This window comes from Ambystoma mexicanum, chromosome 11 (assembly GCF_040938575.1).
Source record: "Ambystoma mexicanum isolate Mex_15411 chromosome 11, UKY_AmexF1_1, whole genome shotgun sequence".
Taxonomy (NCBI): Eukaryota; Metazoa; Chordata; class Amphibia; order Caudata; family Ambystomatidae; genus Ambystoma; species Ambystoma mexicanum.
The window spans coordinates 1,362,198,182-1,362,270,270 of NC_090934.1; positions in this window are offsets into that span (position 1 = coordinate 1,362,198,182).

The window sequence follows — 72,089 nt, forward strand, 5'->3', positions numbered from 1 at the left end:
AGACCATGATTTTGGCGATTTTTACCTTTTATTGAGTGCTGTTTAATTCAATTCAACTGGGTGCTATTACTCCTCTTGGCTCTGGAGAATTGGTTGCTCTGTCTTGCATTTGTTTTCTTCATCTTTAATTGTTCAATATTTGGCACTTGCAAATGTTTTCTCCTTTACTTAATCTAAGAGAAATATGTCATGCGTATGTAGCTTATCCTCTTTGACTCGTAATACTTTTCCGGCGCCTGATATCCCGGTGCCACCGAGACATGTCCAGGCGGCCCGGGATGGCAATCACTGGAAAATGTTCCCCATTAACGTGGAGTCCCATATGAATCCATAGGAGTGGGAAACGGAAGCACGGGCTCTGTTGCTAACGGTGCCGGTGCTTCAGTGAAAACACTGTGGGCGGGTGCTGTTTCACCCGGCTGGTCAGACCTGTTGGGCGCAACAGCACCCACCCACAACGTTGTAGTGTGGCGGTCTGGAAAGGGTTCTTGTACGGTGCAACCGGCACCTTTATTTCCAGATCACCACACTTGTAATGATTCTCCTGGCACTCCCCTTCACCTTCCCTTTTTCAAATTGTTTTTCAATTCTTTCAACAATTGGTCACCTGCTCTATCTACTAAGAAGTATATGATCTGGTGTACGCATACGCGGCACAACTCTGCCCCCGAAAATGGATGCAAATGGCATACCGGGAAGGAAAGGTGTTTGGGATTTCAATTAGTTACATGCTCTATCAGCAGCTCAATCAACACTATTATTAGTTTGGGGGTTCACTAAATTTGTACATTTTATTTCCCTTGAGACCACTAAGCAGCACAATGAGGAACACCTTCATTTTGATGCTTCTATATAGCATAAAAATGTGATTACACAATTTATAGCCTGGTGAGTTTTTCACAATTACACTTAATTCCTGTTTCCCAATTGAGTCTTGGAGGAATTCGACCATCCGCACGGTTGGTGTGCACTCGCCTGGACTTTTTAAATGTTTTTTAAACGAAATTGAATGATGGTAGATCAATATCTGGAAAATGTGTGGGGCTAATCCACACACATTTTCCTATGCTCACTGCACAAAATATGCATAGACCCTTGTACTCTGGATGGACACAGCTTACAGGTGCAGTCCCCCTGTTATATTTAGTTGGGATATACCAGGAGGAGTAACAATGCCTCTCCGAAAGGGGAAGGGCCAAACCTTCCCCCTGCCATCACCAGTCCAATACATGCACAAAGACTCTGTGTATCCACCATGTCCTTTTGTTGGGCCCTGCAGCTGGTGGTAGCTTTGCATACCATTCAAAGGATAATTCAAACAGGTCCAGATGGGGCCTGGCTGCAGAGGCTATCAAAGGAGACAGGAAACCCCAACACTCTTTCATATGCACTGTGTCAACCTGAAGCCAGCATTGAATGACAGTGAAATGTAATGTCTGGGACTGCATGTTTACAGTAGTCATCCCAGGAGGGGGCGCCATTCAGAAGGTATGAATATGTGGTTTGAGGGAACAAGAAAGTCTGGTCTCACCACAGCTTCAAGGGAGACCTGCCACTGTAATCAGGAACCACAGAGAGCCATTAACAAGAGGGACCCTTTTATCCACAACAGACAGGAAGATGGATGGGACTTAGTATTACATGGTTTCACCCCTTTACCTTTTCTGTCGCAAAGCACTCTGGTTATGACCTCACGCATACAGGAGATTGTTGGTGAGGACCCAGTATTGGTTCATTAAGGTAGGCTTAGCCTACACCAATCCATGTGGTCCGCTTGGCTTTAAGAGAGGGCTGGGCCCCTCTTTTGGTAGATAATTGGAAGGTTCACCAGAAGCAGAGGGAAGAACTCCTCATTGGACCCTGGCTGAAGGTACAGTCTGCCTTACATCTTATGCCTGTGAAGAAAGGGCAGGATCTCCAACAGGGAAACAATATCCCTCCCTAGACAATCCCAGGGAACCAAGGGAGATACTGAATCCAGAGTACCCTCCAACAGCTCAAGAACCAGTACCCAGGAAGCACACAGCGTGCCCTGCTAGGCTCTGCAGGAAGCTTCCTAGGTGCGAAGTGCCAGAGAGTCTCGGAACCCTAAACAAAGGACAAGGCAGCTGCCTGCAACACACTCCTCAGCTTTGGGCCATCCTCCTTAAGGTACGACACAAGCCCAGTGATAAATGATATGATATTATATGATGTGACATTATAATGTGCCTGTACACAAGTGTTTCTTGGTGTGAAAGTAGGAGAGTGCTTCGACAAGCATATACTGACATCTGCCTTAAAGGACATTTTCGAGGCAGTCAAGCCCCTCGAGCTGCAACCAACTGCACCATTGACTGTTGTTATGCTGCAGTCGCTAAAGCCATCTGAGACGCCTCAACCCGTGCTTCAGAACCGCTGACCAGCACTGAGATGATTCCTGACCCTGAGCCGCCGTGTAGTCCAGCCTGCAGCCATCTGTCCAACATCTCTCGCTGAACTGCCTGCCGGCTGATAACCGCAACTGTCTCCCATCTTGACCTCTATCAGAGAAGCTGAAAGCACCCTGAAACCTGATCCACCCTGTTGACCACCAAGAACATCTGCAGCACAAGGTATGATGATATGATATGATATGGCATTTATAACGCGCCTTGGAGAAGCGACTAACCCTGAGGGAGTTGTAGGTGGAGGAGTGAAGAGCTCAAGTAGAAGGTATTTATGAAGAGAGCGTTTGAGGTATTTAGGCCCCAGACCACAGAAAGCCTTGTGGACAGTGCAGAGGGTCTTGAACTTAATCCTCACAGCCACTGGGAGCCAATGCAGAGATTTCAGTGCTGGAGAGATACGATCCCTCGGCTTGAGGCCAAGGACAATTCTTGCAGTCCTGTTCTGGATGATTTGCAAAGGGCGGAGAGTAGAAACAGGTAGATTTAGAAAGAGGCTCTTGCAGAAGTGCATCCTAGAGAGAAACAGGGCTCTAGAGACAGTGAGCTTCTGGGGAAGGAGAGGAAAGGAAGAATACCTCTGAGGAAGTGCAGTTGGTCATTTGATTTCTTAGAGACGTCAGAGATGTGAGGAGAAAAGAAGAGTGTGGAGTCGAAGATGACCCTGAAGTTCTTAGCCTCCCAGGTGGGAGCAGGAAGAGGGCCAAGGGAGGCCTGCCAGAGAGTGACAGGAAAGGAGGGTGCATGTGTGCCGATGAGGAGGATCTCCGTCTTACTGGCATTGAGGCAGAGATCGTTGGCAGCACACCAGTCCTGGATAGCAGACAGACAGTCAGAGATGAGAGAAAGAGAAGAGGTGGCAGAGGGGAGCCTGAAAACGAGCTGAGTGTCATCCTCATAGCACTGAAAGTTGGAGCAGAAAGCAGCAATGCTGTTGGCAACAGGTGCCATGTATTGGTTGAACAGCCAGGATGAGACCCCTCAGGAACACCACAGGTAGAGGGTGAGATAGAGGAACGGAAGGACACAAGTTGGACCTGCGAGGATCGATCATAGAGGAAAGAGGTCAGCCAGGCCAGGGCCTGATCAGTGATACCCAGGTTATCACAGAGAAGATTGAGCAGGTTGGCATGGTTGGCATTGTGTTTCTGACCCCCGGTCCTTCGCCGAAGGCCCCTAGTGACATATTATGACCCATTGCTCCCTTTGTGCTGAAACCAAGTAACATTAACCAGTTGTTGTTATTAACCATACTGACCACCCTCCTGTCAGTATCCAGAGTGCATCCCTTTTCCTTCTTTAAAACTGTGTGTCCTTTGCATTGCTTTATAGGGTGGGTTGTATTTCGTAGTGTTGCTAGAACTCTCTGTTGTGGTAATAATAAAGTATATATTTGTATACAAACTTGACTGGACATTCCCTTTTATCATTGGTTAATAATTGTATTTTCGCTGTGCTGCAACTAACCAACGATTCACAACCTTTCAGAGATAAGCCTGCCGTTCCGTCCACGTTACCAAAATTGAACAAGGAGGTTTCGAATTTGCTTGTGTTTCCAATCTGTTCAGATCCCTTCTGGTGTACTAGAAGTGTCTGGCTGATTAATAGTTTAAGAACCGATATTCAACCTTGGACCACTGGTGCCCCCAAAGTGGGTTCGTCACAGAGGTACAAGATGTTTAGCACTTACAAGGCACCAGCTTTTTCATGTTGTATCAACCCACAAAATGTAAGAATAGTCTAAGGCAAAATACAGCCTCAATGAAGGGAACCAACAAGACTGAGACTTAGGGCCTCATTACACGTTGTGCGGTAAAAATCTCAAATTATCGGCATGACGCTCTTAACGTGTCCGCCCTCGCAAGAGGGCGCTAATAGCGTACCATTATGAGTACGCAGACACGAGCATAGCGCCATGCCGGTAATGACCCTACCACCATGCCGCTAAAGACCCCAAAAAGACACTTACCGCCCTCGACGAAAGTGCAGACAGACCCTGGCTGACAATGCTGAGGTTGTCTTTGCCAACGACATGCGGCGGCCGACACTACTGAAAAAAAGGCCATCTGGGAAGAAGTTGCGGTTAAAGTCAGTGCAGTGGGCATAAGCACCCGCACAGTGCGTGAGTGCAGGAAAAGGTGGGACGACCTCAGAATGCGGGTGAGAGGCATCCTTTCCGAAAACCACCGAATAGCCACTGCAGGTGGAGCCGGTTCGCCTATCAGACTAAAGGAATGGGAGGAGACCTGTGCAAACCTAATTGCAGTGGAATCCATTGAGGGAGTAGGCACTGTGGAGCTAGGCGTGGGAACCACTTCGGATGGAGGTGAGTGTACACATGACAGGATGCTATGTGAATGTACTGTTCCCCCCAAATGTGAGCCCAGAATCCTCTCATGCATGGACACACATCCACATATGCATCCATCCCTGCCCATGGTAGTGTCAGACCCAAACACACACACATGCACCTCACAAACATCACCATAGACAAGTGCCAAACACAACCATGCATGGATGAGGCACTGAACTGACACATCACCTGCATCCACAACTATTAAGTCCCAATGGCCACAACTGCATTATTGATGTATCCTACATGAAGTACATAGAAACGTAACCAATGCCATCCCCCTTCTTGTCCCTGACAGGCTCACATACAGATGGTAAGGATGCCGCAAATGCAAGTAAGAGACCAAGGGCATAGGACTCTGAGTACACCCCCACGACATCTAGGGGCAAGGGGGGAAGGTGCCACATGATGAGTGTGGAGCTTCGGAGGAGTGCCACTGCCAGGATTGAAGTAGCCACACCACCAACTAGAGCCTCACCACCACAGGTGAACCCACAACCACCAATACCAGCCACCGAGGGCCCACCATCAGCTGCGCCAAGCTCCGCAGGAGAGGCAGCCGCCACTGCCCCCCTATCTGACCTTGCGGACACAACAGTTGGCACAATGCAGATGCACACCCCAAGCCCCCCTACAACCCCTGAGCCAGCACCATTCCAGACACCTGGGTCTGATGTCACTGGTGAGGACAACATTACAGCCATAATGTCCCCCATGGTGGCTTCACCTGCTGTCATGGATGCATCTGAGGGCACAGCAGCCACTACACCATCACGCAGCACTGCCCTTGAGCTGGCCACCCTTCCGGCAGCGTCAACAGGAACTTACTGTGCTGGTTGGTCAGCATGTTGAGGAGGCTGCCCATCTCAGGGAGGATATTGTGGAGACGGCAAAGCACTCCAATGAGAGGATGGAGGCCTGTACTGACAGGCTTTGTGAGGAGATAGCTAGGCTAAGGGAGGTCCTCACTCGAATAGCTGACACAATGGACCGCCACTTCACACCACCAGGACATTCTGCCACCTCGTCATCCGCCGGTTCAACACAGACAAGCCCCCTCCGCCACTCAACACGCACCACCAGGCGCATGTCTGCCCATCCTCCAAATGCTGTTGCAGATAATGGCCAATAGGGGGTTTATGGCGATTCTTATGCGTGCATGGGCCAACGCAAACATGGCAGACACATGAGGAACTGTTGTGGGGGGTGGGTGGAAGGGTGTTATGGGTCTGTTGGGGGGGTGGAAGGGTGTTATGGGTCTGTAGTGGGGGGGTGGAAGGGTGTTATGGGTCTGTTGTGGGGGGTGGAAGGGTGTAATGGGTCTGTTGCGGGGGGTGGGTGGAAGGGTGTTATGGGTCTGTTGTGGGGGGGTGGGTGGAAGGGTGGTGGGATGTTTGGGGACATGCACTTTTTCATCTTTCCGTTACTTAATACACTGGTGTCTGATCAAAACACAGGCTTGGACAGCTTCATTGTGTATGGGTACTTTATTGGCGACAGGGTCCATTGCGTGCTTCTAAACATACACCAGTGCATTACTACACATATCCATGTGACAGTACCAAAACATGTTCCTCAGAATATTTGGTTGATCAGATGCTGTCTCACAGCACGTCCCTCCTGCCCATCCCCTCTTGCAAGACCTGCATCACCTTCACCTCCGTCCTCATCACCATCATCATCCTCATCAGGTGCTTCTATTTCAACGTCAGGGGGCAGTGGCACATTCCGTCTGATACACATATTGTGCAGCATGACACATGCCATGGTGATCTTGGCCACCTTCTCATGGCCATACAGGAGAGTGCCACCAGACCTGCTAATGCACCTAAACCGTGACTTCAAAAGGCCAAAAGTCTGCTCGATCACGATGCGGGTACGGGTATGTGCTCGATTGTATTCCTCTTCGTGCCTGTTCTGTGGGTTCCGTACAGGTGTGAGGAGCCAGCTCTTCAGGGGATAGCCTGCATCACCTGTATGGGGGAACGAATGGGGTCCTGTTACTGTTCACCACAAGAGCGGCCTGTTCATATCACACATATTGACATTGCATTGTGATTCAAGTACACAGTCAACAGCATACATGCAGATGGTCTGTGTGACAGCAATGTGCAAGTGTGAGCTCGACCCTGCAAGTAGACATGCCCCATTGAGGCCTTCAACAGTAATTGACATGTCCTGGGTGAGGCGAGGTCTTAGGTGTCCCTGGGCCCAGGCAGATTTGGTTCCTCACTGTTGTTGTACTGCCATTCCAACATAGATGTTGCCATGCAGTGAGGCATCACTTCAGTGGTGGTAAAGGTGCGTGGTGAAATGCTATGTCTATGGCTAGGGCTGATCCCTTTGCATGCATCATAGGGCACATTGCATTATTGATGTTGTGCTGGACTGATTCCGGATGACTATCTTGATGGCACGTATGAAATCTGTGTATTTTGTGGCGTGGAATGTTGTGCAATGTGTATGTGGATGGGTGTTTGATGTTACTAGACCTGAAATGTCATCTGTGTTGTGTGGCTCATACTTGCATGTCAGTTCAACTCAAGTACGTTGCAGCCTTCCCAGATGGACATTGGCGTACATCTGTATGTGCATTTTGCAGACAGACAACATGTCTCTCCCCCCCATCACACCCAGTTGGAGCGTGTCTCTCACCCCCACATCACACCTAGTTGGAGCATGTCTCCCCCCATCACACCCAGTTGGAGCATGTCTCTCCCCCATCACACCCAGTTGGAGCATGTATCTCTCCCCGCCATACACACTGCCATGTGCTTGCCCTGCTACTCACCAAGTACCCATGAACGTTGTGCGGTTTGTCGCTCCATGTAGCGTGGGATAGTTGAGTTCCGCAGGACCATGGAATCATGGGTTGATCCGGGAAATCGGGCACAGCAATGTGTGATTATCTTGTTGGCATCACATACCATTTGGACATTGATGGAGTGGAATTGCTTCCTGTTTTGGTAGACCACTTCATTGCGATGTGGGACCACCAATTCCACATGTGTACAGTCGATGGCCCCAATGCAACTTGGGATGCCTGCCAGTGAATAGAAGCCAACTTTGGTGTTTGCAATCTCCTGGGCAGTCCGTGGCATGTATATGTGTTCAGGTGCATGCTTCAGGAGGGCATCAGGTACCTGATTCAGCGTGCGTGAAAATACTGGTTGGGAGATGCCATGCATCTGGCCCACTGTATGCTGGTAGGTGCCTGTGGCCAGGAAGTGAAGCACAGTCACCACCTTGAGTAGAGGGGGGATGGCAGTTCTGATGTCTATGAGGCTCACAATATCGTTGTGTATCATGTCCACGATGCTGGTGATGGTATCCCGGTCCAGACGGTACAGGGTGTGTATCTGCTCAGGGGTTAGGTTAAATGGACTGGCTCTGATCCTGGGGATTGGTGGGTGCCTCTGTGGTATGATTAGGTGCCGTGGGGGTGCTTGCTGTGCCCGTCTTGCCCTCCTCCTCCTCCCCCTGCGTCTCCTTTGGGCTGCCTGTTGTTGTTGCAGCTTTGCTGCAATCATGTCCTCAAGCCCATGTAATGCTGCTAGTATTGGAACCATCTTGGTGTGGGAAGGGGTGTGTGAAGGGGTGTGCTGTGCTCCTTTTGAGCTGCTACTGTCTCCATTGCCTCCACCTGTGCTGATTGTGCCCACCTGTGGCAGGTGGGAACACTGCTCAGTTCTCTCAATGGGGGTCATTACGACCCAGGCGCTAACTGCGCCAACTTTACCACCATGGTGTAAACTACGTTTACACCATGGTGGATGGCGGATTTACCGCCCCGTTCCAAGGTGAGTGGGGCGGTAAATCCCCATTTCCCATTTTCCCTTCCCCATTCCCATTTTTGCCCCACAGGGCATAATGGGAGTGGGGAAGGCGCTAATTACGCCACCGTAAATTACGGTGGCGTAATTAGCATCATGGCAGGTTAGCGCCATGGATTTTAACGGCTGATAAGTGCAGCCGTTAAAATCAGAATAGGCATTAAAGGTTAACGACGACGTTAACCCTTAACGCCTGGGTCGTAATGAGGCCCAATGTGTGGTTCGCGATGCCGGTATTTGTGCCATGGCGGTAAGGGGTTTTGGGGGCTTTACCATGCCGCTATTGGCATGTCCGCTTGCCTTGTGATGCTGTGCTAATAGCGGCATGGCGTAATTTACGGGATGGTGGGTCACGCGCACGCGGACTGCCCGCTTTTAGTGGCACCGTACTTAGCGGTGCCGCTAATAGCGGTGAGCCGGGTCTTAATTCGCATGGGGATTTAACGTTGCCGGTATTCCATTACCGGTAACGTTAAATCCATACCGCCTACTGTGTAATGAGGCCCTTAAAATAGAATTATGTTTATTATCAAATTATATGACAAAGGGATTAAGTACAAACCTTGGTACCATACTGTATATCTGCCATGTATATTAACTATATCTTTTTCTCCTACTCTCCCCTCTCACATACATTTCTCTTTCCCTGTTATTATTTTCAATTATTTCGCATCTTTTTATTTCGAAATGCATCACAGTAATGAATCAATCAGTATGTCTTGCAATAATCAATCATACCATATGAAATTACAAAATTGGATACGTAAGGAAATGTAGGATCTCTACAACCTAGAAGAAGCCCAGCAAGGCAAAAATGTGGTGGCTTAACTAGTGAGTTGTAGATTTTTTAACTTGACCTGAATATTGGGGATACCTAATGACTGTCACAAAACGTATCGCTCAATGAAGGACTGTCTTTGAATTGGAGAACGACTTTGTATTTTTGTTTCTATACATTTATCACAAGCATGACAACATTATTTTGGTTACCCAATGAGGAATTGCCACAGATTTTGAGTATCACATTTGACTAACAGGAAGACTTACTTTTGCTACTGTTGCTTAGATATCTCATGTCGACGGTTTTGGCTTCATGAATACACAGATACGTGAGAGACTAGATACAAGAATGTACTTATGTATGCAACATAACTATTAAGTCATACGTTTTAACATAGGAGTTGAACGCCTGAGTCTTGGAATCAAGTTTTTCTAATCCAATCCTTGCTGTCGGTAATACCCTCTATGGGGTCAAGTGGGATCATATGGATGTGAACCATGTGTCCCCAATATTTTATAATAGCTTTGCTACCTGCACTGGGAGGGCTGCTGAACAGAACCAATGTGAGTGCTTTCTTGTTTCTCTCTTTTTATGATTAGGCAATTGGAAAGTCCTACACTTTTTGGATACACAGGGCCCGAATGTTTAGCAATGTGCAAGCTGGTGCGACTTTGAATGTCACTTCACTGAATCTGAACTTTCAACTGTGATTTTAAGCTCTGTCGTGGATGCAAGATATCTAGTTTGCATTGTGCGAGAAGCATACAAGACCTTGTTACTGAGGAAGAAGGAGGAGGTGCAAGGCCAACAGTGGGAACTTTTGAGGGCTCTGGTTAATATGGGAAATAGTAAAAACCTTTTTGAGAATTGCCTCAGATGGGGCGTCTCCAGACAGGTCCTACCTAATGGGTAACATCCATCAGGCAGAGTGGTTTATCCTTTTCTTAAATGTTTATGCCTCTAAATAGGATTGTTCCATGGTAGTCGATGCTCGCGTCAGCTCAAGAGCAGGGGGTCCTCCTACTATCCCATTTACAGAGGTATATGGTGCCATCAAGTAACAAATAGGGGAAAAGGCTGAGCACCTAATCGAATACCAGAATATATTTATTTTAGTTTGGACTGGCGCTACTGCCCTCTGGGTTTCAGAGCGCTCGGCCATGGTACCTCAGACAAGAAAGCCTTGAGGAGTCAGGATGTTAGTCACTTTTTTCTAAACTCAAATAGAGTCAGTATTTATCTAATGTCCAGTGGGGTGATGTCCTTTAGTTAATACCAAAAATGGTTCTTGATCCTCCAGACGCCCTAGATTTCTTAATAACTTGGACTACAAGAGAACGAGGCAATGGAGTCCTAAGCGGTTTAACACAAATACACCAGACAAATCCCCCTTTCATGCATTCAGGAGACTAAAGGGGCAACGGACCACCCCAAAAGGGTCCAGAGAGGGCCAAGAATAAAAGACTTCGTAAATGCAGCCTTCTTGGCCTAGAATCTGCACGGTTGGTCTTTTATACCCAGCCTTCAGACATAGAAATAATGTCATCTCTTATCTCCAAGCTGGATTCAGTCATGGCCCCAGCGCCCCGGACCAAGTTCTCTGTCTTTACCTTAATTTTATTCTGTCCATGTCGTAGGAAAAAAACATTTAATTCTGTTTTTCTTAATATCGCATTTGATCGGGTTCCCTGCTCTCTATTGTGGCAGATGCTATATAATCTGGGTGCACCGGTAGATCTTTTAGATGCCAAGTGCTATCTTCACGCAAATGATAGGGACGCAGTAAGGCTTGGCCAGTGGGTTTGTACATTGGGGTTTCGCAGTGGCTGAGGCAGTGAGGCAAGGGGTGGGTTCGCCCCCCTGCCATTTGCATTATTCGTGAGCCCCCTGATCCAGACCATGCTAAATCTTGAAGCCAATTCCCAAGTGCTGGATGGGTATACGTCTGGCACCCTTTTATTTGCAGACAACACCATTCTGATTTCAAAAACACCATCAGGGTTGCAAAAAGGCGTCTTCCATCGAGAGTTCTTAGCTAAGGGCCTTGAGATTAACATCCAATAGCTTATAAATTGCTCAAGAAAACAGGTGCGATTTTATGACTGCCGGAGGGGAGGATTGAGGAAGGTACCAAATGGACCAATGCAGTCAAGAAGAGCTTTGGTAGGTCTAGGAAAGAGAGAGTGAGTGGTAAGTTCTTTCTCCAGATACATTGGTGGCCATGCCAACATGGCTACCGTGGAAGTATACATTGCCAAGGTAGTTTCAGCTGCACTTTACGGTGCCGCAACATGGTATTATGGTGCTACAGCATTGGGCTGCGCCAAAAAGAGAGTTTGTAAAAACCTTTGGGTCTACTGCAAAAAGCCCAATTACCCCAATGAAATTAGAACTGGGCGTAGCGGACATCCGATATCTGGCAAGTCTCCATCCACTACTCTATCAGGATTGCTCCTAATCTTCCCATGACCTTGTTCACTATCGTGTAGCGCCTGTATGCTGCCCGCAGTACCCACAGGTCCCATCAGCTCCTTGAGGTGCACATGGCAAGACTGTTCTAAGTGAGATCCATCTAAAATTCAGGTGGGATGGTCCAGCTTTAATTGGTAAATCGGCAAGACATGTTGTTATTAAAGAAAAACATTATGATTGGATGGGCGCAGATAATCATTTAATAATAATACATTGATGTTTATGTAGCGCTTTGCTCCAAAGCACTTTACATTGCACATACTTACATACATTATTACCCAATCACAATTGGTGCAAGAGCTGGTAATAAGTCATCGTCTGGTTATTTGCTTTCAAAAAACAAATTTGGCTTGGAACGTTACATAGATAATGGTAAACCTACTGGTAAAAACATGTACATTTGTCTAAGAGTGGGAATTGTTCCTATTAACTATTTCGTTGGTGAGTGGAAGAATTCACAAACCTTTAGCTCAATATGTCCATTTTGCCAAAGTAAAAGTGAGGCCAGCAAGCATTGCTTTCTCCTTTGCTCTGGTTTCTCTGGATACAGGAACTATGACTTAGCCCTTTCCTATTTCCGGCGACATTACAACATGTCAAGAGGCAGTATGGTTATATAAAGCCTGAGGGCTTGATCTTGTTGTAAAGTCAAAGGCCCTCATTACGAGTTCGGCCGGTAGCCATGCTGCTATTGGCGGCATGGCTGCCGCCGAAATCGCATCCGTGTCCGGGTCCTCGGAATGAGGACTTACCGGGCCATTCCGAGGTCGGATGGGCCGGTAATTCCTCCCTCAAGGACCTGGACACGGTCCTTACCCATTCCCATTTCAGCCCCCATAGGGCCGAATGGGAATGGGAGAGGGAGCAAACAACGGCCCATTACGAGATGGCCCGTTGTTTGCTCCCTCTTCACCTCGCGGGATGCGGTAAGCACGCCTGGTTTTCCCAGGCGTGCTTAACGTGTCCCGCGAGGGGACCTCGTAATGTGGCGGAACAGGTTGAACGGCGCCGTCACCTTTTACGGCGCCGTTTAACCCGTTCCGCCAGGGTCGTAATGAGGCCCAAAGAGCATAAACCGTTACATATCAAGTGCTTAGAAAAGTAGTACTACAAAGTCAAAAAACGTTTTATATTAAGCTTTCATTTTGTCCTTTCTAATTCACTGGAATAATTAGTTTGTATGTTTACTTTGTTTTAAGTAAGCCTTCTGGAGCTATAATGTGGGCCGTACTGGGAGTTATGAGCCCTTAAGACGAAGGGAAAGGCTAGAGCGCAGTGAGGGCTTTAACAAGACTTACCGACCTATAATGCTGGTTATGGCTTGAGGGGGGCGATAATGCTATTGTGGCCTGGGTTTCAGAGGAGTGGGGTTAGAAAAAGGAGAAAATCTTCCTGGGGTCTGTGACAGAGTCACGTGAGCGCGACGACACTGTTCGCTGCCGTGCATGCGCAGAATAAAGTGGGAACACCAGTGTGCGTCAGAGCGCGCTGGGAACCGTTCGAAGCAGACCTTTGTACAGTGTCTTCCTTTCAGGTACGAGAGGCCAAGGCTGTTAATGGGGGTGCTGGGGGCACATTGAGAAGCATCACAGTGGGGACGAGGACGCCACTGGGTAGGGGGTTTACAATCCGATGCTAGAATCAGCGTCCACATTGTATCCCGGCGCCTACCAGGAGCGGTACCCACACAGGAGAATTCCAACCGCCATTTTGTGTTGTTGATGGTTGCAGCCCCACACGTGGGGTGCTTGTGCGCCATTCTTCAATTTTTGGAACCCACCAGAGCTATATAGACTGCCAGAAAGGCCAAAGTGGCCACCAGGAGGGCTCTTTGTGGCTCTCATTATTAAAAAAAAAAAAAAAAAGGACTTTGTGAGTTAAAGACATTTTGGCACATATACATGGTACATGCCAAGAAGAATCACACACCTAGTGTCTCTAGTACAGAGAAATGTTCATTTTTCTCATCAGTTCCACTGTGACCAAGAAAAAGGGGCATCCTGTGTCGTGTGTGCCTGAAGCTACCACATCTGCGCCTCAGCAGACTTGTGGCCTTTACACCACACAAGTGATAGATGCCGGTGCGGTCCGTGGTCATGAGTGCCCCTAAAGATGACGTTCAAGGGGCGGTTGCACCCACATACACCAGAAAGGTGCCCGGGCAACAAGGCACGCTGGCCCCCATGCCAGAGTTCTACATGTCAGGACCACCTTCAAAGTTGGGCCCAAAGTGGCTGCTGTGGGTAAAGAAACTTGAGATGTATTTTAGAGCCATGGGGGAGACCAATGATGAAGCAAAGGTGGCAACACTAATATAAACTGCAGGATCTGAGGTACACCGAATTTTCAAGTCTCTTGCTCCCACTGCTGACTCATATCAAGCAGTGAAGGACACACTCAAGGAGCACTTCCTACCACTTGCAAACCAAGACTTTGAACGCTTCATAATGTGTAATGAAAGCGTGAAGAAGAGTCACTGGACCAGTTCTGCGGAAAGCTACGTCAGTTGGCCACTACATATCACTGGGAAAACGAGGAGGGTAAGGTCCGAAACCAGATCCTACAAGGTTATACCTCTGGGAAGCTGCGTAGACAGGTACTCAGGGAACCAGGGCTCACCCTAACACAAATCCTGAACATGGGGAGATCCTACAAGCTTGCCGACAGCTGCGCCACTAAAATGGATGCCACAGTCAAAGCGTTAAAGGGTGAGGAAGTATGTGCGATAGGACGAACAGCGGTGGCCCCAAAAGAAAGCAGACGTATCACAGCCTACCACCAGTATCAGAATGAGGCCCATTGCACATTTTGCGCTCTCAGTCTATGAAGCAGACTTTAGAGACATCATTGAAAAGTTTGCTGATATCTTTCAAGGGGTTGGGAAGCTGAAAGGAGAGCCTATCAAGCTACATATTGACAAAACAGTATGATCCACTGCACTAAAACATAGGTGCATACCATTTCACCTATGAGTGTAAATGGAAAAAGAGCTGCAAATCCTAGTAGAGTCAGATACCATTGAAAAAATAGATGGACCGACCCTGTGGGTGTCCCCCATCATAGTTGCAGCTAAACCCAAACAATCAAGGTCCCTGCGCATCTGCGTGGACATGAGGTTACCTAACCTCACCATCAAAAGGGAACAACGCCCCCCCCGCATCCGGCGTCCCTCCACATACATTCAGCCCCAACCAACACCCCATGAGTTGGAAGGAGGCCCTCTCCAACTATCAGTTTGCGGCTGGAGGGGACAAAATGGCCACCGGGTCTCCATCGGTGCCGCCTCCCGACCTGGGGGCCATCCAAAATAACATCCAGATGATTTTGGAGGAGATACGTGGGATTCAAACCGACATGGGTGCCAAGTTGGCAGACCTTACCACCAAGAGGATCGCGTGGAGGGAGTCGAGAACAATCAGCTCTCCACGGCGATCCTGGAGATGCAATTGAGGCCAGATTTCAGGAGGTACACCGTAGGGAGGAGGAACTACGGTTCAAGGTGGTCGACATGGAGAACAGGGTGAGGAGGAACAACTTGCGCATCTTTGGCCTTGTGGAATCCGAAGGGGAGAGCCCGCAGGCACTGGAGGGCAAGGTCCACGACATCCTAAGAATCGTCAAGGGGAGGAGGCCGACATCGAGATCAAATTTGATAGGGTGCATCGAGCCGGCGGTGGTGGCAGGGGCCTGAGGTCGGTGCTGGCTCGACTACACTACTATAGAGACAAAGCCAGGATCCTGGAGAAGGCGAGGAACTTTGGTGATATCCAATACGGAGACTCTAAGGTGGCAATCTACCAGGACCTTTCGGCCCTCACCCTCGCAATGAGAAAGAAATGCGGGGCCCTAACCAGATGGTTGCAAGGTAATGGGGTCAGGTACCGCTGGGGTCACCCCTTCTACCTGGCATTCGAGTGGTCGAGGGAAAGACACCGCCTGGTGGCGGAGGAGGACATTGTGCGGGCCACCGACAACTTGGTGGTAGATCGTGCAGGCCTGTCCGGCGGAGCGGGGGGTGAGGCCAGGAACCCACCGTGGGGCCCCGACAGACTGGGTCAACCTAGCGGCAAGACCAAGGTTTAAGGGGGCACGCAAATTCCAAAAAACTAGGCACCCATCATCGGCCTCTGAGGATCACCTGAAGTGACTGTAACTTTTTATAATGTTGATTGATTGGTTTGATGGACCTCCGTGCCGGGCCTGCGCCTGGTGGCACGGGGGACCACGGGAACAGAGTTACGTCCCATAAATTCTGTTTGAAGGTTCACACGTGTTCATTCTGGTTTAATAGAGAATGGGTTATCTATATGCTTACACTACCCGGGGCTGGGGTAAAGTCCTTGGTGGTTCGTTGACCGTCCCCGAAGAAGATCGGGTGACGTGGACCAACGCCTCAAGACGGGGAGGAAGAGGGAGGGGGAAAGGAGCAGGGGGGAGGGGGAAGAACGACCATTATCAAGACCGAAATGGGAACGTTTAGAGGGGTCCACGGGGGTTGGGGGGACTAGCCAGTTTGAACAGGAATCCAATATTTTCCTATGTACCATACGCAAGCATTACATAGCGGTGAATCTAGAGGCGGACTACCTAGACGATAATGGTTGAAGGCAAGATAGGCACACTTAACGTCAATGGCCTCAATTCACAAAACAAGAGGTCCCTGACCAGTAACATGTTCCGGAAACAGCAGTTGATGGTGCTGTTCCTCCAAGAAACCCATTACAGACAGGGGAGGGAATCACCCATCAGGGGGAAGGACATCAGCGCCAACTTCTGGGCCTCCCACAGGAGTTCGAAGAAGGAAGGTGTGGGGATTCTCTTGAGTAAGACACTCCATCTTACCAACACAGAGACCAAGAGAGGCTTTGGGGGGAGGTTCCTGGGGATCAAGGGCACATATGAAGGAGAACGCATAACCCTGGCCACCCTCTATGCTCCCAACTCGGGCCAGATAGGTTTCCTAACCCAGATCCTGGGGGTAATGGATGAATGGGCTGAAGGGGCTATGATACTGGGGGGACTTCAAACTCATTTTGGACCCCAGGCTGGACTGGTGGACGGCCCGGGTGACTGAACCGAGAGGAATCACCAAGGAAAATCTTACGCTCCAGACCCTGCTGAAGGAACATTACTGGGAGGACGTCTGGCGAACGACACACCCGGAGCCTGGGGGATATACATTCTTTTCCCCTCCACACCACACCTACACCAGAATTGATTTCCTCTTGACTTCCAAAGAAGGGAGCGGGGTGGCTACAGCTCCAAAGGTCGAGGCAATAACATGGTCTGATCACGAACTTCTGGTGGCGGATTGGTCGCTTCCCCTGTCCCCCAGGTCGGCCCGGTGGAGGTGTAATGACACGCTCCTATGGGACCCGGTCTTCAGGGAATTCCTCAGAGGTGAAATGGAGGCATATTTGGAGACAAATGACGATGGGGAGATGGATATGGTGGTAGTGTGGGAAGCGGCGAAGGCCACCTTCTGTGGTCTCCTTGTAGCCAAGGGCTCCAGGTGCAAACGGGAGAGAGGGCTCATTGAGGCCAAGATACGGGCCGAACTCAAGAGCCTGCGGGTTAGACTCACCCAGGAGGGGGTCGTTAAGGAGTCCCTCCTATCGGAAATGCGCGAAAAACGTCAGGCTCTGCACATGGTCCTCATCGGGGAGGTGATCAAGAAGTTGAGATACACTCGACAAAGGTACTACGAAAAGGGGGACAGGGTGGGGACCCTATTGGCGCGAAGAGCTAGGGGTTGTAGACTGGAGAGGAGGGTCAGACCGATTAAAGATGGGGAGGGCAGGGCTCTAAACAGGAAGGCAGAGATAGTGGGCTCCTTTGCAACTTTCTATAGGGACCTGTACACTAAACAGGAGGGGGAATCGCTGGAGGAGATCCGGACTTATCTGGAAGAACACCGGCCACCCCGCTTAACGGAAGTCGAGCTGCAGTGCTTGGAGGGGGACATAACGGTGGAGGAGGTGGAGGCAGCCATTAAGAGACTTAAAGCAGGGAAGGCCCCTGGATGTGATGGATACACAGCTGATTTTTATAAACAATTGCAGCCCATTCTGAGGGATCCTTAGCCAAATTGTTCGACCACATTCGTAACAAAGAGACGATCCCCCCCCACATTCCTACAGGCCCTTATTTCGGTAATCCCCAAACCAGGAAAAGACCCCACAGAACGTGGCTCCTATAGACCCATCTCCCTCTTGAACCTGGATGCTAAAATATTTGCCAGGATCCTGGCCACTCGCCTCGAGAAATGCCTACCCCGCCTGGTCCATCCAGACCATTCGGGCTTTATATTAAACAGACAAGCCTCAGACAATATGCGAATGAGGGGCTCCTCCTGCTGTCCCTAGATGCAGAAAAGGCCTTTGACCGGGTGAGTTGGACCTTCATGGGGGAGGTCCTCTCGGCAATAGGGATGGGCCAGAGATGGTTGGGATGGATGGCCGCATTATATTCAGCCCCCACGGCTAGGGTGGCCGTCAACGGCATGGAATCGGAAGCCTTTCCTCTAGAACATGGTACGGGACAGGGTTGTGCACTATCCCCCCTGATATACGCCCTTGTCATGGAACCTTGGGCAATCTCGGTGCGTAACAATGAGGCTATCACTGGAGTGCAGATGGGCGGCTCCCACTACAAGATCAGCCTGTTCGCCGATGACGCTATCCTCTATGTTACCAAACCGACACTGACGGTCCCGCATGTGTTGCAGGCACTGGAGCATTACGGGAGCCTCTCGGGGTACAAGGTCAACCTGGATAAATCGGTGGCTTTTATGGGAGGTCGACTACCGGACACCGAGAGGGAATATGTGGAGGGCCTTCCCTTCCAATTGCAGACATGGGGATTCCGGCACTTGGGAATCCGAATAACACCGGACCCAAAGGACCTCTTCCCGAGTAATTTCACCCCTTTGTGGACGGAGGTCATGAGGGATATAGAGAGGTGGGCGGTCTCTGGGTTCTCGTGGATGGCACGACTCAACCTGATCAAGATGGTGGTACTTCCCAAATTCCTGTTCCTCTTCCAGATGCTCCCCACCCAGGTCTCGGCCGCGTTCCTACAGTCCATGAAGCGCACCCTACTCAGGTTCCTCTGGGGGGGGGGACATAGGATCTCCTAGGATGTCCTAACGAGACCTTAGGAGGATGGCGGGCTGGGATTCCTGGACTTCAATACATATTATAGGGCCTCCCAACTAAGGATTCTGGTTGATCACTTCAACCCTGGGACACAAAAACAGTGGGTAGCACTGGACAACAGGTTGCTTGCCCCGGTCACGCTCATGAGTGGTTGTGGGTCCCCAGAGCGCACATCCCCAGGCGTGTTTTAGACCATCCAGTACTGGGTGTCCTGTGGTCTATCTGGAAGGAGGGGGGTTATTATAGGTGGCAAACGACATGGCCCTTCCCAATGAGTTGCATCTGGGCGCCACCATTCATATCCAAGGTTGCGGAGCCAGCCACGTATCAGAGGTGGTATGAGGCTGGCCTGGTTGGGGCTTGCCACCTGTGGGTGGGTGGCTCCTTCATGCCCCTCCTGGACCTAGAGGAGGCCTTGGGGTTGGGCAAGCTGTCACCTTTTTGCTATCTCCAATTGAAGGGAGTCCTCTCTGAACCCTCATGGGGGGACACGCTCAGGAGGGAACTCACGGACTTCGAGAAAACGATCATCTCCACACAGGGTTCCAGGGGGGTCATATCTCGTTTGTACAAACTTCTCTTGCTTTCGATACCCAGGGACCCACCGCCAGCAAGAGTACAATGGGGAAAAGATTTGGGCACGGCAATAGATGACAAAAGGTGGACTAAAATGTGTATCCGGGCCCATCACTCAACAACCTCCCCCCAGTTCAGACACCAGGCCCTCAAGATTTTACACAGATGGCACTACCCCCCGCAGTTGATAGCCAGGATGAGTCCGGGCTACGACCCACACTGCTGGAAATGCAAAAAGGAAAAAGGGGACTACATGCACATGTGGTGGTCTTGCCCGAGGGTGCAGTCATACTGGGAAGAGGTCCTATCATGGGTTAAGGGGGTGGATGGTGTCTCTAGGCCCCTCTGTCCCTGGTTGCTGCTGTTTGGTATTAAGGTGGGGGACGACCAGGAGGACACCCAGGGCCACATGTTGCAGGTCATGCTCGTAGCGGCCAGGTGCTGCTTGGCCCCGAAGTGGAGGAATCCGCACATGCCTGATGAGAGGGAATGGGTAACGAAGGTGCGGACAATATATGACCTAGAATTTTTAACCCACGTCCTGGACGAATCCAGATCCAACATTGAGGAACTTTGGCTTCCCTTCTTTGAAAAGTATGAGCGATCGACGTGAGGGGTGAGCCCATCAACTGTTGGTCTGTTTGGGTTTGAAGCCCAGCAGAAATGGAGAACCTAATAGGTACCCGTTGTATAAGGCATGCGCCCCCCCGGGCCATGAGCCCTAGACTATGTGTGCACCAACTTATCCGATAGTCCGAACTCAAAAAATGCATAATGCGTCCCTGCAAGACAAGCTTGACATCGGCACCTGTTCAGTGGCTAAGGGAAGGTGGGGGAGGGAGGGAGGAAGGGTTATTGTCTGAATGTTTCTTTTTTGGAGAATGGCATCGGTTTGAAATGACATGTTTGTTGTAATAACCTTAAAAAAATGCTAATAAAAACTATATTTTTTAAAAAAAGGGAACAACACCTCACGCCAACACTGGATGATGTAGTGGGAAAGCTGCGAGAAGCCAAGGTGTTTTCTAAGCTTGATTTGCGCTCCGGATATCACCAACTAACGCTGCACCAGGACTCACGCTATATAATTATGTTTCCAACACACAACAAACTATATTGATACAAATGCCTGAGTTTTGGTGTCGTCTCGGCAGTGGAGGTGTTCCAAAATGTCATCAGAGGGGCCCTCGCTGGCCTAGAAGGTGTAATCATTTTGAGTGATGATATCCTGATAGATGCAGGATCTGAAACGGAACACATGGCCCAGCTGGAAAAAGCACTAGAAAGGATCAGAAACATAGGATTGATATTACACCGAGAAAAATGTAAGTTTCTCAAAGATCGCATTGAATTTTTTGGGTTCATCTTTCACTCCAAGGGCCTCTCTCCAGATCCACAGAAGGTGAAGGACATTCAAGATGCTAGGCCACCGGAGAATGCCTCGGAGGTGAGAAGCTTCCTCGGCATGGTAACGTACTGTGGGCGTTTCATTCAGAACCTAGCTTCTCTCTCAGAACCTCTCAAGGCCCTAACAAAGAAAGACACTGCATGGACCTGGTCACACACCGAACAAATGACTTATGACACCATGAGGACTATGTAAGCAAATGCATTTGGTGCCAGACGGCCACCCCTGTTAATAAGGAGCCCTGCATTGAGTCCATGGAGAGAAGCAATAGCCCATGGGGCACAGTAAATGCAGATTTCTGGTCGACGGGGAGAGGTAGATACTTTCTGGTACTAATAGACCAATGGTCACGATATCCAGAGGTAGAACTAGTAGTCATGTGAAGAAACCATACAGGCAATGGAAAAAATATTTGCGACCTATGGACTTCCCCGAGTCATGTGCTCGGACAACGGACTGCCATTTCAAGCAGTTTTCCGAATTCATGAGTGACTACGGCATCACCCATAGAAAGGTGACACTGGGATGGCCGAGAGCAAACGGGAACCAGAGCGCTTCATGCGCATGCTGAACTAAATATTCTGCATCTCACAAGGACAAGGAGGTGAACTCAGAAGAAACTTATACAAATTCCTCAGGGAGTTACGGTCGTCTCGCCACCAATCCACAGGTGTGCCACCAGCAGAAGCTTTGTTTAATAGATGCCCGAGAGGACTGATTCCTGAAGCAGAGGGGCGATCGCCAGGTGTAATTGATGACCAGAAGATACTTGAGGACAGGCAGGCGCATAATGAGAAGGAGAACGCCAGATGTAGGCTGAGGCCGCCCAACATCGAAGTGGGAGACACAGTTCTTGTGAGGAACAGACACCAAGAAGGGGAGCTGTCGTAACTTGACTCGTGAAGAATATTTGGGCCTCTGTCCCCAAGTTTCACACGGAGAGAAGAAAAATCACTCACCGTGCGAGCCTTGAGGCCACAGGTGGTTGTTGTTCTTTCGCAGGACCAGACGCCGCCGAGGACCCCAGAACTGTGGAATGAATTAGGTATTAGTACAAACAAACACAGTACTTTTAACAATGTAACTGTTATTGAAATAGGGCTTACCCAAGGGTTACATTCTAACTGCTAGTAACTCTGAGGCTGTGGTACAGGGAAGCGTCAGTAATACTTCAAAGCCAAGGCGCCAGAAAATCAGCACTGGCTACCACCTGATGATTCTTGGAAGTATTCTGAAAACTGTGGTAACGTAGCAGTTCGAGGAACTCTGGAGAGCGTAGAATACTTGGCAAAGCAGATAAGGATAGTCCAATCAATCCATGAAATGTGAGCTAAAGTCAAAAAGGTCTGTAAATCCAAGCAGAAACCAAACACCAAATCCAAGGAACAAGAAAACCCAGTCCGTAATCCGTAAGCTTGAAATCTGTAACCAAATGAATCCAACGCGAATCGAAAATGCCAAACAGAGTCGTGAAACAGCTGTGAAGCGACGAGTGATTCAAAGTGCGTCGCTTTTATACCTGTCGACTCCTGATCACGTGAGCGGAGCTCAGGGCACGTAACCGAGAGTTCAGCCCGGAACCAGGAAGTAGTTGTTGTCGATTACTCTTGCTCTAGCCATCTCGCAATCTCCTTGGCAGTTGCCAGCGGAAACGAGGGAACAAATAGTATCGCCTTCTGGTAGAGCCTGGAAATTGGTGATGCTTCCCCCTCGCACCACAGGTAGCGTAGTCATGTGAAGGGCTGACTGTGACTTGAAGACTCTCGCTGTGTTATGTGTCAGAGTATCACAGCGGGTATGAGTGTTCTGTAAGGCGGTGTGACTGGTGGACCTGACCTTCCTATTGCGCACGACAGAGCCCCCCCCAATGGCCCACGACCACGTGGGCAAGCGGGATGGTCCAGGTGGAAACAAGAAACCAGCCGCAGGGCATGGACATCTGCCTCAGGGATCCAACATCGCTCCTCTGGGCCAAAACCTGCCCAGTCCACAAGATACTGGAGACCACCCCTAACCACACGGGACCCCAGAATGTTCGACACCTCATACTCCTCAGAACTACCCACAGAAATGGGTCCCGGGGCAGAGCGAAGACGGGTAGGAGCGGGGCAAGGTTTTAACAAGGAGGTATGAAATACAGGATGGATGCGCCAGGAAGAGGGAACAGAGAGGCGATAAGCCACCGGATTAATCACAGCAGAAATCCTATAAGGACCCACAAAACGGGGAAGTAATTTTTGACACCCTGGTAATCGGAGGTGACGTGAAGAAAGCCAAACTCTGTCCCCCACAGAATAGGAAGGTACCACAGCTCTCCGCCTATCAGCCGCAGACTTCGCCGACGCCTGAGCCTCGCGAAGATGAGTGAGTGTCTGGGCATGAATAGCCGATAGGTCACGGGCACAAGCAACCGCAGCGGGATTAACAGAAAGTGTGAAATCAGGAACAGGCAAGGTACGGGGATGTTGACCATACAGAACATAAAAGGGAGAAGAACCAGTGGAGGTGTGCAGGGAGTTATTGTAAGCAAATTCAGCAAGGTGTAAGACACTTAACCATGATTGTTGGTGTTGTAAGATGAGACAGCGTAAATACTGTTCCATGGCATGGTTCACCCTCTCAGTCTGGCCATCCGTTTCTGGATGATAGGCGAATGAAAAACGGGAATCAATGCCGAGGAGACCTGTGAGCGCCCGCCAGAACCGAGACGTGAATTGCGGCCCTCTGTCCGAGATGATAACCGTGGGTAGCCCAAAAAGACAGAAGACAGATTTAAAGAATAGGTTGGCCAGGGTTGGGACGGATGGTATGCCAGAACAGGGAATAAATCGAGCAAGTTTAGAAAAAGAATCCACCACCACCCAAACTGTGTCGAAGCCCTTTGTTCGAGGTAAATCCGTCACAAAATCCATCGAGACTGTGTGCCAGAGTCGAGGGGGTACAGGCAAAGGATGTAAAAGGCCCACTGGACGCCCCCGACGATGCTTGCACTGGGCACATATTGCACATGTGTTCACAAAGCCCTCAACATCGTTTTTCATGGATGGCCACCAACACCAGCGTTTGAGGAGATCCAACGTCCTCTTTTGTCCAGGATGTCCATTGATAGCACTGTCATGGGACCACTCCAAAGCAAAGTTGCGGGTCTCTGTTGTTGGTAACCATAATTTATTCTGGATGAAAGGTAAACCATCATGAAACACTGGATTCCACTCTGAGACTTGTTCAGGATGTAATGAAACCCATGTTCGAAATCAATTTCAGTAATGGTACAGGAGGTGTACAAAGACAAATGACATGTTGGTCTAATAGAGTTTCCGGAAAAACAGGTAGGGAGACTCCGCCAGGGGAACGTGATAGTACATCTGCCTTTCCATGGGACAAGCCTGATCTATGTTTGATCTGGAAGTCGAAGGCCGCAAAGAATAAATGCCATCGCACCTGCCGGCTATTGATACACTTGAGTGAGGCTAAATCTTGGATATTACTGTGATCTGTGAATACCGTGATAGGAAATCTGGCCCCTAACAGATTATGTCGCCAAACCTGAAAGGCATCTTTGAGGGCTAATAATTATTTTTCCGTGACAGTGTAATGGCTTTCGGTAGGGGAACATTTCCGTGAATGAAAGGCCACTGGATACAATTGACCTGAATAAGGGGAATGCTGGGATAACATTGCGCCAAGGGCAAATGAGGATGCGTCTGCTTCCACTATGAAAGGGAGTTCTGGATCTGGATGTTTAAGAACATGGGCAGTAGTAAACATGGTCTTTAATGCGTCAAAAGCTGTCTGATGCGCTTCTAGCCATACAAAAGGCACTTTGGGACTGGTTAGTGCAGTCAGAGGTGTTACAATGGAGCAAAAATCCTGAATAAAACGCCTGTAATAATTTAAGAAACCCAGAAAGGATTGTAATGCCTTAAGATTACTGGGCTTTGGCCAATCCAACACAGCACGAATTTTAGAATGATTCATGGATAGACCCCCGGGCGTAATATGGAATCCCAAGAACTCCACACTGTCAGTATGAAACTGACATTTCTCAGGTTTAGCAAAAAGTGAATTTTGGCGAAGACGAAACAAAACCTTGCGGACGTGTGTCACGTGTTCCTTTAGGTTTTGTGAGAATATCATCTAGATATACTGCTACACATACATCCAGCAAGTCATGGAATATCTCGTTCATGAACCGTTGAAATGTGGCGGGGCGTTACAAAGCCCAAAGGGCATAACCACATACTCGAACAGCCCATACCGAGTACAAAAAGCAGTCTTCCATACGTCTCTGGGGCGAATCCTAAGCAAGTTATATGCTCCATGGAGATCGAGTTTTGTAAAGACAGTAGCGTGACTTAATCTATCCAACAATGGAGTGATCAAAGGGATAGGATACTGTTTTTTTTATGGTGATAGAATTCAAGCAGCGGTAATCCACGCAAGGACGTAAATCGCCCTCCTTTTTGGGAACAAAAAAAATAGGGCTGGCCGCTGGTGAGGTAGAAGGTCATATGTGATCAATTTTTAGGGCCTTTTGGATGTAATCCCTGAGAGCTTGTTCCTCCGAGGGAGATAATGAATAAATGCGCCCTGAAGGAATGATGGAATCAGGAATTATGTCAATAGGACAATCATAAGGGCGATGCGGAGGAAGGATTTCAGAAGAACCCTTATCAAAAACTTCCTGAAAATCTTGGTATTCAGAAGGAATGCCAGTTACAACCGCCTCCACCAAGTGTTGCTCTGATAAAGAAGAAGTGTCATCGTTCAACGTGAGTTGTGCTATGGCCCCCAAAGGCCGTGGAGGTGAATCAATGCCTTCGGTGCGGTGAGGCAAAAATGTTGACATATTTCTGACTCAAAATGAATATGCCCAGACTTCCAGTCAATCAGGGGATTATGTTGTTTCAACCACGGAATTCCCAATATCAATCCGAACTGTGGTGTCGATATTAAGTCAAAGGAAATCACTTCCTGATGGGTGTTCTGTATATTCTTGGTGATTGGGGCAGTTTGTTGTCTGATCGGACCGGAAATCAATGCTGTGCCATCAACTGCTTGTACAGGTTCAGGGTGTTGCTTGGTAACCAGGGGTAGATTCAATGATTTAGCCAACATTATATCAACATAATGGCCTATGGCACCTGAATCAATAACAATAGAAACTGTGTGAGTGATCTCTGGAGTGGGTTTCAAAGCAGCCTGTACCACCACTGGCCTAACCCTGCCAAAAGCAGGTATCATTTCCGAGGGAGTGGATGAACTGCTCAATCCGGCCCTCGAATCTAGGCTCGAACAGTCCGAAAAACCGAATTTTTTGTCTTGGGACGACGAGGACAGGTCTTTACAAAATGACCGTTTAAGCCACAATAATAACAGGCGTTGTCCGTTCTACGGCATTCTCGCTCGATTTGGGAAATCGGACTGCGGATTCCGGCTATCTGCATGGGTTCGCCACCTGTATCTGTGGAAGAGGAGGTCTGAACTGTACTAGGAAACCCTGCTTCATTTTACCGTTCAGAATGCTGTACGTCTATCTGTAGGGCAAGGTCAACTAGTTCCACATGTTGTGTGGGCAGAGAGGGTATGACAGCCACAGCGTCCTTCATGGAATTACTGAGTTCTCTGTAAAACACCACTGCTTTCTTTGCTTCAGGCCAAGAGGTCTCAGCGGCCAATTGATTGAATCGGGCAATATATTCTAATAGTGAACCCTTTCTTTGGGATAATTCCAATAACTCAAGATCTCGGAACTGGGCCTTGTGGCGTGTGTCAAATACCTGAGACATTTCTTTGACTAGTAAGTGAAAAATCGTAAAGAACAGGACTATTGTTTTCCAGTAACGGGTTTGCCCAGGCGGCAGCTGTACCAGCTAGATGAGATAATGTAAATGCAGCCTTTGTGGTGGAATCGGGGAAAGCCTGAGGTCTACAAAGAAAATGCAATTTGCATTGGTTTATGAATGTAAGAAACTTTCGGGGATCCCCATGAAATCTTTCTGGAGCAGCTAAAGGAAAAGGCGTGGGCACCAATACGGGAACTTGAGGGGCTGCAGTGGGAACAATAGGTGGCGTTACTGCTGGTGGGGCTGCTGTCAAAATCGCCAAACTCAGAATCAGCGGGTAAGGGATTGTGAGTACTTTGAATGAGGTCTAACCGCTGATGTATAGAGGCATTGGCAGCTGTCATATCCGCCCTCAACACTGTAATTGCTTGTACCAATGCAGCCACGGAGTCGTCGGCTGCAGCCTCCATATTCAACACAACCCGCGGCTTCACAGTCTGTCGTAACTTGACTCGTTGTGAAGAATATTTGGGCCTCTGTCCCCAAGTTCCACACGGAGAGAAGAAAAATCACTCCCCGTGCGAGCCTTGAGGCCACAGGTGGTTGTTGTTTTTTCGCAGGACCAGACGCCGCCGAGGACCCCAGAGCTGTGGAATGAATTAGGTATTAGTACAAACAAACACAGTACTGTTAACAATGTAACTGTTATTGAAATAGGGCTTACCCCAGGGTTATATTCTAACTGCTAGTAACTCTGAGGCTGTGGTGCAGGGAAGCGTCGGTAATTCTTCAAAGCCAAGGCGGCAGAAAATCAGCACTGGCTACCACCTGATGATTCTTGGAAGTATTCTGAAAACTGTGGTAACGTAGCAGTTCGAGGAACTGTGGAGAGCGTAGAATACTTGGCAAAGCAGATAAGGATAGTCCAATCAATCCATGAAACGTGAGCTAAAGTCAAAAAGGTCCGTAAATCCAAGCAGAAACCAAACGCCAAATCCAAGGAACAAGAAAACCCAGTCCGTAATCCGTAAGCTTGAAATCTGTAACCAAATGAATCCAACGTGAATTGAAAACGCCAAACAGAGTCGTGAAACAGCTGTGAAGCGACGAGTGATTCAAAGTGCGTCGCTTTTATACCTGTCGACTCCTGATCACGTGAGTGGAGCTCAGGGCACATAACCGAGAGTTCGGCCCGGAAGCAGGAAGTAGTTGTTGTCGATTACTCTTGCTCCAGCCATCTCGCAATCTCCATGGCAGTTGCCAGCGGAAACGAGGGAACAAATAGTATCGCCTTCCGATAGAGCCTGGAAATTGGTGACGCTTCCCCCTCGCACCACAGGTAGCGTAGTCATGTGAAGGGCTGACTGTGACTTGAAGATTCTCGCTGTGTTATGTGTCAAAGAATCACCGCGGGTATGAGTGTTCTGTAAGGCGGTGTGAGTGGTGTACCTGACCTTCCTATTGCGCATGAAAGAGCCCACCCCCCAATGGCCCACGACCACGTGGGCAAGCGGGATGGTCCAGGTGGAAACAAGAAACCAGCCGCAGGGCATGGACATCTGCCTCAGGGATCCAACATCGCTCCTCCGGGCCAAAACCTGCCCAGTCCACAAGATACTGGAGACCACCCCTAACCACACGGGACCCCAGAATGTTCGACACCTCATACTCCTCAGAACTACCCAAAGAAATGGGTCCCGGCGCAGAGCAAAGACGGGTAGGAGCGGGGCAAGGTTTTAACAAGGAGGTATGAAATACAGGATGGATGCGCCAGGAAGGGGGAACAGAGAGGCGATAAGCCACCGGATTAATCACAGCAGAAATCCTACAGGACCCACAAAACGGGGAAGTAATTTTCGACACCCTAGTAATCGGAGGTGACGTGAAGAAAGCCAAACTCTGTCCCCCACAGAATAGGAAGGTACCACAGCTCTCCGCCTATCAGCCGCAGACTTCGCCGACGCCTGAGCCTCGCGAAGATGAGTGAGTGTCTGGGCATGAATAGCCGATAGGTCACAGGCACAAGCAACCGCAGCGGGATTAACAGAAAGTGTGAAATCAGGAACAGGCAAGGTACGGGGATGTTGACCATACAGAACATAAAAGGGAGAAGAACCAGTGGAGGTGTGCAGGGAGTTATTGTAAGCAAATTCAGCAAGGTGTAAGACACTTAACCATGATTGTTGGTGTTGTAAGATGAGACAGCGTAAATACTGTTCCATGGCCTGGTTCACCCTCTCAGTCTGGCCATCCGTTTCTGGATGATAGGCGAATGAAAAACGGGAATCAATGCCCAGGAGACCTGTGAGCGCCCGCCAGAACCGAGACGTGAATTGCAGCCCTCCATCCGAGATGATAACCGTAGGTAGCCCAAAAAGACAGAAGACAGATTTAAAGAATAGGTTGGCCAGGGTTGGGGCAGATGGTATGCCAGAACAGGGAATAAATCGAGCAAGTTTAGAAAAAGAATCCACCACCACCCAAACTGTGTCAAAGCCCTTTGTTCGAGGTAAATCCGTCACAAAATCCATCGAGACTGTGTGCCAGAGTCGAGGGGGTACAGGCAAAGGATGTAAAAGGCCCACTGGACGCCCCCGACGATGCTTGCACTGGGCACATATTGCACATGTGTTCACATAGCCCTCAACATCGTTTTTCATGGATGGCCACCAACACCAGCGTTTGAGGAGATCCAACGTCCTCTTTTGTCCAGGATGTCCATTGATAGCACTGTCATGGGACCACTCCAAAGCAAAGTTGCGTGTCTCTGTTGTTGGTAACCATAATTTATTCTGGATGAAAGGTAAACCATCATGAAACACTGGATTACACTCTGAGACTTGTTCAGGATGTAATGAAACCCATGTTCGAAATCAATTTCAGTAATGGTACAGGAGGTGTACAAAGACAAATGACATGTTGGTCTAATAGAGTTTCCGGAAAAACAGGTAGGGAGACTCCGCCAGGGGAACGTGATAGTGCATCTGCCTTTCCATGGGACAAGCATGATCTATGTTTGATCTGGAAGTTGAAGTCCGCAAAGAATAAATGCCATCGCACCTGCCGGCTATTGATACACTTGAGTGAGGCTAAATCTTGGATATTACGGTGATCTGTGAATACCGTGATAGGAAATCTGGCCCCTAACAGATGATGTCGCCAAACCTGTAAGGCATCATTGAGGGCTAATAATTCTTTTTCCGTGACAGTGTAATGACTTTCAGTAGGGGAACATTTCCGGGAATGAAATGCCACTGGATGCAATTGACCTGAATAAAGGCAATGCTGGGATAACATTGCGCCAAGGGCAAATGAGGATGCATCTGCTTCCACTATGAAAGGGAGTTCTGGATCTGGATGTTTCAGAACATGGGCAGTAGTAAACGCGGTCTTTAATGCATCAAAAGCTGTCTGATACTCTTCTAGCCATACAAAAGGCACTTTGGGACTGGTTAGTGCAGTCAGAGGTGTTACAATGGAGCAAGAATCCTGAATAAAACGCCTGTAATAATTTAAGAAACCCAGAAAGGATTGTAATGCCTTAAGATTACTGGGCTTTGGCCAATCCAACACAGCACGAATTTTAGAATGATTCATGGATAGACCCCCGGGCGTAATATGGAATCCCAAGAACTCCACACTCTCAGTATGAAACTGACATTTCTCAGGTTTAGCAAAAAGTGAATTTTGGCGAAGACGAGACAAAACCTTGCGGGCCTGTGTCACATGTTCCTTTAGGTTTTGTGAGAATATCATCTAGATATACTGCTACACATACATCCAGCAAGTCATGGAATATCTCGTTCATGAACCGTTGAAATGTGGCGGGGCGTTACAAAGCCCAAAGGGCATAACCACATACTCGAACAGCCCATACCGAGTACAAAAAGCAGTCTTCCATTCGTCTCTGGGGCGAATCCTAAGCAAGTTATATGCTCCATGGAGATCGAGTTTTGTAAAGACAGTAGCGTGACTTAATCTATCCAACAATGGAGTGATCAAAGGGATAGGATACTGTTTTTTTATGGTGATAGAATTCAAGCAGCGGTAATCCACGCAAGGACGTAAATCGCCCTCCTTTTTGGGAACAAAAAAAATAGGGCTGGCCGCTGGTGAGGTAGAAGGTCGTATGTGAGCAATTTTTAGGGCCTTTTGGATGTAATCCCTGAGAGCTTGTTCCTCCGAGGGAGATAATGAATAAATGCGCCCTGAAGGAATGATGGAATCAGGAATTATGTCAATAGGACAATCATAAGGGCGATGTGGAGGAAGGATTTCAGAAGAACCCTTATCAAAAACTTCCTGAAAATCTTGGTATTCAGAAGGAATGCCAGTTACAACCGCCTCCACCAAGTGTGGCTCTGATAAAGAGGAAGTGTCATCGTTCAACGTGAGTTGTGCTATGGCCCCCAAAGGCCGTGGAGGTGAATCAATGCCTTCGGTGCGGTGAGGCAAAAATGTTGACATATTTCTGACTCAAAATGAATATGCCCAGACTTCCAGTCAATCAGGGGATTATGTTGTTTCAACCACGGAATTCCCAATATCAATCCGAACTGTGGTGTCGATATTAAGTCAAAGGAAATCACTTCCTGATGGGTGTTCTGTATATTCTTGGTGATTGGGGCAGTTTGTTGTCTGATCGGACCGGAAATCAATGCCGTGCCATCAACTATCACTGCCATCAACTGCAATCACCTAAAAAACCTAAGACTACAGAAGAGAAAATGCGAAACAGCTTGGAACCGACATCCGACCGCTGAAAATAAAACTAACCTAATTAACATCTCCTCGCAATACAAAAGAGACATCATCCTGGCCAAACAAGAAACCTATAATAATAGGATCTCCCAATCCAACTCCAGCATGAAGGAGCTATTCTCCATCCTAAAGGAATTGGAAACTCCTATCACAGTACAGGATGACTCCATCAAAGACAAAACTTGGTGCACAGACATACAACTGGCACTAACCAACAAAGTATCCAACCTCCAAACAAAAATAGCCCTAAAGAAAGCCTCTCTGCCAACTCAACCTCTGATAGTCAAAATTCCCTCATCCAACAACCCAGAATCCACCCAATTCCGTTTCTCCAAGGTCTCAGTAATTGAGGTAGAGAAGACCATTTTGACTCTCAAACCTTCTAATTGCAAAGGCGACCAATGCCCCGCACAACTGATCAAGGATGCGGCTAGGGATTTAGCCCCCTTTATCACAAAACTTATCAATGCCTCCTTTACTACGGGCACCATCCCCCGCAATCTAAAGGAATCTTGGGTACTCCCCCTCCTAAAAAAGCAAACATTGGACCCCAACATTCCTACTAACTACAGGCCCATCACCACGGTTCCCTTCCTACTAAAAATATTAGACAAGGTAGCATACACCCAAATCCAGAACTTCCTTGAGATGAACCATCTCCTCGGCACCCGCCAATCCGGTTTCCGTCCGCAACACGGCACAGAGACTGCCCTTATCGACCTAAAAGCCCAAATAGATTCACTCAGAGACGAGGGAAAACTAGCTCTCCTCCTCCTTCTAGACCTCTCAGCCGCCTTTGATCTGGTGGACCATAAAGTCCTATGTAATCACTTGGACTCGGCTGCCCACTTCTCAGAGGAGGCTATAGTCTGGATTCAATCATTTCTTAGTGACAGGACCATGAGGGTGTTCTCCCCCGCAGCGGCAGCAGACCCTATCCCAATCACCTGCGGAGTGCCCCAGGGATCCTGCGTCTCGCCGACACTCTATAACATCTTCACCAAGCCACTCTTTGACGATCTTGATAATCTGGGTATCACCTACACTAACTATGCAGATGATACTCAGATTCTCTTACCACTTACTGGGGATTACGTCGAAGATCTGGCTCTGGTGAATAGAGTCTACAGCATCGTTCAGGCATGGATGGCCAACCATGGCCTATGCTTGAACGATGACAAAACAGAGCTCATCATCCTGGGCACGGCAGCCCGTATCTCCAAACTTAACCAAAACTACTCCGCCTTCATCATCGATGGCAACACTATCAAGGTCGCCAGAGAAGTAAAAACCCTAGGTTTTTACCTTGATGCGACACTATCTTTCACCAAACAGGTGAACTCACTGTCATCATCCACTGCCTATACATGCAAGTTAATACGAGCTGGGAAACCATTCCTTTCAGAGGACAGCTGTCTTATTCTAGCTAGAGCCCTCATTTTATCGAAACTAGATTATTGCAACGCCCTCTACATAGGGACTACCAAACAAATCATCCACAGAATCCAAGTGCTCCAAAACAATGCACTTAGAGCGGCCCTAAGTATCCCCAGAAGTGCACACATTTCAGAAATAAGACGAAAACACAAATGGCTTTCCACCCAAGAAAGAATCAACCTTAAATCTGCGTCCCTTATCCACAAATGCCTAAACAACAAAGCTCCCCGATACCTCTCAGAACGCTTCAACAGGAAAAATCCAACGAGACTCACAAGGACAGCCAGCCCCAACTGCCTCCTAGTGCCCAGATTCAAACTAGCCACCATTGGAGGTTCCAGCTTCCCAGTTAAGGCAGCACAGTTATGGAACTCCCTACCCCTTGCACTCAGATCTGACCAAACCTTCAATAACTTCAGAAAGAACACCATAAAATGGCTTATTGAGAATGCGACATAGCGTATGTCACTTTATACGTAACGTCTTCTTATAATGTTTGTACTAACCTGCTTTTACTGTTTGATCGCCATAGATTTGACTGTTTAGCTACGCCTTTTCTGCACTTGCACTTGCCCTACCCTGCAGATTCGAAATGTCCACTATGCCTGTAACCTGTAACGTTAACTAATCTGTAACCTGTAAACGTTAACTAAGCTGTAAACCTCCTTGTTCTCTTGCGCCCTGCTACCCTAGGGTCTGGTGCGCACAATAAATAAATAAACAAACAAACAAACAAACAAACAAACTGATTGTACAGGTTCAGGGTGTTGCTTGGTAACCAGGGGTAGATTCAATGACTTAGCCAACATTATATCAACATAATGGCCTATGGCACCTGAATGAATAACAATAGAAACTGTGTGAGTGATCTCTGGAGTGGGTTTCAAAGTAGCCTGTACCACCACTGGCCTAACCCTGCCAAAAGCAGGTATCATTTCCGAGGGAGTGGATGAACTGCTCGATCCGGCCCTCAAATCTAGGGTCGAACAGTCCGAAAAACCGAATTTTTTGTCTTGGGACGCCGAGGACAGGTCTTTACAAAATGACCGTTTAAGCCACAATAATAACAGGCGTTGTCCGTTCTACGGCATTCTCGCTCGATTTGGGAAATCGGACTGCGGATTCCGGCTATCTGCATGGGTTCGCCACCTGTATCTGTGGAAGAGGAGGTCTGAACTGTACTAGGAAACCCTGCTTCATTTTACCGTTCAGAATGCTGTACGTCTATCTGTAGGGCAAGGTCAACTAGTTCCACATGTTGTGTGGGCAGAGAGGGTATGACAGCCACAGCGTCCTTCATGGAATTACTGAGTTCTCTGTAAAACACCACTGCTTTCTTTGCTTCAGGCCAAGAGGTCTCAGCGGCCAATTGATTGAATCGGGCAATATATTCTATGAGTGAACCCTTTCTTTGGGATAATTCCAATAACTCAAGATCTCGGGACTGGGCCTTGTGGCGTGTGTCAAATACCTGAGACATTTCTTTGACTAGTAAGTGAAAAATCGTAAAGAACAGAACTATTGTTTTCCAGTAACGGGTTTTCCCAGGCGGCAGCTGTACCAGCTAGATGAGATAATGTAAATGCAGCCTTTGTGGTGGAATCGGGGAAAGCCTGAGGTCTACAAAGAAAATGCAATTTGCATTGGTTTATGAATGTAAAAAACTTTCGGGGATCCCCATGAAATCTTTCTGGAGCAGCTAAAGGAAAAGGCGTGGGCACCAATACGGGAACTTGAGGGGCTGCAGTGGGAACAATAGGTGGCGTTACTGCTGGTGGGGCTGCTGTCAAAATCGCCAAACTCAGAATCAGCGGGTAAGGGATTGTGAGTACTTTGAATGAGGTCTAACCGCTGATGTATAGAGGCATTGGCAGCTGTCATATCCGCCCTCAACACTGTAATTGCTTGTACCAATGCAGCCACGGAGTCGTCGGCTGCGGCCTCCATATTCAACACAACCCGCGGCTTCACAGTCTGTCGTAACTTGACTCGTTGTGAAGAATATTTGGGCCTCTGTCCCCAAGTTCCACACGGAGAGAAGAAAAATCACTCCCCGTGCGAGCCTTGAGGCCACAGGTGGTTGTTGTTTTTTCGCAGGACCAGACGCCGCCGAGGACCCCAGAGCTGTGGAATGAATTAGGTATTAGTACAAACAAACACAGTACTGTTAACAATGTAACTGTTATTGAAATAGGGCTTACCCAAGGGTTATATTCTAACTGCTAGTAACTCTCAGGCTATGGTGCAGGGAAGCGTCGGTAATTCTTCAAAGCCAAAGCGCCAGAAAATCAGCACTGGCTACCACCTGATGATTCTTGGAAGTATTCTGAAAACTGTGGTAACGTAGCAGTTCGAGGAACTGTGGAGAGCGTAGAATACTTGGCAAAGCTGATAAGGATAGTCCAATCAATCCATGAAACGTGAGCTAAAGTCAAAAAGGTCCGTAAATCCAAGCAGAAACCAAACGCCAAATCCAAGGAACAAGAAAACCCAGTCCGTAATCCGTAAGCTTGAAATCTGTAACCAAATGAATCCAACGTGAATTGAAAACGCCAAACAGAGTCGTGAAACAGCTGTGAAGCGACGAGTGATTCAAAGTGCGTCACTTTTATACCTGTCGACTCCTGATCACGTGAGCGGAGCTCAGGGCACGTGACCGAGAGTTCGCCCCGGAACCAGGAAGTAGTTGTTGTCGATTACTCTTGCTCCAGCCATCTCGCAATCTCCATGGCAGTTGCCAGCGGAAACGAGGGAACAAATAGTATCGCCTTCTGATAGAGCCTGGAAATTGGTGACGCTTCCCTCGCACCACAGGTAGCGTGGTCATGTGAAGGGCTGACTGTGACTTGGAGATTCTCGCTGTGTTATGTGTCAGAGAATCACCGCGGGTATGAGTGTTCTGTAAGGCGGTGTGCCTGATGTACCTGACCTTCCTATTGCGCATGACAGGAGCTATCGCTGAACTATGAGCCGACCCCTATGGAAATGACCCACGTAAGAGTGTCCATGGTGACTGCTGCCGACCAGCGGGGATCTGTAACAAGGAACTGGTGTTTCTTCAGGAAATACACAGGAGAACCTCAACAGCCCGAACCTGCAGCAGAGATGTCCGTGGCTCGCGAGGCACACAAAGGAGCAACCCTCGAAGAAGACAAAGGGGATCCAGGTTTGGAAGGACACAGCTTGGAGGGAGAGCAAAGTGTTGGGAGGTATCCCCGCCAGGAAGGCCGGAGGTGTCCGGCAAGGTTCAGGACTACATCATGGACCCAAGTTGAAGCAAACCTGAAGTTGACGGTATTTGCCCACGTTGGGCCTTGACAATGGGCCTCATTACAGGTCGGGCGGTCTGGAATTAACAGTGGCGGTAAACCCGCCGCCACTGTTAATTCTCGACTGCCCGATCCCGAGTCCTGCAGGCGGGAGGTGATCTTCCCACCAGGTCTGACCTGGCGGGTTGAACACCTCCCACCTGCAGGCGGATGTGGAAACACCAGCACCATCACGAGATGGTTCCGGTGTTTCCACTTCCCCATTCCCATTGAGTCCTATGGGACTCAATGAGAATGGGGCTTTACCGAATTCCGCCTCCGGAATTCCTTGGACACCAGGGCTGTAATGCCCTGGTAATTCAGGGAGTCACGGAGGCGGAATGGTAATACGGGTCCGGCGGTAACCAGGCGGTTTTACCGCCGCAGTTACCGCACACTCGTAATGAGGCCCAATGTTTTTAGGACGGTCACATCACATATCTGTATGTCACGTTGACAGTAAGTTATAAATGATGTATGGCTAAAGTTTTGTTAAGAAAAAGGAGGGATGTGACTGAGCCACGTTAGCGCGACAGCACTGTTCGCCGTTGCGCATGCGCAGAATAAAGTGGGAACACCTGTGTGCATCAGAGCTCGTCGGGAACCTGTTCGAAGCAGACCTGTGTCCTGCGTCTTCCTTTCAGGTACGAGGGGCCAAGGTTGTTAATGGGGGTCCCGGGGGCACATTGAGAAGCATCACAGGGTCATTGCTGAGAACTGGCTGGTTTTCCGGGAAACACACAGAAATGTGCTGAGGGGCGTGGCTTGGTAAACCGTGTTGAGCCACATCTGATGGGTGCAGCCCGGCATTGAAATGGAGTGGCAGTCTGGGGGGTGCAGGCAAGGCTGGGGCACATCTTCCAGGTGCAGGCCGGCAAGGGTCGAGCGTTGTGGCTGGGGGAGGGAGCTGTGCACCTCGGTTGCATATATCAGGAGCGCGAGTTGCTGGTGGCGTGTCTCCCAGCAGCACTTGAGTGATGAGAGGAAACGCTGAGGGACCGCTCAGGGTCCTGCCCATGGCAGACAGGTGGCTCATGCAGCCCCCTCATTGGCTAATTTCCTAGCTAAACATGAGATTTATGAGCCAGACTGCCTCATATAAGACGAGGATTGGCCAGTGGGGAGATGCCGCCTCACTCTCAAGGTACATGTTTTAGAATGGAGATTGCTTTTAAGGATATTAATGTGGCCGAAGTCAATGTTTTTGATGATGGCAAGCTGCAGCTGCAGTAGACGCAGGATTTTCAGCTCATGAGCAAACGAGCATCCCCTGCGGGGGGTGCACGGAGTGCTCAGAAGTGGCGCAGACCTGCGTATAGGGTGCACCGTGCACCGGCCACCCTGTTAAACGAGCAGCAGTTGTGGCGGCTTCACCAATACCAGCTCGAGTTTCCACCTGCCTGCATTTCTTCTGGGCTGATTGTATTTTTCGAGCTCTGTCCAGTCGTCCGTTTTAGATGCAATAAAACCGGATTTATCTTTCTATTTTTTATTCATTCAACCAATGTATTTACTTTTCAAAAGCAATACATAGGTTGTCATTATAACACCTCAATAGGATTGCCGCCTACTCCTAGGACACCAGTCGGTGTTTCCAGACTCAGAAGCCAGGGGCGTTGCAGCAGGCTGTGGGGCTTTAAGGGGTGTATCAGCCAGGGCTGGATGGACTTCCTGCAGTGTTTCTTGGAGCTGTGATTTACAGATCTACTGTCAGAGAAGAGCTGACAGGCAGGCAGAAATGAATGGAAACTGGGTCAATGGGGCAAGTTCACCTTCAGTCACCCTTCGATTTGCAAACTACCACCGCTGGTTGCAAAATGCTACTGTCGGGGCTGTTACTTTTGATGGCCCATATGCATTTTCAAGGCAAGCCTAGACAACAGGTCTCCCAAGCCATTTGGTTTATTTGTGAAAGAATAGTCACTTGTACACTTATAGAACTTTACAAATTTACCTGCTTGTTTCAAAGTGAAAAATATATATATTTTTTAAAACTGCACTTTTTATTACCACTTTTGCAAACGTTATCCTGGCTCTGTGTTTTCAAAATGAAATCAGCAAGCAATGCTTATTAATAATACAAGTAACACACAACAGACTTCTGGCACCTCCTTATTGGACATCTAGACATGGCTCCTTTTTTTTAAATTCTAACACTAACATCTTTGCAATGATAAATGAAAAGCAAAACTACGAACACACTCAGCACAGGATGCACTAATTACAACTGACCCACAGAGTGTGAGAGAAAATACAGCTCTGCTCCACAACCAACATTAGGAGGCAGTGTTGGGAAAGCAGCTGACTGGTGGCCAGTGCTTGCTTTTTAGCCAATGCCAAAAATCATTTGACCTGGTGTACAGGCATTGGGGGAAAAGCTAAACAACAACAAACTGCGGTTGAATGAACAGCTAGGGCTAAACGGGAGATGTCAGACACATTATAGGACCACTTCTCAATGCAGTGCAGCCTCTCACTGACCGCCACATCGCTCCGCTACTGAAATTCCCTGTTCCCAACACCAGGACTGAAGCAACAAAGATCACCTCTCCGCCCCCGCAACCATACTCCTTCTGCAGCACACTGAGCCCCCAACCAAACCATAATGCACCCCACCCAGCGCATGTCCTGCATACTAGCGCCTGCTTTTAAGAATCCCCCCAACATGCCACATCTGCTCACAACCGCCGAGCCATGCTCCCAAACACCCATACACCCTGACCCTCCTCACGCACTCCCCAATCACCATTCCACCTCTAACTCCAACTCTAAGATTAGAGGAGCACTCTGGCGCGCCACACTCTACAGGCCTCATTCCCTTAACCCTCACATTTCAGCCTATCTGGACCTCTAGCCCTGCCTCTGTCTCCAGACATCTATTGAGAATAACCCCCTACTCCCCTGGTTCATACTCCCTGCGCAATCTCCAACTCACAAGCCAGAGGAGCTCTCTATCGCTCCAAACATTACGAGCCCCCCACCAATACTGTGGCATCGGCAAAATCACTCAGGAACTCCCCCCAGAGCACCCCCCCACCTCAGCCCTCTGCGCCCCTGACAAACCCCCTTTGAACCCTACACTAGCAGCCACCCACTTGTGTGGAGCTCCACGTCACATCAACATCGTCTAACCCCACCAACATGCACTACACCCTCACCCCCCACATCAGTCCTACTCCTCCTCACCACCAACACTACTCCTTTGAAAATCAAGCATCCCCTTGACAGCACGGTCCCAAAAGGACTACCACACCTCACAAACCCCACACAGCTTGGCGCCCCCTCTTCACCTGGGAAAACCCCTCACCCTACTAACTACACCCCCCTCCTCCACTCCCAGCTCTTACTCAACCCTGTCCCTAGACCTCCCCCTTCAAACCCTTTCCTTTCTTTCAAAGTAGCACGTCTTGCCCTTTCTAAAAATGTTGCTTCATCCCCTTTCCCCTCTGACCTTCCTACCCTCTCTCACATCCCTCTGGTGGCCAAACCCACTAACGCCGAAAGGGTGACCGGTGTTCTCCCTCGACTCGCCATACCTCATCACTTCTTCATCGGTCCAACCTCCCATCCTTTCCCACCCCTGCCATCAGACCCTACCCTCCACTCTCTCCCCTCCTCACCCTTGACCTCGACCTCTCACCCAGTCCACCCAAACCCCTAGCAATACCCAGACTTGAACACATACAACTTGCTTGACCCCACCTGCAAATCCCACACCACCCACCACTCGTCCTCCCCTCTTGATCCCCACCACGTCTCTCGCATACCTACTACTGCCCATGTACTCTTCCCGCTCACCATCAATATCTCACCCCCCCTCAAAGAACACCAACGTCCCAAACCTCCACTGCCGCCACCCAGTTAGTCTCAGCCAGCCAAACTGATCCAAACACACCTCTGATCGCATCGACCGAATCCAACCGAGCCCTCCCAGCCACGAGCATCAAAACCCAGATATGCAATGCTAACTGCTAATCCCTTCTAGTAATATTCTCGCTACCATCAACACTCACTCACAGCTTCCTACTCATATACAGACCACCTGGATATGACAGACATTTTACCAACAATCTCTGTGACTCACTCGCTACAATTCAGATAAATCACCCAACAGTCACTTTACTGGGGGACTTCCATATCTGGTTCGATGTGCCCAAAAACCCCATGACCCAACCCCTGGTCGACAGTCTTTAGGCACGTAACATCTCCCGACATACCACAGGTCCAACCCACTCTGGTGGTCACACCCTCAATGCGATCTGCAGCTCCTATTACCTTCTCTCTCTATCCATTCCCATACCGCTTATCTGGACTGATCACTCTGCCATCCCTTTCTCTGTCCACACACCAGCCCCTCTACCCATAGCCCTACCTACCCTCACACATGATCACAAATGCTGGAACACAGTCATGGTTCTCCCCGAGCTAGCTGAAGCCCTGCTACACAGTCTCCCAGCACGGCCAACCCCTGACAGACCCTTACCCATGGAATCCTTTGACTCCTGGCTTAAAGAATCACTACTTCCCCTCACCCCCTCACCTCTCGCAAAGGACCATCCCCCAAATGGTTCACGCCCCACCTGACGACTTTCAAAATCAAAATAACTCTCTGGCGCGCAAATAGCAAACATCTAAAACCACTCTCTGCAGATCTATGTTTTCCCACCATCACCGTAATTACAAATCCAAGATCCGAAAGGCCAAAAAGGCCTATCACAATAAACTAATCCTGAACTGTTGCAGCAGCAGCAAAGAACTCCACAGGATCATCTCTGAATTCATGAAACCCACCTTCACCTCCGCCCAGTCCACGGCCATGCGAACGCTCTCTAGCTGCACTTCTACAACACAGCAAGAGACAAGATGGCAACCCTTAATTCCAAACTCTCCATCCTCACCAGCCCCTCCTGATTCCGTTGCCCCGACTACCACAATGCCATCTTTTGACTCTTTCAACCGTGTCTCAAAAGACGAGTTCTTAGATATAGTATCCGGCAGCAGACCCTCTGGATCCCCCACCCCTTTACCCTTGTCCTGCCTCCCTTCTGAAAGAAATATTCTCCTCCACTTGTGCAGGAGAACTAGCAAGGACCCTGCTAAACGGCTCCCTCACCTCTGGCATCTTCCAGAGGCCTTTGAAATAGAGCATGTCAAACCACTCCTAGAAAAAGGCATCTCTCGACCCTCGTGACCCTAAGAATTACTGACCGATCTCCAACACTCGATTTCTGGTGAAACTCATTCACTGTGCTGCATACTCTCAACTCAACCTTTTCTTAGAAACCAACAAACTACTCAACTGTGCCCAATCAGGCTTCAGACCATGCCATGGAACAGAAACCACCCTGATCTCGATCTATGATGATCTCAAGGTCTCCGCAGACTCGTAGGGTTGCGCAGCACTGATTCTCCTAGATCTGTCAGCAGCCTTTGACACCGTTAACCATTATATCCTCCTTGACCGTCTCCACTCCCAAGGAATCCGATACTTGGCACTAAAATGTATTGCCTCCTTCCCCAACAACAGCAAACAAATCACTATCCTCTCCCCTTTCGCCTCAACTACTCACAACGTGAACACTGGAGTACCGAAAGGGGCATGCCTGTCAGCCCTCCTATTCAACCTCTATCTGACCTCTCTACCAGGAATCATCCGCACACACAACCTCCCCTACTCCAAATATGCTGACAATACCCTAATTATCCTAAGAATTCCCAAAGCAAGCTCCAACCCCCATCCTGACCTTGAAGCTTGCCTCAGAGATATTTACCAATGGATGACAAGAAACCACCTCCTTCTGAACCCAGATAAAACTGAGATTATGGTGTGCAGCAATGCAGCCCTTCTCCTGCAACCACTGTCATGGCCCCCGTCCCTTGGCACCCCCCCTCCTCCCGCCAGAATAGTCAAAAACCTTGGCTGCACTATGGACTCTGGCATATCCCTCTCCCGTCAGATCAATAATGTATCAAAATCCTGTCACTATCAACTGAGACTCCTAAAGTGCATTTTCCCTTAGCTCGCCTACCCCAACAGACTCGCCGCTATTATGTCCATTGTTTTGTTGAGACTGGGCTATGCCAGCTCCCTATACCCGGGTGCGCCGGCATACCAATTTAACAAACCCCAGAGAGCCTGGGTTCTCTCTAGACTGAACTGCTGCAACAGTCTCTTTCTCAATCTTCCTACTTCTACTCTCTGACTGCTTCAACTTATCCAGAACAGAACCGCAAGACTTATCCTTGGCCTCAAGCCCAGGGACTGCATCTCTCCAGCGCTGAAATCCCTCCACTGGCTCTCTGTGACTGCAAGAATCAAGTTCAAGTCCCTCTGCAGTCCACAAGGCCTTCTGAGGCCAGGGCCCGCACTATCTACAACGCTCTCTTCCTAAATACTCACCTTCTAGATCACTATGCTCAGCCTCTTCCAACTCTGAGCGAGTGAGCCATTTCTCCAAAGAGAGATTTGAGGGTAGATCTTTATCCTCTGCAGGTGGAACAGTCTCCTTTCCACTCTCCGTCTTGAGCCGGACCTCCTCAAATTCCGAAAACTCCTCAAGACCCTCCTCTTCTCTTCCACTTTCGCTCTCCCTCTCCCCTGCTAACCTCCTTTCTCTTCATTCCTGCTTCCCTCCTCCTTTATCCTCCCCAACCCTACTCAGTTTCGCTGGCTGGTTGCCTGGTGCACCTCCAGAGCCTTACAGGTCCCAGGCTCCCCTGCCAGTCCTACACTTGCCTCTGCGTCTCTGCACTCTGCCTGGCAATACTGCACTCGGAATATGTTCCATGAGAGGGGCAGGCTCTCTGCACTTAACCCAGGCCCCTGATGGACTGGTTGCACTTATTCCCCTTCCCGCTCCCTCGCACTTACTGTCTTCACACTTGCACAACTTTGAATGCACTAGGCCTAGCTGGATCATTTGTCCTGTCCTCCCTTTGTTCTCCTCCTAGCCTGGTGGCACCTGAAACACCTGCGCATAGGCACATTAGAGATGACCAACCATCAATCAATCTGATTGTCACCAGGCCTAGTATGGTAGTTCATTGTTCTGTATGTCCCTTCCTACTTCCTCCCCTCCGCTGTCTCTCCCCACTCTTGTCATGCACTTGGACTATCTGACAAGTCGTTAGGACTAGTACGGCAGTTTATTGATTGTATGCCACATCCTTCACATCCCCCTTCTCTCCTTCTCTCCTGTCATGCACTTGTACTAATAGAAATGCCATTCAGAAACTTCAAGGCCTAAAAATTACTACTGTATTCCCTTATTCCCTTCCGGCCTTGAAGTGCTTTGTGTATAAGCACTTTACAAATAAAGAATTACAGTTATAATATCCTATATGCAGAGAAGCAGATTAAGGTATATTTGAGACTATGTCTGCTTTAACGAAGCAGGGAATACTGGTGCCATCTGAGTCCCCATGTATCACAGCTGTATACCCAGTGAAGAAATCAACTGGGGGGTCATGGAGAGTTATTCAGGATCTCTGTCCCCTAAGCAATATTGTTGAAGCACAGTTTCCTTTAGTTCCAAATCTCACTACAATATTATGCAACATCCCATCTAAGGCTAAATATTTTACAGTAATAGATTTAAAAATGTGTTCTTCTCAATTCCCCTTCATGAGGGCTCACAAGATTTGACTTCATTTTCGTATAGAAATACGTGCCTGAAACATACTCGTTTGCCTCAGGGGTACTGTGAGTCCCCCTCAATCTTTAACAGGGTCCTCCAGATGGACCTAGGTAATGTACAGCTTGAGAGTACAATAATTAGTTTAATAGTATTCAGTGAGAAAGAAGAAAGATGCAGAGAAGACTCAGTTCGACTCATGACCATACTAGCAGAAAAAGGATACAAAGTAGAAAATTAAAAATTATAAATTTGTCAGGAAGAGGTCCTGTATATAGGACAGTTAATCCCTAAAGAAGGGAAAAAAGTGACACCTAAAAGAGCAGAAGCAATTATGAAGACTTCAGAACCTAAAACAGTGAGGGGAATGGAACAATTTGTAGGCCTATGTAACTATTGCAGGGCATGGGTTTCAGATTACAGCACATATGTTCAACCACTCCTAAAAGGACTTAAAGAAGCACAGGCAGACAAAAGTAAGATACAATGGACATATGAAATAACTGAGGGATTCGAAGAATTAAAAGAGGCAATCACGACAGCCCCTGTGCCAGGAATTCCAGACTATCATGAAGACATTTACCTATTTTCCCATTCAAATGGAGAAGTTATTACAGCAGTACTCGCACAGAAAACAACATTAGGACATGAGCACAAATCATTGGCTTACTACAGTGGGATTTTTAGATCCATTATTTGCTATTTTAGAGAAGCCTTAAAGTACATTGACTACACAAAGAGCATTAGGATACAAGGTAATTATTTAGAAGATTGCGATTAAAACTGTTAGATGTAGAATAGCAAACCCAGCAACTTTTATAGCAGATCCAGTAGGGAAGGATGACTATGTACATGACTGCACAACGTATACTGAGTTTTATGATGACATTCCCAGTGTTAGAGAAAATGCCCTCAGAAAATTCTCTTTATTGATGGTTCTTCAAGAATTGACGAAACGACTGGCGAAAGGCATACTGGATCAGCAGTAGTAAAGCTGAACCGTCATGATGAATTTGAAGTAGTGACAAGTGCGAGATTGACTTTGCATTGTTCAGCAGGGTCTGCTGAATGAGTTGTACTAATTGCTGCACTTCAAAGATACGAGGATGAGGAAGTGACGGTGTTCTCTGACTCAGCCTATATGACGTTAACTGCACATGCAGGCTTGTCACACTTTAAAAGGAGGGGCTTCCTCCGCACAGACGGTGCACCAGTGCAACATGCATCCTTACTGGATAAGCTTATTGAGGCACTAAGAATCCTGTTGGCAATCACAGTTGTGAAATGTGCAGCCCACACTAAAAAAAGACATGATTTCTCGCAGTAACAAAGCTGCAGAATTAGACCGGCCCCCTTCATTACGGGAGCGCAGATTACGAGGTTCCGTTTGCGGGACCCGGATCAGATGTCTGATAAAACCAGACATCTTTTCCGGGTCCCGCGAGGGCAAGAGGGAGGTAACAACGGAACACATGTAATGTGCACGTTGTTACCTCCCTCCCCATTCCCATTGAGCCCTATGGGGGCTCAAATGGGAATGGGGAATGGTTCCTGCAAGGAGGAATTACTGGGTCCTCCTATGTCGGAATGACGCAGTTATTCCTCATTGCAGGAACTCGGTAATGGAGCCCGGTTTGGAGGCAGCCATGGAGCTAAGAGCTCCATGGCTGCCTCCAAACTCGTAATGAGGCCCAATGTATTTACGTGCCATATTCAAAGAAAAAGAGCTCACTGCATCTTCTGTGCTGCCAATCATAATAACATTACTCACATTCTTGTATGCTGTTTTTACGTATATATTACCGTATTTCCCAGCACTGATAAGACGACACGTGGACACTGTGACATTTCCCTAACCAAAAAACAGTCATGTTATTTCAGAATCATTGTTGCTATTATTCTGCAGTTTTTGGCATAAAAGTGTTATTTACAAACAATGATAAAATTACATATTGAACTAAAACAAGATGGGAAGGTTTAAAAATATAAGAGACTCACTACCATCAGGAAAATCAATGGGTTTTTCTGAAATGGTAATTGTGATTTCGTTCGGCCTCATGGTTTGTCTGTTCTTCCTTATTATTATGGCATTTAGAAACATAATGGCCCTCATTACAAGTCAGGCGGTGCACCATGGTGCTATTAGCACCATGGTCCATGCCGGATTCCACCATGGTGGATGGCGGAATTACCGCCCCATTCCAAGGTGAGTGGGGCGGTAATTCCCCATTCACCATTTGCCCTTCCCCATTCCGATTGTCGCCCCATAGGGCATAATGGGGATGAGGAAGGCGCTAATTACGGCACCGAAAATTACGATGCCGTAATTAGCACCAAGGTCGCTTAGCGCCTTGGACTTTAACGCATGCAAAAAGCAGTCGTTAAAGTGTGAATCAGGCGTTAAGGGTTAACGGCGCCGACGGCGCCGTTAAACCCTTAACGCCTGATTTGTAATGAGGGCCAATGATTAAAAATGCAGATTCAGGGGTTGACAATGAAACATGTCTTATAATCCCTAACAAAAGCATGAGTAGAATCTTCCCTGATTTTATTGAACAAATTGTTTGACTTAAAAGGGATTCCGGTGAAGATAATGAAAATATGAATACATACATTGATCATTCGGCCCATTTAAAGACTAGCATGTTGCATCAGCACATGAAGGGAGTGGAAGAGAGAGCGTCAGATGACAGCTTCTATGTATGTTCTCCCATCCCCTATGCCATGAACACAGCCAGAACATTAATTGCAAGAGAAATACCTGTACACAATGTGAAGTGCCTCATTCATCTAGCTGCTTGCACAACCAGAGGACAATTTGAAGTAAAATGGGCAACCCTACGATGGCGATCAAGGAGCACGTTTCCATATCAAATGCTTATGTGAAAACACAGAAGATGGAAAAAGAGATGGGCTGGACGAGCAAGATGCTGGAGAACAAATAGAGGTTGTTGAAATGAAGATGGTGGAATGTTCAGAAAGGCGTACCAGGATGCTGGGAGAGACCTTAATTATTGGTCTATGGACAAGTTGCCACCAGTACAGGATGTGAAGAAGAAATGTTATCTTGCACAGAACACTTATTAAAGAAGGAATCAGTAAGCATAGTGAAAATAGTAAATTACATATGCCTTAAGTCAGGGGTCAAGTATTCTAAGCTGCTAAAATGGGTTGACAATGAAGCAGGACTGTTGTCAATAATACCAGTAAATAATGCAACAACATGCTTCAGGAACAAGTGCCGGGTTCTAGTGGGTAAAAATAAAGGTTGCAAGCAGATTCTTGAAGTACCAGAAATGAATGGAGGAACTAGGGTCCTGATGGATCGATATTGGGCCTGTGGATCCCAACCTTATATGCAGTTGCCCAAGAATTGGGGAGGAATATGTCCTATCGTGGTCATACATGTTTCTGCATTAGTGATTCCCCAAAGTTGCCTTCATGTCGAAGAGTTCCTAAAAATTAATGAATAACATAGAAAGAAGGGGTCGCTCAACCTCTGTCGGCTGAAGAGGGAGAACTATTTCTCATCAAAGTCAATAGCAGCCCATGACAATATTCCAATGGAGCATAGATTATTCATCAAGAAAGCAACGATATTTACATCTATATTTATGCCAGGACTCCAGACTGTGGTGAACACCAAGTGATTACAAATCACCAGATGGGAGCCGCTCCAAATGATTAACGCAATGATAAAAGGACTTAATGCAATCAAGGAAGAATGGAGGGCAATGAGGCTTATGACCCTCCAGAACAGGTATGTCCTGGACCTAATTACAGCAATGGACGGGGTGTGTGCCAAGATCAGGCCTTCTTGCTGTACATTCACACCTGCCCATGATGGAGAAAATGGTACCCTGACAGAAGCAATAGCTATGCAGCCAATCCTGCATACGAAGATGGAAGATGAAGCTGATGAGCCAAAAGACGATGATTGGTTTACGTCTCTGTTTTCATGGATTGCAACTTGGCTGGTGAATGCCTTCAAAGAGCATTAGTAGTGTTGGTACTGCTAGGATTCTGTTATATAAGGCTTATTTTAGGAAAATGCACGAAGACAGCTAAGACAGCTAGTGGAATGAAGATCATATTGATATGAACAGTGACCATACTGAAGAGGGATGTACAAATCGATCCCCTTCTTTCTCCCCTACCATAAGATACATGGCCCAAAAGAAGAACAGGAGATATTATGACCGCCCATACCATTTCAGACCAATTCCTAGTGCTCCTATGATAGACAAGTATGTCAAGAGGTACCCACTCAGCCAACCCTACAGCCCAGGAGAAGTGCAAATGTTACTGAGAGTGGATGAGGAGCCTCAGAATGCAACTAAGGAGACTTCAATTGACAGTATCGACTAAAGCCACGTTACTCACGTCGTTAGAGACACAATGACATAGCAGCCACACACCCGAATACATGAACACATGGGTAACAGTTCTATAAACAGGAGGACAGACACATATACATACTATATTTCCTTTTATTATTTTGTCATTAGCAAACGCAGCAACGCAGAAACCGTAAGAAGCAAGCGATCCTGAACAAGCATGCAGACTCTTATACGCAATTAACCCTATGGAGCTGCAGAACCACCTATTGGACCCGACAGCCATGTACGACTAACATATGGAGGATATAGAATAGTGCAAACATGTACAAACCATGTTATGGTTTAGGAAAATTACATACAGGCCACAGACCCTCGGCAGGAGCTGAGCTGAGTGAATTCAGGCTGGACAGAAGAGCAAATGTGTGAAACTAGGCCAGCAATAAAGGCCAGCAGATACGAGTGACATTCCATTCCATGAACGGCAGCAACACCAGCTGTAGTAAATGCGAATAATTCTCCAATATTGAAAGTAATTGAGAGCTAAGAAGAAGCCCATGGTCTCTAGACACGTTACTCGGCAGGCTTGGATGATGAATCGAAACTGGCGCTGGGAAAGAGGAGCGATCGCACGCCACCAGACAGAAGCTTGCAACAAATTCGTTAAACGAGAAGACAAGTGTTGCATGAAGTGAACAGGCACTCTCATAGACTATGATGGTAAACACATGTTACAATGCAGACACATAGTTCTTATTACCTTGAGAAGGTACACCTCGTGCTGAGAATCATTTCAGATCCCAGGCCTGGGGATGTCAGCTCCAGCCAACTAGAGTTCAGTATCCTAGGGGTGGGTAGCAATGGGCAAGAACCAATGGTAAGGCCCTCACACTGCAGAAATGTTTAGTGATAGCAATATTGGGAATGGCCAAGCCCGACACCTGACATGAGAAGAGCCAATAAACTAACATGTATAGGGTCCACTATAGGTGGACTATCACTCTGTCCAGTAGTGTGTTAGGTTTGCTGAAGAGGGTTCCAAATTGTGACGTCACTATGACGAAAGTGAAAGACAAAACTGGCCTACAAGCCAGGCAGCGCAGAGATGGCCCCGGATTTTCTGCGATCCTTGTGCTGGTCCCTGTTGTTTTTTGGCTGTAATAAACCACAGTGTGAAGTTGCTGTCTGTCTAGGCCGGAACTCCTTTTTGGGAGGAAGATGTTGGGGTCTTCCATGAGTTCCTTGAGTTTGCAAACTCCTAGTAGCCCTCGAACCTACCTGGGAGTTCATCCCCAACAAGTTGGTAGCAGAGGATGGTTAGATGCGGCAGCCCAGCACCAAGTCAACTTCTTCGCCGCTGAACCTGAGAGTCTGTGGGACCCTCGCATATTTCGAGAAGACGGGAATACGTGTTCCCGTTTAAAGGTCGTCAGGAGCCATTTCGGAAACCCTCCCGCCCGCGATCGGTGAGTTGTCCAGGCAGACCAGGATGGGGAGGCGTGCGCCTAGACCGGGAGCCGGCAGCCAAGCAGCGCCATCATAACACAGAACATAAGTATTGGTCCAGACCGACGGCAATTGTGGGTGTGAGGAAGGACATTGAGTATTGTGGGGTATTGTCTGATATTGTCGAACATTGTCAAAGTATGGTCTAGTAGTGATAATGATATGATATGATATGATAGTTTATTTATATAGCGCCTATACACAATGGGCCTCATCACGACCCAGGCGGTAAGTTACCGCCTGGGCCGTGACTTTACCACCATGGCGTAAACTACGTTTACGCCATGGTGGTTGGCGGACTTACCGCCCCATTCTGACCTTGGCGGGGCGGTAAGTCCCCAATCCCCATTTACCCTTCCCCATTCCCATCATTTTTGCCCCATAGGGCATAATGGGAGTGGGGAAGGCGTTAATTACGCCACCGTAAATTACGGTGGCGTAATTAACTCCATGGTCCCTTAGCGCCATGGATTTTAACACCTGCTAAAAGCAGGTGTTAAATCCGCCATGGCGCTAAGGGACCTCGTACTCAGGCGGTAAGGGTCGGCGCTGTTTACGGCGCCGTAAACCCCTTACCGCCTGAGTTGTAATGAGGCCCAATGTGTTTCAAAGCGCTTCAAGGCAAGGGAGGGAACAAGGGAAAATACAACAACATTCTTACAGGCCATGAACAGAAAGGATGTGAAATTAACTGTCGTACTTGGCCTGACGACATTTCAGATAGTGCAATAGCTAAGACATAGATAAGGAAGGGAGGGGGAGGGTGGGAAGGAAATGGAAACAGAGAGGGGACTACCGTGCTAGTCATAAAAGTCAAATCCAGCATTGGCCACAAGACGGTGATGGTGAAACCAGAATGTATCAGGACAGATTCCTGTGTGTGGGAAGGGGGGGTGGCACAAGGGAATAACACGGGGGGGGACCAGAGAGGCTGGGCATGGCCTGTGGGGACAGAGGGTGTAAACACATGTTGGTGTGGGGCATGCTTACCTGCTGCCTTACAGGGGGACGGACCCTGGATCCTCCTGGACCAAACAGATACAAACAGGAATTGCCCTTTTCTTTGACTGCCTTCACTTTGGACACCCGGACTAGAGATGACCTTGTTCTAAGAGTTAAGAGCAGGAAGGAAGTGGCAGGGCTAAGAAGGTGGGTGGTGCTTAGGCCAGGTGACCTAGATCCTGGCCTGTCATAATACTGTCATAGTATTGTCTAGTATTGTTGTAGTGAGTAGGGACTGGAGCAGAGGCAGACATCCTTTTTCTCTGTCTAGGGCATATTTCATAGATGACGGTATTCCCATGAAGTTTAGCTGGAGCTATCCTAGATTGCGAAAGGTGAATTGACTGGTTAAGTCTCCTGGAGAGAGAGATTTCACACGTTAGGCGACGCAACAGGTGCAGTTCGATCACAAGAGAAGTTTGGTATACTCTGCCTGGAGAGCAGGAAGACAGCTCTGGGGATTTTGTGGGGGTTTGGGTGTAGCAGGCTATTTCTGTGTGCGTGCAATATTCAATCTACCTGTTGTGTTGATAGCTTGGTGACGTCACCCTTAGGTTGGTACATAGGACACTGAGAATTTTGAGACGTGAGGAGCTAGTAGTATGAACTTGGGTTTGGCAGACAAGGCGAACCAGTGGCAGTGAGAGGAAGGCTCATGCGCAGGATTGCAGTTGTGTGCCTGAGGAGGCAGTGATTGTGAAGGAGGGGCTGTGCGTGGAGCACGCCTGGTAATTGGAACGCCTTATCATTGCACTGTGACATTTATCCCTTAACAGCGGATTATCGAAAGCCTCCTTACAAAGTTACCACCTTACAAAGAAAAGATCTGCAAGTATACTATAGAATGGTCCAAAAGTACAGAAGGTAAATTTACAAAGCCATGGCCGCCTATTGGCAGTTTCTCCAAAGACGTGCAGCAATTGCTATTGATACACATACAGGGCACTTACAAGGGGAAGAAATTGACTAAATGCATGGCCATATTTGAATTGTCGCACATGTTTCAAGAGGGTGAGGGGGAAACAGCAAGGTGTCAATGGATGCTAAGCCAGCATGAGGTGAAGGAAGATGGGACCCCCCCTCTGCACCTCTCCCTGCCCCTCCGATTGTAATATCTGATGACACCGACGGTGTCCAGTCAATTGGTCGACAGCAAACTGGTCGACTGCAATTTGGTCGACACCATTTGGTCGAATGCCAAATGGTCGAATTTTTTTTTTTTTTTATATATATATGTGTTTTGTGGATTTTCGTGTGGGGGAAAAAAAAAGAAAAAAAGGGGGTTAGGGGGGACCCCCCCAAAAAAACCAAAAAAAGGGTAAAAAAAAAAAAAAAAAAAAATCGACCATTTGGCATTCGACCAAATGGTGTCGACCAGTTGTCCTGTCGACCAAATGTTTTCGACCAATTGACTGGTAACCGACACCGACGATGAACAGGGAATGTATCCAATAAGGGAACTAAGAGCAGTAGAGGGATATTCAAATCCGACATATAAACCTCCACCGTACACTAAGGAGGATAATCCGAAAGGCACATGACAACCAGCTGGTGGTGAAGGAGCAAGCAATGAGGGGATGCAACAGGGCGAAGGAACTGTTCAAGGGCATAAGCACAAGCAAGTGGATGGCAGCACAGGTGCTCCTAAAACTCAAAGGAAGACAACTGGGGAGGCAGAAGGGGTGACTGAGGCCATAGAAAGTCTGAAGAGGGACCGTGAGAGGACATACTGGGCATAACTGATGAACGAGCATGACAGGAGGGAGAAGGATAGGGAAGTGAGGTTACAGTGTGAGGACACAGAAAGGAGGAGAGATGAGAAACTGGAGCGGGAAGACAGAGAGCGAAGGCAGGAAGAAGAGAGGGAACTCTTGGAAAAGGAACGAGAAGAGAGGATAGTGAGGGATCTCAAGGAGAGGAAGAGAGCAGAATGGGAGATAAGGGGGAGAGATGTGGAGAAGGCAGAAAGGCGGAGAGAGATAGCAGAGCAAGAAAAACACAAGTTAGCAGAGAGGTAACAGAGGAAGTTGCAGTTGGATAGACTGTCGAGGGAACAAGCACGTAAGGAGGAAGATGAACGAGCAATAAGGGCGGTAAGATCGGAGACAGCACTGGATAGGGAGAAGACTAGGACTGGGGAGGATGGAGGGGTGGAGCCAGATAGCACAAATTCACGTTGCAGGAGCACAGCAGAAGGGAGTGTAGCAGTCTTGGAAACATGGACAGGAGGCAATAGGCATCATTTGTCTGATGTCAATCTTAGCATGAAACCTAACACATATTCGACATCGAGGAGACTACGTTTTGCTGATGATTTTTGTAGCTACATGGACACAGGATCAGACAATGACGACAAACACAGTGGGGACGAGAGGGGGGAGTGAAGCAGGCCACAGTCTACGGGAATGGACGAGTGGGTGTCATGGGAATGTAGGGCCGCCAGACAAGGAGAAGGAGAGGTCGGGTACGAAGGGCAAGCAAAGCAGGTGAACAGCATATGCACCACACACAACACATATGTCAACATACTAAGGGATCCTCCAGGACGAAGGAAGGAGGAGACAGCAATGGCTTGTTCAAGAGGGCGATTGTCTAGAGCATATGACAAAAGCAAACGAGTGCCCAGATTAGAACCAGCAGACACATGCGCAGACATTGAGGACGAGAAAAGGCCTCGACAAATCAGATTATATCAACGAACACCAGAAGAAAGGGCATCATATTCACAGATGCCCCTATTAGAGAGAGGAGGGACGAGACCACAGTTTGTGCCCTGGAAGCACACAGACAAGGAGAATGTGAAGTGTAGATTACCATCATTGAGCGGGGGTGCAGGGGAATGGATTAATGAGATGGAAAAACTGACAGCTGGTCACAGGTTGGCAGTGGCTGACGTAAAGGGACTAGTGGTATCGATACTAGGAGACGCAACTGTTGACCTATGGAAGAGGGCATGGTTCCCAGGGGTGAGAACACAGAATACGGCACACGACAGAGCGTCATTAGCAAATTGCAGAGCATCATTATGGCAGCAACTACGAACACAATACCCAGACGTGTCAGACATTGGGGCAATTACATCACGCAAGATGAAGGAAGATGAAGACCCTGTTCGATATATTCAGGAGATTCAAGAGCTTTGGCGCCTTGAAACTCGAGAGCCTTGGGATATAACTATAGCAATATTTTATCATATCTTAGTGCAGGGACCCAGAGCCAATGCAGAGGATTTTGACGAAATTGGTGGGAATGGAGGCAAAGGCATGGCCATAAATACAACACACAATAGTGCCCCATTGCAGATTGTGGCAGGAGTAGGTTAAGCAGAAGGCGAAAGAGAGGAAGGCAGACAAGGCCAAATGAGTGCAAAATAAGCTATCCAAGTACGTGTTGGAAGGGGCGGTTATAACCAGTGGGGGTGCAGAGGAATGGATTCATGAGATGGAAAAACTGACAGCTGGTCACAGGTTGGCAGTGGCTGACGTTAAGGGACTAGTGGTATCGATACGTAGCTGATGACCTATGGAAGAGGGCAGGGTTCCCAGGGGTGACGACACAGAATACGGCACACAGCAGAGCGTGATTAGCAAATTGCAGAACATCATTATGGCAGGCACTACGAACACAATGCCCAGACACGTCAGACATTGGGGCAATTACGTCACGCAAGATGAGGGAAGATGAAGACCCTGTTCAATACATTCAGGAGATTCAAGAGCTTTGGCGCCTTGAAACTCGAGAGCCTTGGGATATAACTATAGCAATATTTTATCATATCTTAGTGCAGGGACTCAGAGCCAATACAGAAGATTTTGACGAAATTGGTGGGAATGGAGGCAAAGGCATGGCCAGAAATACAACTCACAATAGTGCCCCATTGCAGATTGTGGCAGGAGAAGGTTAAGCAGAAGGTGGAAGAGAAGAAGGCAGACGATTCCAAATTAGTGCAAAAGAACCTATCCAAGTACATGTTGGAAGGGGCGGTTATAACCAGCCCCACCCCACAAGCACAGCAGCAGTATCAACAGTCACAGCAGGTAGCACCACCCATGGGAGGAGGTTACATGGGGCAAAGTGGGTTTAGCCGGATTTTCAAGGAAGGGGAGGATTTCAAAGGGGGTGTGGCTTCGGGCCACAAATGGGGGATTTCGCTGCTATGGACAACAGCTGCAGCAAGGGACAGGAGACTTCCCAGGGGGTTGCCCGGGACAAGGAAGGGGACCACCACAGTGTTGGACCTGTGGGCAGCTAGGACATATCTCACGGGCATGTCGATTTAGAGGGGTACCACAAACTTTGGAGGGCAAGACCAACAGCATTACCAAGGGGAACAAGACAATTATTATGCATCGAACCAACAACTACATGGCCAAATGCACAATACATACCAGCAGATGCCACAAGCACACACACAAACACAGGCACCAGCACAATCACAGGTACAGACACATGAACCACAAATGGCAGCACCACTACCACACTATTTACAGTCATCCCACAGATCAGGGGAAACACCCAGCAGCTATCACAACTACATGATGACACACAAGAGCCCATGAACACAGTGGCGACAGTACCGGTGCGACAATTGGGAGGGGTTACCATGGTGGGGAACAACCCCTTCACAGGGAACGGATTATCCATGTACCCTCAATAGGACAGCACACAGACAAACTTGATGTGGCCCATCCTGTCGATCACACCCTACCTTGCAGAGGACCTCGCATGGGGTGGAAATAGGTTACAAAACCTTTTCCTTTCTTTTTGACACTGAGGCGACTAGGTCATGCATCTGAGAAGTGAAATTTGCATTGTCAGGCGATGCCATGAACAATCACGGATTCTTTGGGGCTTGAGAAGTGGTCCCTTTTACTGATAACATCTCCTTATATATAGGAATTCATGGCTTATCACTGCCTTTACTTTACTCTTGACAGACACCTGTAAACAAAGTGGGACAAGACATCATTAGCATAGTGACCATGAACATGACCATTTCATTCACAGGCAAGGGCATAATATGCTCAACACCAGGCATACGCATGTCGAATGTAAGGCAGATCGTTCAGGCATATTGTGGATGCACAGTACAGAAGGGGGTGCCAGTAGACCCAGAGATGTTCCAATATGGGACAGACATTGCTATTTCATGGATGCCAGGCATTGCAGGGAAGGTGTGGGGAGTACCAAACGAGTATTTGTTCAGGCCAGAGACACCACTGGATGAGCCAGGAGGAACGATATGTCCATTGAGATTGAAGCAGCATTGGCACGAGTGGACTGGATTGCAGTGCGTGCATTGGATGACACAGGAAGGGCATGGAGTGCAATAATTGATGTTGCAGAAGGGTGCAGGCTAACAACATTGACATATGATGAGCCATTCAGATAAGAGAGACTGGAATTGGAGATGGTGTTCGAAATCAATGTAAACTTTTGGTTACAAATACACTACAGAGAGGTACCACAGAAATGGCGATGGTGATGGCGCTGGAGGCGCCCCCCATTCTGGGAGGAAGACATGCAAAAGGTATCAGACAGCTTATGGATCACAAGTCCTTATGACGTAGGGTGCATCAAGAGCATAGGAGGGGTGAAGATTAAACTGAAACCAGGAGCAATTTTACCAAGAGTAAAACAGTATCCCCTAACTAAGGAGGCAGATGAGGGCATTTATGAGACAATCAATGCCCTCATTGAGAGAGACATTCAGATACCATCAGAATCTCCATGCAGCACAACAGATTACTGCGTGTGCAAGGCCATCGGATGGTGATGGTGTTTTATTCAGGATTTAAGACCGCTTAACCATATTGTAGAAGCAGAGTAGACAGTGGCAGAAAACCTGGTAGCAATCTTGTGTGGCATTCCAGCAGAAGCCGATTGTTTCAAGTCATTGACTTAAAGAATTCATTATTCAGTACCATTACACCCAGTCTCACAGGACTTACCTAGCTTTATGTACCCCAACCAGAAGTGGAAAGATACTGGTTTATCACAGAAGCACTGAGAAGCTTCTGCAAGTCACTGTGTATCTTTAACAGGGTGATCCAGTTGGATCTAAGCAACATAGAGACCGATTGCACAGTTCTAAAGTATGTGGACGACATTTTGATTTGCAGCGAGACAGACGATCAGTGCAAACAGGACTCCGTGCAATATTGACAGTGTTGGCAGATAAAGGATACAAGATGTACAAGGCCACACTCCAGTACTGTCAGAAGGAGGTACTATACATTAGTCAGATGATATCTAAGGACGGCAGACACATTTCCCCAAAGAGAGCAGGGACAATACACAACACAACCCAGCCCAAAACAGTGCGGAAAATACAGCAGTTCTTGAGGATGTGCAACTACTGCAGAGCACAGGTTTTCAACTACAGCACATAAACAAGGCCACTATTGACTGCATTGAAAGAGGCCCAGAGGGAGGCAAAGACACTGACATGGACCATAGAGATGATTGAAGCCTTTCAGGAACTGAAGCAAGCAATAAGTGCAGCTCCAGTGTTAGGGACCCCAGCCTACAAAAAGGAGTTCTTCCTGTTTTCACACACTGATGGTGTAGTGATGAAAGTTGTCCTGACTCAGAAGACAAAAATGGGCCATAAGGCAATTGCTTACTACAGCGTACAGCTTGACCCAGTGATGAGAGGACATTATCAGTGCGGACAATCATTGGCTGCTGCAGCCTTCACAGTGGAAAGGCCATCAGCATTGACAATGAGGTGCACCACCCCTCTTTATGTGGGGCACGCCCTTTTTGCAATCCTGCATAAGCCAAAGAGCACACTGACAACACAAAGAGCATCAGGGTACGAAGTGATACTATCAAATGTAAGACTGAAGATAGTAAGATGCAAGACCGTAAATCCAGCATTATTCTTGACAGACGTCCTCCAACAAGGAGACTATGCACATGACTGCACAAAGAACATAGAGATGTTCAGTGAGACACATAAGGTAGAGTAAGATGCACTTGAGGGGGGAGATGTACTGTACATTGATGGTTCATTGACCAAACTGATGGGATCAGAAGGACTGAGACTGCAGTGGTAAAACTGAAGGAGGACGGGACAAGTTAGGTAGTTGTGAGTGCACGCCCACCATTCCATTATTCAGCACAAGCAACAGAACTACTGGCTCTCATAATAGCACTAGAACACAGAGTAGAGAAGCATGTGACAATGTATTCTGACAGTGCTTATGTCACATCAACAGTGCATTCAGGATAGGTGCAATGGCTCCGGAGGCGTTCAGGAGGACCGATGGGATCCCAGTGCAGCACATGCTCTTGTTAGGCAAATTGATTGAAATGATTGCGTATCCAAAAGAGGTGGCACTAGTGAAATGCCAGGCCCACACAAAAGGGGAGGATCCTCTTTTAAGAGGGAACAAAGCAGCCGACTATGAGGCAAAGTGTGCAGCATATTTTGGGAGATTGTGGGAACTGGAGGAAAGACTAAAGGCCAAGGGCGGGTGAGGAACATGGTGATAAGGGAAGGGGTACAAAGCACTACCAGAGACACATATTATGGTATTGCAGGGAGCTGCACCACAGGAGGAGAAGGAGCTATGTGTAAAGAGAGGATGCTCAATGTCTCCAACAGATGCCTTCTGGTGGCAAAACAACACAGGGTCAGTGGTTAGGCCACTGGCATTATTGAAAACAGCCTTAGCACAATTGCATTATCCAACAAACACAGGAAAAGAGGCAATTGCTACACGCATTGAAGAACCATGGTTTTACCCAAATATGAATGAACATGTAGCTGATTTCAATAGCAACCGCTTGATGTGTCGGCAGTTTACAGCAGGCCACACCTTGAGAGTTGTGAGAGGAGCCATACCAAGACCTGTAGGCCCATTTCTGCACCTCCACATAGATGTGGACATGATCCAAGCTGTCAAGGTTACCACAACATGATAGTGGTGGTTTGCCCATTTTCCAAGTGGATAGAGGCTGTGCCATGCTCCCATGCTGATGCACTCAGAGCAGCAAAGTTCCTAGTCTGGGAAGTTTTTTCAAGATGGGCAGTGTGTGAAATTCTGTGGTCTGACAATGGCCCTCACTTCACCAATGAACTGTTCCAACACATCACAACCTTGCTAGGCATCAAGCACAAATTTGCCTGTGCATACCACCCACAAGCAAACGGTAGTGTGAATGCCTGAATGGACTCCTCATTGCCAAAACACAGCAGAGCACAAAGAAAAACTGGCTTCACTGTTTGCCTTTTGCACTATTTGAGTTGCACAACAAGCCAGGATGCAACCACCATTTAACACCCCACGAGGAGGTGACAGGATGGTACATGCATCTACCCCTGATGCCTCCTACAAGGGCATTGAAAGATTGTGAGAACAGTACAGATGTGTTAGGTCAAGAAATGTATGCATATATCACTTCCTTGGTTTCTAGCACTTCTTTTATCTATCATCAGATACAACAGATCCGTGGCAGGCCTGAAGACAATGAAGAGATTGGGCCTCATTACGACCCGGGCGGTAAGGGATTACCTGTACCGGTAAGGGCACCGGTGCCGGTAATCCCGGTGCCTTGGCTTTTACCAGCCATTAAGGGAGGACCCGTAAAGGGACCTATTCCGAGGTCCCTTTACGGGTCCTCCCTTAATGGCTGGTAAAACCAGCCGTTAAGGACGGGACCCGCAAAGGGACTTTAGAGGTAATAACGGTACCGCAATTTGCGGTACCATTATTACCACCTTCCCCATTCCCATTGAGCCCTATGGGGGCTAAAATGGGAATGGGGAAGGGCCAGGAATGGGGAAGGGCCATGGTGAATGGGGAATTACCGCCCACACCAACCTTGGAATGGGGCGGTAATTGCTCCATTCACCAAGCCCTACAAAGCAATGGCCTTGCGTGGCAACAGAATTGCAGTGACAGACAGGGCCAACGTTCAGGACCTCGACGAGTTACAACTGCGTGTGGACATAACTGAACTAGGGGGACCAGGCCATCCTATGGTCTGACAATCCCAAGTAGCAGCTGATACACTCATACAACTAGACGACTGAAGCACAGCCTGTTTGTTGTTTTCCTTTCCGCACACTCAGGTCTTTGTGAATGAAGTAAGGGCTGTATAGATTGCTACGCCGATGTTACCTCCCATTGACCACTCTGAAGCATTCTTCAACCAGTTTGTTCACTATATCAGAAGAACCATAGATTCCAAGCCTGATCCCCTGCAGTATATTTCCTTGTATTTATAGAGTATTTGGTACAAGCATATCCACAACTTGAACACAGAGACCCCTCAGTAAGATATGTCTGGGAAGAAGTCTTTGCTTTTGCCATCAGCGATTATTTAGTTCGCGGAGCTTGAGAATATTGACAACTACTAATACAGTAACGCTTCTCTTTGCGAATTCCAGGCGGGAAACTTTATCATCTCATCAGGCTGTAAGGATCAAGCAGCGTAAGTGGTCATGACAGAGACAATAAAGAATATCATTATTGTGGTGTTTTTATTAATTCCCAGTGGCGTAATGGGAATTCTGTTTTGGCAGCATTATATGGCTATGAGTATTACCGCTGTGCCCTCTACTAACATTACCCCAACTCTAGCAGGAGGGATGACCATGTCAGGTGGACACGAAGACACTGCTGTAAAGGTAAGGAGAGGAAAGTGCAGTGTTGATACAGACATGAAGGGGGTTGATATGTATCTCACTGACACAGCACGGGTAGCCAATAACATGTGGTATAAACACATGTCCAAAGTAGGTAAGAAACCACTGAGGAGAGCTGTTATGTCTGCTCCTTAATCCCTTATGCCTTGAGTGCTTCTCGAACGTTCATAGCAACTGAAATACCCACAGCCAGAGAACAATGCCTGATGTATCTCGCAATGCTACAAACGCGAGGAAGATTTCAAGGGAAGACAGCAACATTTAGATGGATGTCCAAAGGGAATTTTTCCCTATGAAGCCAACAACATAAAAACACTAGAAATGATGAACAATTATTGGCAGCTAGATGAAGGCTTGCAGTACGTCACCGATGGACCTGAGAAGGGAGAGACAAAGACTATCACACCAAAAGAGTTACCATGTCCCTGGACAATGTGGGATGTTTTTATCCATGCATCCAAGCCCTACCTCAAAACTGTGCAGTACTGACATGGAAAACATCATGATGGCCAGAGCTTCCCAGAAAATGCCCAGGGAAATGCATGAAGAATAGGCTGCCACTCATTTTGCCGATGTTATGGGCACAGAAGGACACTGCCTAAAACCACCATTGGACTACCCACACAGTAGTCTGAAACCATTGGGAGTGGCAATGCTGATTGCCAAAAGCAAACCCATAACTGTTGGGAATTCATTTTCTTAAATCTCAAAAAGCGGTGCAGTACCAGTTCTCACCACTATCCAAAAGCCGGCGTTTTAAAACAACACCAGATTTTACTTTTTTGTAGAAAACTGAATAAATGAACCCAAAGCAAGCCAAAGAAAGACTTACTGAGAGGTGGATCCAATCTAAAGTTATATTCTGAAGTGACTTGAAGGTTTATAACAAGACTGGCTGAGCTGTGGATTTCAGCAGTTTAAGTAAATTTGGACTGAAAGACACTAAAAATCAAAATGTTTAAATTGACTGAGTGACCTACTTTGAATGTCACATAGGCTGCAATTGTTTAAATGTCATAGTTGTAAACTTAGAATCAGCATTCTAGCTGCATATGTAAACATTGTCTTGACTTAAACTGGGTAACAAAAAGTGACATTTTATCTGAAACCTGGCTTAAGGAACTGAATTCTGCCCACCAGCTACCCCCGACAGGAGATGAAACTTGAGTCACAGCTGTGTTCCCAGGCCTATCTGCGTTTTGCTGGCCACACTAAGGATATGCCATCTCTCTGATAATTGAATTAAGGGGAGCCCCCACAGAATACAGGAGCTCTGAACAAAGCCCTGTCCTGACCCAGGCAGATGGTTTATTGCAGATGTCGTAAATGAAGCTTCCTCCTGGAAGTAAAGGGGAGGGGCAGGGTCTCTGAGCTTGGCAGAAACTGGAAAGACTGGTTTCTGTACCATGTGACCTGAAAAGACACACCTCTATAGCCAGAATATGGTTTTAGAAAAAGATGAATAACTCATAGTACGGACTTGTGAAAATTATTTAAATGATACCATAATTCTTGTGATTTTTCTGCCCACATTTTAAGAGGTTTTTCGAACCGGTGGCATGTTCAGGGGGGTTTTAGCGGAAAAGAGGATATTACTCAAAATGTGTGCATGTGAAAAATCTGACACTTCATCAACTAATGTCCATACTCCTTGCGCACATGTGTGTAAATTTGGGGTAATGTCCGATATTGCAAACCAGTTAAAAAGTGCAAAATATTGCCATTTCTGAATGCAAGCTCTCAGGAAGAGCAGAGTTTGAACAGGGGATACCTCCTGTAATGCATGATGGGTGCATATGATTTTAAAACAATATGTACCTCTGCAAATATGTATTTGGTTCATATCTAGATTTGTGTGCAAGTTGACAGGAGGAGTGGACTTTCTGCAGGCTGTAAAATGACATCACTCTGACACAACTTAGCTCCCCCAATCAAGTGAGAAATGGAAGTTTGACCAATTAGAAGCTGAGAGAGAGGTAGGGTCAGTGATGCTAGAACACACCCACATTCTAAACACATAAAAGCAGACAGACAGGACAGATAGGGACCTTCAAATCCATTTGCAGCTGGAAGCTCTGCCGGGAAAATCCATACTTTACCTCCCTCAACCTTCAGAGAGCAGACATAGAGACTTCAAATCTATCAAATTTCCAGAACCAGAGAGAGAGTAGAGCTGACCTGTTAGCAGAACCAGAGAGAGCTGACCAGATCACTGTGAAGTGCAGAGACCAGAGTCTAGTCCAAAACCTGACCAGATCCGTGGCAAGGCATATTTCTAAATATATTGTGAGTACATAGCAAAACTGTGCAGAACCAATCTCTTAGTTAAAATAATATAATTCAATCTATTTTAATCTAAGTAGAACTGTCTCCTAACTGTCACCTGTCATTTGTAAAGCTGTCACTTGTCATTTTCTAGTTGCAAGCTGCACTTGTCTTTTTGAACTTTAAAATTTCAAATCTGAAAAACGACCTTTATTTAATCCCTCATATCTCCGTAACCGTTTGTGCTAGAGACTTGCAGTAACTTTCATCTGGAAGCTGAGATCCTAGGCTGTCTTAGGATAGTCCTTGTAGTTCCTCTGTAATCGCGCTCGGCGCATTCGCAAATTTAGCCGCGATTTGACATTTTGCCGCGATTTGCAAATTTCTTCACGTGTAAAAATCTGCTGCTGCTTGCCTTCCCTTAAAGAAAAATTCATTTGCAACCTGACAACCATTATAGAGCATTGCTAAAGTGATCCTGAACTTATTCAAAGCATATACCACTCACCCTGAACCTCTAGAGGGAATTAAAAGCATTTTAGCATATTTTTCACTTCATTACCAGCACATATAAAAGCATTTGGGCCTGTGTTTCCAACTTCTGTAGTCTAAGCTTGCTGGGGTTAACTGAATCACATTTAATTGCATTTCTGAGAACTGTGTGCCTTCCTTCCATTTCCTTGCATTGCATAAAAGGGGGGGTGAATTGTCCAAGAAAGTTATTACATTGGCCCTCATTACGACCCTGGCGGAAATGGAAAAACGATGGCGGAAATGCAATACCGCCATCGAATAGCGCTCGGTGCGATTATGACCCGTCACCGCAAAGTACGATGCCATTAGCGACACCGCAGTGAACGCCAACGCTAACTGCACCAAGTACGCGCGCGCGCGCCATGCCAAACCGCAATTACCACCATGGCGCAACGGTACGCGAATTCTGACCCCAGCGGACATGCACCTAACGCCATCAAGCACGGCGGAAAGTACCATTCCGCCATGGTGAGAGGTACGGCATCGCGAACCAACCGTAAACGGCCCTCCTGAGTGCCTGTACACCGCTCCCTGGCCACATTGTACAACTCCCCGTAGGTTCAATGAAGCCACACAATGCAACCAGTGAAATTTACAAGTCATCCATGCCTGCCAACGAACAAATGAATCTCAAGAGGGGCCAATGGAAGCTGCAGGGCACAGATGGCACGAATACAGAAGCCACACAAATGGACATGACCTCAGTCTCCCTCCAAGAAACGCACGCAAACACAGGCACCTGTGACCAGCCATATTCTGATAATCACATCATACCACCAATCCAACTGGCTGACCGGCATCTGTTACACAAAAGCCATTCCCCCGCCCCTGAGCATCACATCATCAAAACAGTCACATTGGCAGCCCTCATCCCTGACCTCACTGGGCTTCGTAGGCAAACGCGCCCAGCACAGTACAACGCAACTATACTCCGAAGCTGGAACCCAATGCAGATCTCCTCACAATACATCGCTCCCCAAATAGGAATATGACACATCACCTGCAAAGAAGAACGCTACACGGTTCATATCAGAATAGGAATTTAATGCACAACAAATTCACCAAGGCCATACAGCCATCAGGCCATGAACCCCAAAATACATTTCACCATTGTGGGCTGCATCCGCAAGAAATGACCAGCTACTTCTTGTGTGACGCCCTGTACCCTCATGGCACACAGGGGCTACATTCTCGTACGAAAAGGCAACATGGAAGCGCCTCGACCCGCAGGGCCGTCCCAATAGGGAGGCACTAGTCCAGCTGAAAGGCCGAAATGTTGCTCCTAGCCACTAGTACTGCGTAAGGGCATGTGGCCCATTGGCGATCGTCCCATAAGATCGTAATGCTGCTCCACTGATTAACACGAAGCAGCAGGTGTCGGGAGTAAAATCCATCTGCAGGAGTGGCATACAGATGGCAGTGGCAAAAGGGGAGGAGATACCTGTCACCCAAACGAAATGAAAAAGAATAGAATGGCCATCAGAACTACATTTGAATTACTCACTTCAATGATCACACCAAATCCACAGCCATATGCATGCTAGCCCACTCCAAAGGATCATCACCAACCAAAAACCACTAGCGAATCATAACTATCTATATCGAGGTGAAAACACTATCACAAACGCCTGCTTCCATACTCACATGACATGTGAAACTTCCATTGAGTCTGTGCGTAATGCAGCCTGCAAAATCCACTGTTCCCTCAGCCCGTAATTCCAGTGTTGTGAAGCAACATGTAATTGGGAACGTCCGGCCTTATCGCCCACTTCGCTATTGCGCATCCCATACTATTCATATCAATCATTGCATCCTCGCCATGGCCCCTGTCCCAAGGACATTGAACAATAGAACGTTATATTCGCAGTCAGACCTGTGGGCATCTCCTCGCCGCTAGCTGAAAACCGAAAGCGCCGTCCTTCGAATTCCTCATTTGCAACATCACGTCGAAAAGGCATCTGTGGCCGCTTGAAATCACTAATTAATCCATCTAGTGCGGCTGTGTGTGAAAATGGCAACTGCCTTCACTCACAAATGGGACGCCCCGCCCGTCGGTGAACCTCGGTGCAGTGTTGCATGAGGGTCCACCGTTACTCGAGTACTACGTTCCACTGACCCTTCACAAGTCTGTTCGCGACTGCAAAGATAGTATGTGAAACAATGGGACCAAAGCAGAATGAACATATCAACCAATGTTACACTGCCATCGGGTACAAATACATGATTGTAATGGCAAGATGCCATTCGTCGAATTGCAGCGTTGTGTGCGGGACGTGCTTGCCCAAAGGGGAGAGCAGCTTGCACAGGTGGAATGAATCACCACAGGTGGAGGCCATACAGCCTGGAAACACATTAATTGCACACCCAACCCCCTCCCACAACCACACCCACTCTGAAATGCTACCGGCAGGACTAGCCATGTTGGCCCTGGGGGACCTGATAGCACTGCAAGTACTCCAACTTCAAGAAGAAGACGAACACCGACTACAACCGGCCGCACGGAGGAGACGCAGGAGGAGGAGGAGGAGGAGGGCAAGGCAGGGCCAGCAAGGGCCGCCAGCACAGCCACTACCACCACGCAGGCAGCCCGCTATCCCACGCCTCCGAGCACATCCGTTCAACCTCACTGATGAGCAGATCCACACCCTCTACCGTTTGGACCGGGACACCATAACCGCCATTGTGGACATGACACAGGCTGACCTTGTCAGCATGATAGATAGCCCAACCGCCATCCCACCCCTACTGAAGGTGGTGTCTGTACTCCACTTCCTGGCCACAGGCACCTACCAGCACACAGTCGGACAGTTGCATGGCATTTCACAGCCACTGTTCTCACGGACACTATTGCAAGTGCTCGATGCCCTCCTGCTGCACGCAGACGACTACATCTCTCTACCACGCTCGGAGCAGGAAATTACGAACGCAAAAGTGGGATTCCATGCACTTGGCGGCATACCGGGTTGCATTGGTGCCATCGACTGCACCCATGTGGAATTGGTAGTCCCACATGCCATGGAGGCCCAGTACCGCAACCGAAAACAATTTCATTCCCTGAATGTACAAATGGTGTGTGACTCCAACAGGATCATTACACATTGTTGTGCCCGATTCCCAGGATCCACCCATGATTCTATGGTCTTGAGGAACTCTACTATACCACGCTACATGGACCGACACGCAATGAACAGATCCTGGCTACTCGGTGAGTCTCATTTCAAGCATGATAGTGTGGGGTATGTGATGCGGCAATGACCTGGCAGGAAGGGGGGGGTGCGTACGTAGCAATGGCATTCCTCTAAATACCTTCATTGTCCACATACAGGTGATGCCGGGTATCCACTGAAGAGATGGCTCCTAACACCAGTCCGCAACCCACGGGACCAGCATGAGGAGGACTACAACCATGCCCACTCACGTACCCGTGCAGTCATTGAACAGGCATTCGGCCTACTGAAGACTCGTTTCCGCTGCCTCAGCAGGTCTGGCGGGGCACTCCTGTACCGACATGAGAAGGTTGCAAAGATGGTCATGGCATGTGTCATGCTACACAACATGTGCGTACGTAGAAATGTGCCCATGCCCCCTGACGCAGAACCGCAAGCACCTGAAGATGGTCATGATGAGGGTGGGGATGTGGCAGCACCTCAAGGAGTCTGCGAGGCACAGGAGGGCCGTGACATTCGTCAGCATATCATAGATGCATGCTTCTAGCACTCACGCCTGGTGGCTGATACATGGACACGGGACTTGTGGCACTGTGTGTGTCTGGAACATGCACAATATGGACTGTACGCCTATAATGGCCACGTACACAAAGATCAATGTCCACGCATCTCATTGTATGATCGTGCATTGTTCATGGCATATGTGATATCATGTTAAACACCCTATCGACCCGCCACCCAAGTAAGCCCAACACACCCCCTCCACCCTCCTACCTCCCCCCCGAACACCAGTGTCCAAAGATGCTCATTGTCAGTGAGCAGTCGCTATTGCAAGCCCCCTCTCCGGGTATCAGGGCCACCCCTGCCTGTGGAGCGCAGGTTCCTCCCAGATCTACGTTGGGGGCTGCCCTGGACGGAACTTGCAACGGATGATGTCTCTGCCTGCTCACGTCCATGCATGTCCCTAAGGGTTTGTGAGAGCTCAGTGAGCACACGGCGCACAGCGGCAAGTTCAGCACATACGTCTTTGGACGTCGCATGCAGTTCCCCCCTCAGGCTCTCGGTGCTTCTCTCCATTTGTACTCTCAGGCTCTCGGTGCTTCTCTCCATTTGTACTCTCAGGCTCTCGGTGCTTATCTCCATTTGTGCCCTTAGTGTCTCTGTACTTCTCTCCATTACTGCCCTAAGTGTCTCAGTTGATGTTTCTATGGCTGCCTTAGTACCCCCACATTCATCAGCATGGTCCTTGAGGAGCGTGGCCAGTTGCTGCTGTTGCACGATCACCTGGTCGAGGGACTGTTGCCTCTGCTGTGCCATGGCCATTTGCGGTGGTGTCACAGAGGGGCTGGTCACCTCATGTTGCCTTGCCACAGGGCTTGTGGGGGATGGCCAGTCGTCGTCTTGTGGGTGCCCCTGCGTGGTATCCTCATGGTGTACGGGATGAAACAGACAGGGGGATTGAGACAGGTCATGGATGGATCTAACTTCGACATCCCCGTTTTCTGTGTCGGAGCATGCTGCCATTAATGCAGTGTCACCTATGGTGCTGCTGCCACCAGAAGCAGTGCCTTCTGTGGCATCCATTGGGGGGGCCTGTGGTGGTGGTGGTGTTGTGGCCATGCTGGCTGCTGGGGTGCCTGTTGAAGTTCCCTCCTGTGTGCTGCCACTCGATTTGTGCTGATGCCGTGTCTTGATGCGTGCAGCTGAGGTGGAGGGTCTTTGGCCGTTGGTCTTGGCCCTCTTTGCCGGTGTGCTGGTAGGGGTGTCCTGGAGCTCGTCGTTTGAATCGGACCCTGTGGTGGAGTAAAGGAGGGCGAGCGTTATTAATGGGTCTGTGGAAATTGGAATGGCAATGTATCACATGCATTGGGGTGGTACCTGAGGGTGATTTGGGTTGGGGCCTTGGAGGTGGTTTCATTTGTGTGTGGAGTGAGGGTGCAGTTGTTTTGCAGCCTGCAGTTAGGGTGTGCCTGCTGCACGTGTAGAGGGTGTTTTTAGGATTTTTAATTATTTATGTATTTAATGTGACTTTTAAAGTGTGCTATCAGGCCTATGCATGTGGCCGTTCTCCTGGACATGTGTTACTGTTGCACTATGTGGACACGTGGTACTTCACATGATTGGACATAGTGGTTTTGGCATTGTTTTATTTGGGGCACCTACCTGATTCTTCGGTTGTCTGCACTCCTTTCTCCATCCATCCGACTCCCTCTATTCTCTCCATTCCAATGGTGGAGGCACAGATTTCTTCCCAGGGGGTCAACTTGATGGGTGATTCCGATCCCCCACCGGTAGCTGTGGCAATGTTGCGGTTGGCAGAAGGTATGCTACGGACGCGGATCCGCAGGTCGTCCCATCGCTTTCTGCATTGCTGTGGGTTGCGGGGTGCGGTCCCCGCACTTACCCGCTGTGCCCCCAGGGCCCATATGGCCTTCTTGTTCGCAAGTGCCGTCCTGGTCATTTGCGTGGAGAAGACGGCGGCAGCATTCTCCTGGAGGGTCTCTGTGAGCACGGTGAGTTCCTCACGGGAGAAGTGGACCTGCCGCTTGCGGTCGCACGCTTTCTTCGCTACTTTTCCCATTGTTCTTGGTTTCACTAGGGTGGCTGACGGGTTGGGATGTGTCTCAGGGTAGTGTTTTTAATGGTTGTGTGGAAATAGTGTTTTTATAGGTGTACGGCGTGATGTTTCCCGTTCCGGGACCATGTTTTTACTTCCGTTTCCGTATATTTCCGGTCACCGTACTTTCCGGTTGCCGCTCATTGCGGTGACCGCTAAGATGGCTGGCGGAATTGCACCTAGGGCGCCGTAAGGCGGCGGCGGCGTGGGCCGTTTTGGGGTCATTTCCGCCATCGCGGACTTTGCACTTCCGCCATGGCGTGGTGCTCGTGCCCGATGGGTCGGAATGACCCGCACTTTGCTCCGTCGTGCAATGGCGGAAACGCTATTTACGCTATGGCGGTCCGGTCGGTCGATTTCCGCAAGGGTCGTAATGAGGGCCATTGTCTTTTGCTGAAATCCTATCAAGTTATTTTCTGTACTGCATTTCATTCCACCTTGCATCCATTTGAAACCATAAAAGTATTGTTGCTATCTTATCCATTTCATGTCAACTCCTTAGTGATTATCAAGAAGTGTGCTAGTGCCAGATTCTCCGTTGTTAATCTTTATCATCTCAGATTAAGTGTGATATTCAATTATTAATTTATTATAAAGCGTGATATAATATATATTGTTTAAGTTATCAAATAAACCTTTAAACTTGCAAAACAGAACTACTTCTTGGCTCAGTGGGGTCAGGGGGATTCCAAGGGAGGGGTGTTATATAGGGGTAGTCATCCAGAACACATGAAATGGACATAAAGATATATCAATAAGGGTTTTCATTCAGTATTCTAGACTAGGCGTTGACTTGGCTGTAGTGCTGAATTGAATCCTCTTACAACAAGAGTAAAGGAGATAGGAGGAGAGCCTGGATGCTGGGAAGGACCACAGATATTGATTTACGGATGAGTATACACTAATGACGGATGGGAAGATGGGAGTGGTAGGAAGCAAGGCACTGACCTTATCCCAGTCAGCAGTGAACAAGGTGCAGGAAGAAAATAACAAGTGCCTGAAGGAATGGGACACAAGCGCACATTTGCTGACATGGGTGGAGAATGAAGCAGGACCAATGCCAAAAATTCCTCTGAAGACGCCAGCCCTGTGCTATAAGAACAATGGGGTTACAGAAGTCGGCGAAAACACAGGATGCAAGACAGTGGAACAACTTCCAGCATTGAGAGCATGGATAGCAGTGCTGATGGACCACTACTGTGTGTGTGGATTAAAGGCATATGAGCAGTTGCCACCTGAATGGGGAGTTTTATGCTCCTTGGTGCACATCAACATGCCATCATTGATAATAACCAGAAAGGATGTGAAGCTTGATGACTTCCCAAAGATGGACAATAACAGGCAGAAGAAGAGGTTGGTCAAGATAGCCCGACAGCCCAGACAGAGAAGGTGGAGAAGCAGAGCTAATTGAGCAGAGTGAAGCGAGGGGGAATTACTCTCAGCAAAGTCAGAAGTGGCATTGGATAAAATAACAGCAGAACACTGATTATTTAGCAGAGCCCAAATGTTCTTTATATCACTAATACCAGGACTACAAACATACACAAATATCAAATGGTTACAGATCACTCGTTGGGAGCTGATGGCAACAATTAACTCAACAGTGAATGGGTTCAACGCCATAAAAGAAGAACTAAGAGCAATAAGGTTGGTGGCGCTCCAGAATAGACATATTCTGGATCTCCTCATGGCAATGGCAAGAGGAGTTTGAGCAAAGATAGGGAGTTCATGTTGCACATTTTCACCAGCTAATGATGAAGATAAGGGAACTCTCTCAGACGCAGTTGCACAATTGCCACAAATGCATGCGGTGATGAAACACGATGGACAGGGAAAGACAAGAGCTGGCTAGCTTACATGTGGTCATGGATGCCATCATGGCTGTCAGATTGACTGAAGATACTAGCTGGAGCACTTATATTGGGAACAGCATCAGCATGTGGAATAAAACTTTGCATTGGAAGGTGCAAAAAGACAGCAGAAGAGGCAATTGGAATGCAGATACCGATGGAGGTGAGCACAGGAGGACCAAAAGATGACATTGTAGTGACAGAATACGGGCAGAAATTGCACAATATGATTTATTTTCGGCAGGGACCACAAAGCTGGACAACTCCCATGATCCAAAGTTCTACGAAGGGAAGTGGGTTTGGTGCAACCCCGAAGGCGTAGCCTGCTGCTATATGCACGGGTCCTTTGATCATCACACAAATGACTACAGACACCTCTGAGGAATAACGAAAATATGGCAGCCCAGAGCAAAAGGGTGGACATATCAAGATTTGGTCGACAAGTCAAACAGAGGGGGACGGAAGTGGTATCGACAAATCCACTCCCTGCTCCTCCTCCCATAAAATACATGGCCCAGAAGAAGAACAGGAGATACTGCGACCGCCCATACTATTTCAGACTTCCTACGGCTCCTATGACAGACAAGAATGTTGAGAGGTACTCACTCATCCAACCCTAAAGCCCAGGAGCAGTGCAAACATTACCCAGAGTAAACAACAAGCCTCAGGATGCAACTAAGGACACTTAAATTGACAGTATCGACTAAAGAGCCAAGAAGCCACATTACTGATATTGTTAGAGACACCACAACATAGCAATGTTAGACAGGAAGCACAAGTGTCATCCGCACATCGGGACACAACCACTCACCTGAATATACATACTGTCTGTGCTTTTATTATTTTGTCTTTAGCTAACACAGCAGCGCAGAAACTGCAAGAAGCAAGAGATCCTGATCAAGCTTGCAGATGCTATACGCAATTAACCCTATGGAGCTGTCGGAGCACCTCTGGGACCTGACAGAGCCATGTACGACTAACATATGGAGGATATAGAATAGTACAAAAATGTAGAAACAATGGTATGGTTTAGGAAAATTACAAACAGGCCACAGACCCTCAGCAAGAGCTGAGCTGAGCGAATTCATGCTGGACCAAAGAGCAAACGTGTAAAACAAGGCCGGCTGCCAAGGCCAGCAGATACGAGTGACATGCCATTCCCTGAACGGCAGCAACACCAGCTGCAGTAAATGCGAATAATTCTCAAATATGCAGTGTAAT